General features: G+C 52.3%; 4 protein-coding genes across 6 annotated transcripts in view; all 4 read right to left on the minus strand.

Moving 5' to 3' along the window:
* The window catches only part of zgc:165653 (uncharacterized protein LOC100006671 homolog), a 56912-nt gene extending 51531 nt beyond the window's left edge, over positions 1 to 5381 (minus strand). Inside the window, exon 1 of the mRNA XM_067975769.1 lies at positions 5048 to 5381. Coding sequence (XP_067831870.1) covers positions 5048 to 5176 — 129 coding nt within the window. The 5' untranslated portion in view covers positions 5177 to 5381. The remainder of the gene's footprint in view (positions 1 to 5047) is intronic.
* Positions 5382 to 7003: 1622 nt separating this feature from the next.
* On the minus strand, positions 7004 to 22335 carry tmem223 (transmembrane protein 223). The gene is made up of 5 exons (XM_067975560.1): positions 21586 to 22335; positions 20115 to 20308; positions 10753 to 10957; positions 9299 to 9419; positions 7004 to 7223 (listed from the first exon to the last, which is right to left on the minus strand). The coding sequence occupies exons 1-5, from the start codon at positions 22283 to 22285 to the stop codon at positions 7145 to 7147; spliced, it is 1299 nt and encodes a 432-aa protein (XP_067831661.1). The 5' UTR covers positions 22286 to 22335; the 3' UTR covers positions 7004 to 7144.
* A 4261-nt stretch (positions 22336 to 26596) lies between these two features.
* On the minus strand, positions 26597 to 54284 carry LOC137306395 (atlastin-2-like). Its single transcript, XM_067975561.1, is given in 15 exon segments — positions 26597 to 27488; positions 30310 to 30449; positions 30452 to 30740; positions 33506 to 33577; positions 34834 to 34890; positions 36027 to 36154; positions 36829 to 36967; positions 38650 to 38742; positions 46424 to 46480; positions 47872 to 47922; positions 48562 to 48666; positions 49908 to 50051; positions 50273 to 50490; positions 51745 to 51809; positions 54228 to 54284. Coding segments are annotated over 13 exon segments (1569 nt in total). The 5' UTR covers positions 50480 to 50490; positions 51745 to 51809; positions 54228 to 54284; the 3' UTR covers positions 26597 to 27401.
* A 3414-nt stretch (positions 54285 to 57698) lies between these two features.
* Positions 57699 to 68950, minus strand: LOC137306396 (phospholipase A and acyltransferase 3-like). 3 transcript variants are annotated; one of them, XM_067975562.1, is made up of 5 exons: positions 68681 to 68950; positions 67321 to 67402; positions 64310 to 64418; positions 60474 to 60742; positions 57699 to 59370 (listed from the first exon to the last, which is right to left on the minus strand). In XM_067975562.1, the coding sequence occupies exons 1-5, from the start codon at positions 68827 to 68829 to the stop codon at positions 59260 to 59262; spliced, it is 720 nt and encodes a 239-aa protein (XP_067831663.1). In that variant the 5' UTR covers positions 68830 to 68950; the 3' UTR covers positions 57699 to 59259. The 3 variants fall into 3 exon arrangements, with proteins under 3 accessions (XP_067831663.1, XP_067831665.1, XP_067831664.1); XM_067975564.1 differs by lacking the exon at positions 68681 to 68950 and adding an exon at positions 68062 to 68304; XM_067975563.1 differs by lacking the exons at positions 67321 to 67402; positions 68681 to 68950 and adding an exon at positions 65905 to 65995.
* Positions 68951 to 69479: the final 529 nt, after the last annotated feature.

Raw genomic sequence — 69479 nt, forward strand, 5'->3', positions numbered from 1 at the left:
TATCGGACTGACTGGGACTCTCCCGAGTGAGTGTGAGTAAGTGGGGTGTCACTACGGGGAGAGAGAGTGTGTCTCAATATCGGACTGACTGGGACTCTCCCCGAGTGAGTGTGAGTAAGTGGGGTGTGTCACTATGGGGAGAGAGTGTGTGTCTCAATATCGGACTGACTGAGACTCTCCCGGGGTGAGTGTGAGTAAGTGGTGTGTCACTACGGGGAGAGAGAGTGTGTCTCAATATCGGACTGACTGAGACTCTCCCCGGGTGAGTGTGAGTAAGTGGTGTGTCACGACAGGGAGAGAGAGTGTGTCTCAATATCGGACTGACTGAGACTCTCCCCGGGTGAGTGTGAGTAAGTGGGGTGTCACGACAGGAGAGAGAGTGTGTCTCAATATCGGACTGACTGAGACTCTCCCCGGGTGAGTGTGAGTAAGTGGTGTGTCACTACAGGGAGAGAGAGAGTGTGTCTCAATATCGGACTGACTGAGACTCCCCGGGTGAGTGTGAGTAAGTGGGGTGTCACGACAGGGAGAGAGAGTGTGTCTCAATATCGGACTGACTGAGACTCTCCCCGGGTGAGTGTGAGTAAGTGGGGTGTCACTACGGGGAGAGAGAGTGTGTCTCAATATCGGACTGACTGAGACTCTCCCCGGGTGAGTGTGAGTAAGTGGTGTGTCACGACAGGGAGAGAGAGTGTGTCTCAATATCGGACTGACTGAGACTCTCCCCGGGTGAGTGTGAGTAAGTGGTGTGTCACTACAGGGGGAGAGAGTGTGTCTCAATATCGGACTGACTGAGACTCTCCCCGGGTGAGTGTGAGTAAGTGGTGTGTCACGACAGGGAGAGAGAGTGTGTCTCAATATCGGACTGACTGAGACTCTCCCCGGGTGAGTGTGAGTAAGTGGTGTGTCACTACGGGGAGAGAGAGTGTGTCTCAATATCGGACTGACTGAGACTCTCCCCGGGTGAGTGTGAGTAAGTAGGGTGTGTCACTACGGGGAGAGAGTGTGTCTCAATATCGGACTGACTGAGACTCTCCCCGGGTGAGTGTGAGTAAGTGGGGTGTCACTACGGGGAGAGAGTGTGTCTCAATATCGGACTGACTGAGACTCTCCTCGGGTGAGTGTGAGTAAGTGGGGTGTGTCACTACAGGGAGAGAGAGTGTGTCTCAATATCGGACTGACTGAGACTCTCCCCGGGTGAGTGTGAGTAAGTGGGGTGTCACTACGGGGAGAGAGAGTGTGTCTCAATATCGGACTGACTGAGACTCTCCCCGGGTGAGTGTGAGTAAGTGGGGTGTCACTACGGGGAGAGAGAGTGTGTCTCAATATCGGACTGACTGAGACTCTCCCCGGGTGAGTGTGAGTAAGTGGGGTGTGTCACTACGGGGAGAGAGTGTGTCTCAATATCGGACTGACTGAGACTCTCCCCGGGTGAGTGTGAGTAAGTGGGGTGTCACTACGGGGAGAGAGAGTGTGTCTCAATATCGGACTGACTGAGACTCTCCCCGGGTGAGTGTGAGTAAGTGGGGTGTGTCACTACGGGGAGAGAGAGTGTGTCTCAATATCGGACTGACTGAGACTCTCCCCGGGTGAGTGTGAGTAAGTGGGGTGTCACTACGGGGAGAGAGAGTGTGTCTCAATATCGGACTGACTGAGATTCTCCCCGGGTGAGTTTCTTGATGAATCAGTTTCCAAACTCGAACACAGTGAGGGGAATAAGGCAACTTTGCTGCCCTTAAACCAATTAACAATTGTTAACATAAGAAACAGGAGCAGGAGTAGGCCATTCGGCCCCTCAAACCTGCTCCGCCATTCAATCAGATCATTAGCTGATCTTCGACCTCAACTGCACTTTTCTGCCCGATCCACATATCCCTTGATTCCCCGAGAGTCCAAAAATCTCTCCATCTCAGCCTTGAATATATTCAATGACTCAGCATCCACAGCCCTCTGGGGTAGAGAATTCCAAAGATTCACAACCCTCTGAGTGAAGAAATTCCTCCTCATCTCAGTCTTGAATGGCCGACCCCTTATCCTGAGACTATGCCCCCTGGTTCTAGACTCTCCAGCCAGGGGGAAACAGCCTCTCAGCATCTACCCTGTCCAGTCCTCTAAGGATTTTATACGTTTCAATGAGTTAAAAACAATTTGAACAAGAAATGTGATCAATGATTTGGTTTAAGTGCAATTCAGTCAGATTTAACTTCATTGATTTATGCTCTTACCAAATAAAAATATTATATAAAATCACTTTTATTTCTATACATTTGCTCAGCTCGGTAATTCTCAATAGCCTGGGGGTGGGGGGATTGGGGGGGGGGAATGTCTGCTCCCTCAGCTTTCCCCAAGCAGGATATAATTAGTTACATTACACGGGTTATTCTGATCTCTAAACGTCATCCCTCTCCGAGGCATCAATTTACAAGTTCCATTCCTGACATTCCTCAGCTGCACTTCCAACACCAGAGCTCTTTCCCAGACTGGCACTAGGATGTTGCACTTTTTCAGACTGGCACTAGGATGTTGCACTTTTCCAGATTAGCACTAGGATGTTGCACTTTTCCAGACTGGCACTAGGATGTTGCACTTTTCCAGATTAGCACTAGGATGTTGCACTTTTCCAGACTGGCACTAGAATGTTGCACTTTTCCAGACAGGCACTAGGATGTTGCACTTTTCCAGATTAGCACTAGGATGTTGCACTTTTCCAGACTGGCACTAGGATGTTGCACTTTTCCAGACTGGCACAAGGATGTTGCACTTTCGCAGACTGGCACTAGGGTGTTGCACTTTTCCAGATTAGCACTAGGATGTTGCACTTTCCCAGACTGGCACTAGAATGTTGCACTTTCCCAGACTGGCACTAGGATGTTGCACTTTTCCAGATTAGCACTAGGATGTTGCACTTTCCCAGACTGGCACTAGGATGTTGGACTTTTCCAGATTAGCACTAGGATGTTGCACTTTTCCAGATTAGCACTAGGATGTTGCACTTTTCCAGACTGGCACTAGGATGTTGCACTTTTCCAGGCTGGTACTAGGATGTTGCACTTTTCCAGATTGGCACTAGGATGTTGCACTTTTCCAGATTAGCACTAGGATGTTGCACTTTCCCAGACTGGCACTAGGATGTTGCACTTTTCCAGATTAGCACTAGGATGTTGCACTTTTCCAGACTGGCACTAGGATGTTGCACTTTTCCAGACTGGCACTAGGATGTTGCACTTTTGCAGACTGGTACTAGGATGTTGCACTTTTCCAGACTGGCACTAGGATGTTGGACTTTTCCAGACTGGCACTAGGATGTTGCACTTTTCCATATTAGCACTAGGATGTTGCACTTTCCCAGACTGGCACTAGGATGTTGCACTTTTCCAGACTGGCACTAGGATGTTGCACTTTTCCAGACTGGCACTAGGATGTTGCACTTTTCCAGACTGGTACTAGGATGTTGCACTTTTCCAGACTGGCACTAGGATGTTGCACTTTTCCAGACTGGCACTAGGATGTTGCACTTTTCCAGACTGGCACTAGGATGTTGCACTTTTCCAGACTGGCACTAGGATGTTGCACTTTTCCAGACTGGCACTAGGATGTTGCATTTGTCCAGATTAGCACTAGGATGTTGCACTTTTCCAGATTAGCACTAGGATGTTGCACTTTCCCAGATTCACACTAGGATGTTGCATTTGTCCAGATTAGCACTAGGATGTTGCACTTTCCCAGACTGGCACTAGGATGTTGCACGTGTCCAGGTTAGCACCAGGATGTTGCACTTGTCCAGATTAGCACTAGGATGTTGCACTTTCCCAGATTAGCACTAGGATGTTGCACTTTTCCAGACTGGCACTAGGATGTTGCACTTTCCCAGATTAGCACTAGGATGTTGCACTTTCCCAGACTGGCACTAGGATGTTGCACTTTCCCAGACTGGCACTAGGATGTTGCACTTTTCCAGACTGGCACTAGGATGTTGCACTTTCCCAGATTCACACTAGGATGTTGCATTTGTCCAGATTAGCACTAGGATGTTGCACTTTTCCAGATTAGCACTAGGATGTTGCACTTTTCCAGATTAGCACTAGGATGTTGCACTTTCCCAGATTAGCACTCGGATGTTGCACTTGTCCAGATTAGCACTAGGATGCTGCACTTGTCCAGATTAGCACTAGGATGTTGCATTTGTCCAGATTAGCACTAGGATGTTGCACTTGTCCAGATTAGCACTCGGATGCCACACTCTCTCTCTCTCCCCCCCCCCCCCACTCCGACCAGCTCACGTGGAAATAAATGATATTTTCTAAGAACTTGAAAAGGTACTTAAGGATTTGGATTTTAAAGACAGCCCGTGCTATTTTAGAAGATCTGTTATTAGCACCGAGAAACCGAACACCTCGCCTCCCATCGATGGGGAACATCAGCGGCCCACTTTTGGACACCTCGTAAAAATGAGACAAGTGTCACCTAACCCTCGACTCCTGCGACCTCAAAAGGATCACCTTCAGTAATCTCTACTTCAACCAGATCTAAACCCATCTGTTTACAAGAAAATAATCAGTCGATGAAAAGATTTTAAAGGTTCTGGTTTTGATTTTAAATAATTTGTCTCGAAGCAAGCAAATTCCTCATTAAAAAAATGATTCCGGTGCGAAAGAGAGTCGGAAACTTTCTCACAAGAAAATAAATGCATTGCAATTAAACTCTGATTAATTTATTTAAAATAAAACAAAGTTTGGAAAACTTAACACTTTCGGAAAAACTTAAAACCTGCCCAACTTTTAGAAAACTTGAAACTTCTGCCCAACTTTTAGTAAACTTTTGGAAAACTTAAAACTTTTGGAAAAGTTTTGGAAAACTTAAAACTTTTGGAAAAGTTTTGGGAAAGTTTTGGAAAACTTAAAACTTTTGGAAAAGTTTTGGAAAAGTTAAAACTTTTGGAAAAGTTTTGAAAAAGTTTTGGAAAACTTAAAACTTTTGGAAAAGTTTTGGAAAACTTAAAACTTTTGCATTTTTGTTAAGTACAGTAATTCGTTTCTTTCCCACTAACCTTCCTCTGTTGTTTCTCCCAGGCTGGGTCCAGGAGCAGATCTCTGTCCCAATCATCTTCCTGTTGCATGTACTGTTCAGTCACATACGTGGTGTGGTTGTATATGACCTGCGTTTCGATTTGTGTCATTTTCCCCTCTTCTTATTCCTTCTCTCAGTGCAATGAATTGGGTTTTTTTTCCTGTATATATTAGAAACGATTCTATTTGCTTTTCTGTCTCCCCTGTTTCCCCCCAGTACCGGGCAGTGAGTGTGAAGCTTGTTATTAAAGCGTAGATCTTCCCTGCTCCCAGCGCCGAGCTCCCTGCTCCAAACCCACACACGTGGGCGCACTGCAATAAGTATTATAGAGAGCGGGCGGACCCGGCTTTAATTGGACAGAAGGAGGGGCTTCAACAAAACTTTCCAACAATCAGAGAACACAATCTCCTGTTTGACACTGGGGACCTTAACAGGGACATTGGAGTAAGGACTGAGGCTCCAGACAGCGGTGGAGTGTGTCCTGGGCTTCTGTTATCAGCCTCACCCCTTCCTGGTTCATCTTACACTGGATGGGGGTTAATTCATCTCCCCCAGTCCCCCGAGCCACAATCTCTCCCGGTCCCCAAACCCCAATCTCCCCCGGTCCCCCGATCCCCCGAACCGCAATCTCCCCCGGTCCCCCGAACCGCAATCTCCCCCGGTCCCCCGAACCCCAATCTCCCCCGGTCCCCCGAACCCCAATCTCCCCCGGTCCCCCGAACCCCAATCTCCCCCGGTCCCCCGAACCACAATCTCCCCCAGTCCCCCGAACCCCAATCTCCCCCAGTCCCCGAACCACAATCTCCCCCAGTCCCCCGAGCCTCAATCTCCCCGTCCCCCGGGCCACAATCTCCCCCAGTCCCCGAGCCTCAATCTCCCCCAGTCCCCGAACCTCAATCTCCCCCAGTCCTCGAGCCTCAATCTCCCCCAGTCCCCGAGCCTCAATCTCCCCCAGTCCCCGAGCCTCAATCTCCCCCAGTCCCCGAGCCTCAATCTCCCCCAGTCCCCGGGCCACAATCTCCCACCAATCCATAGGCTACCGAGTTGCTGGCGAGGCCGGCATTTATCGCCCATCCCTAATTGCCCTTGAGAAGGTGGCGGTCACTTTTACTGAGATCCAACTTTTTATTTCCAGATTTGTTTAAATTCTCACACTGCCCAGAGTGGGATTTGAACTCACGTTCTCTGGATTACTAGTCGAGTAATAAAACCACTGAACTAACCCTTCCACCAGCTGATTGAACAGTCACCAAAAATAGTTCTCCATGGTGTCTTTCCTAATGACATCCTACAGGGAAATGGACACCCACATTCCCAGATTCCCATCCTAAACCAGCCTGTGGCAATTAAACAGGGATAGAGGGGAATCTTGAGAACCAGGACTGACCCACACCCAGTGCTAGCACACACAACTCGCCCCACGTCCCGTTCACCCCATCACCCCCTGTGCTCACTGACCATCATTGGCTCCCAGTCCCCGAGCACCTCGAATTTAAAATTCTCCATCCTTGTGTTCAAATCCCCACACCCCCTCCCTCTCTATCTCTGTAACCTCCTCCAGCCCTACAACCCTCCGAGATCTCTGCGCTCCTCCAATTCTGGCCTCTTGCCCATCCCCCGATTCCCATCGCTCCGCCATTGGCGGCCGTGCCTTCAGCTGCCCGGGCCCTGAGCTCTGGAATTCCCTCCCTAAACCTCTCCGCCTCTCTCTCTCCTCCTTTAAGACGCTCCTTAAAACCTCCCTCTTTGACCAAGCTTTTGGTCGCCTGTCCGAATATCTCCTCATGTGGCTCGGTGTCAAATTTTGTCTGATTTACGCTCCTGTGAAATGCCTTGGGGGATTTTGCTACATTAAAGGGGATATATAAATGCAGGTTGCTGTGGTAATAAATGAAACCAGAAAGAAAGGACAGTGAAATGATGATAATCCGCAAGGTGATGAAGAATTCTTCCTTTATTGAAATAAGTAGATTGCGTGATTACAGAATTAGGATCTCATTGGCCGTCTGATCTTTGACCTTCCAGCTGATGAGCCAATCGTCTGCCCTCACTCTCCATTCTGTGAATGGGGAACCTCTCAAAGTTCCCACCTGGTGTTCGATGGAAGCACAATCTCACAATCTCCGACATGGCGGACAAAAACATTCGTTCCAACCCTAGAATAAAGAAGATGGAGTCTGTTTTCAGTTCTTACGGGACCAGGTGAAGCCCGGGGACAGTCTGGGTGGACGAGGCAGAAGGGAAGGGGGAGGTACATCAAGATGTAGCGCCTCTGAATCAGAAGGTCGTGGGGTTCGAGCCCCCACTCCAGAGACTCGAACCCCATCACCCAGGCCGACACTCCCCGGTGCCAGAACCGAGGGAGCGCCGCACTGTCGGAGGGTCAGTACTGAGGGAGCGCCGCACTGTCGGAGGGTCAGTACTGAGGGAGCGCCGCACTGTCGGAGGGTCAGTACTGAGGGAGCGCCGCACTGTCGGAGGGTCAGTACTGAGGGAGCGCCGCACTGTCGGAGGGTCAGTACTGAGGGAGCGCCGCACTGTCGGAGGGTCAGTACTGAGGGAGCGCCGCACTGTTGGAGGGTCAGTACTGGGGGAGTGCCGTACTGTCGGAGGGCCAGTACTGAGGGAGCGCCGCACTGTCGGAGGGTCAGTACTGGGGGAGTGCCGTACTGTCGGAGGGCCAGTACTGAGGGAGCGCTGCATTGTCGGAGGTGCCGTCTTTCAGATAAGACGTTAAACTGAGGCCGTGTCTGCCCCTCTCAGGTGGATGTAAAAGATCCCACGGCCACTATTGGAAGAAGAGCAGGGGGAGTTCTCCCCGGTGTCCTGGGGCCAATATTTATCCCTCAACCAACATCACTAAAAAAACAGATGATCTGATCATTATCACATTGCTGTTTGTGGGATCTTGCTGTGCACAAATTGGCTGCCGCGTTTCCTACATTACAACAGTGACTACACTTCAAAAGTACTTCATTGTCTGTAAAGCGCTTTGGGACGTCCTGAGGTGGTGAAAGGCCCTGTAGAAATGGGAGTTCTTTCTTTACAAAGCTGTGCATTCGACTTGCCAGCTGGTCCTGGTGGGATTCCAGGAGGCTCCAGGCACAGAATGAGCCCACGAGCGTAAAGCTAGGGTTTGACTCACTGTCAGAGAACGGATGTTTTGACTTAGAAGTCACTCCTCAAAGGCATTTATTGGCTTCCGTAGAAAATGACCGTGCGATGATAACTGTTATCACTAATAGTGACACATATACAAAGATAGCAATTATTGATAATAATGACACAATTGCTTAGCGTCACACTTATGGTACCAGGTACCAGAGAATTCAACAATTTATTACACACACACACACACAATGACAACTTGATCATGTCACAGGGTTTCGAGCTGGAGGGACTGGACTGGCCAAGTCCTGCTGAATTCTGATGTCTCCTCTCCAATCCCTTCTTCCACTCTGGCTAGGTGAGCAACCACATGTTTCAAAGTATTACCTCACCCAATTAGCTGGACCTCAGTTTTTAACAAGAATAACTCCCCACGACTTGACTCGCACTCCCGAAGCTTCCAGGTCGATGGCAGAGGCCTCTTCAAGGTGAGAGCGAACAATGTTTTTGGGCTTTGCTGAAATCTCTGATCAGCAAAGATTGTCTCTGCTTTGATCCCTCCGTGGCCCTCGCACCCCCCCCGCCCTCCCTGCCTCCTCCAGCCCCTACAACCCTCCGAGATCTCTGCGCTCCTCCAATTCCGGCCTCTTGCGCATCCCCCGATTTCCATCGTCCCACCATTGGCGGCCGTGCCTTCAGCTGCCCGGGCCCTAAGCTCTGCAATTCCCTCCCTAAACCTCTCCGCCTCTCTCTCTCCTCCTTTAAGAAGCTCCTTAAAACCTCCCTCTTGGTCCTAATATTTCCTCGTGTGGCTCAGTGTCAAGTTTTGTTTGATAATCGCCCCTGTGAAGCGCCTTGGGACGTTTTACTACGTTAGAGGCGCTATATAAATGCAGGTTGCTGTTGTGTCTGTGCAGTAACCCGTCAGCTGAAGCTTCTCACTGACTGGAATTCCTTTTAATATAAACTGTCCCTTCCAACAGAAACTTACTTAACAGGCAAAAAAGTTCCCTCACAGCACAGTTTACATTTTTGTAATCTCTCGCGAGGCTGGACTCGCACTGTCCTGCCCAATATCGTGCCCCTGCGTATTAGGGGACAGGAATGAAGTCACTTTGATTACCTGGTGGTGTTCCAGTTGTTGTATACAGTGCCTATGGCGGAGCTGCGTAATAACCACATTGTCTGCAGGGTCTCTGAATGGTCAAAATTAAAATACTGTCCTGTCCAGACAGTAATAGAGCCTGAGGAGAGAGAAAAGGGAAAACAACAGCAGAATCACTGAGAGCATCTCCAACCGGCCAGTGAAAGGCCTTGTGTTGAAATGGGGTGAAATATAAAACACAAGCTCCTCCATGGCCTTGGGTGTCTCTCTCCCTCCCTCTCTCTCGTCTCTGAGTCAGAGGGTCGTGGGTTCGAGCCCCCACTCCACAGACTTGAGCCCCATAATCGAGGCCGACACTCCTGCTGCCAGTACTGAGGGAGTGCCGCACTGTCGGGGGTCGGTACTGAGGAGTGCCGCACTGTCGGGGGGGTCGGTACTGAGGGAGCGCCGCACTGTCGGGGGGTCAGTACTGAGGGAGTGCTGCACTGTCGGAGGGTCAGTACTGAGGGAGCGCCGCACTGTCGGAGGGTCGGTACTGAGGGAGCGCCGCACTGTCGGAGGGTCAGTACTGAGGGAGCGCCGCACTGTCGGAGGGTCAGTACTGAGGGAGCGCCGCACTGTCGGAGGGTCAGTACTGAGGGAGCGCCGCACTGTTGGAGGGTCAGTACTGAGGGAGTGCCGCACTGTCGGAGGGTCAGTACTGAGGGAGCGCCGCACTGTCAGAGGGTCAGTACTGAGGGAGTGCTGCACTGTCGGAGGGTCGGTACTGAGGGAGCGCCGCACTGTCGGAGGTGCCGTCTTTCGGATGAGACGTTAAACCGAGGCCCCGTCTGCCCCTCTCAGGTGGATGTAAAAGATCCCACGGCCACTATTGGAAGAAGAGCAGGGGAGTTCTCCCCGGTGTCCTGGGCCAATATTTATCCCTCGACCAACATCACTAAAAAAACAGATGATCTGATCATTATCACATTGCTGTTTGTGGATCTTGCTGTGCGCAAATTGGCTGCTGCGTTTCCCACATTACAACAGTGACGACACTTCAAAAAAAAAGTACTTTATTGACTGTAAAGCGCTTTGGGACGTCTGAGGTGGTGGAAGGCCTTTCTTTTAGTGCATTGGTGTTCAATTAAACGAGTGTGTTCCAGAGTCCTGATACCCTTAGTTAGCTGGTCTCGCTCACAATAGCTAGGGGACTTTGAACTAGGGAGGGGAAAACTCTCCTAAGGCCCCAGCTCCCCCCTCTTGCTGCAGCACCACTGGCCGTCTCGGTACTCACTCGCAGTCTCAGTAGCGGAGATCCTAGCGGGACCCCTGACCCTGCGTTGCCAATGACCCCCGACCCCTGACCCCCAACCCAGGACAAGCTGGGTACAGACATCCCACCAAGGAGAGGCTGTTGGCCTTTTACAGTCACGTTGCAAATAAGACATTTCACCCAGGCCTCGTCACCATAAATAAATACTGACGATTACCTATATTCTCAGGAATGGCCCACTTCACCACAATGCCAAAAGTCGGCCACTCAGACTCCTGGTAGAATCCAGTAATGGTCCCTTCCGCAGAGGCCGACCCGTCTGATAACAGCGAGCGAAATCTCCCAGATATTTGCCCCGGCCTTTCCACAAGTATGTTCATAAAAGAATTCACATCATTTCGCCAGCAGCCAGTAATGGGTGCCTGCAAAGGAAGATTACATCATTATTGTAACACACTCTCTCGCTGTCTCTCTCTCTCTCTCTCAGTGTCTCTCTCTCTCTCACTCTCTCTCTGTCTCTCTCTCTCTCTCTGTCTCTCTCTCTCTCTGTTTCTCTCTCTCTCTCTCTCTGTCTCTCTCTCTCTCTCTGTTTCTCTCTCTCTCTCTGTCTCTCTCTCTCTCTCTCTGTTTCTCTCTCTCTGTGTCTCTCTCTCTGTGTCTCTCTCAGTGTCTCTCTCTCACTGTCTCTCTGTGTGTGTCTCTCTCTCTGTCTCACTGTCTCTCTCTCTGTCTCTCTCAGTGTCTCTCTCTTACTGTCTCTCTGTGTGTGTCTCTCTCTCTCTCTCTCGCTTGCTGTCTCTCTCTTGCTGTCTCTCTCTCTTTCTCTCAGTGTCTCTCTCTCTCGCGCTGTCTCTCTCAGTGTCTCTCTCCCTCTCTCTGTCTCTGTCTCTGTGTCTCTCTCTGTGTGTGTGTCTCTCTCTCTGTGTCTCTTGCTGTCTCTTCTCTCTCTCGCTGTCTCTCTCTCGCTGTGTCTCTCTCTCGCTGTGTCTCTCTCTCGCTGTGTCTCTCTCTCGCTGTGTCTCTCTCTCTCTGTATGTCTCTCTCTCTCTCTCTATTACTCTCTCGCTGTCTCTCTCCCTCTCAATATCTCTCTCTCTCTCGCTATCTCTCTCTCTGTGTCTTTCTCTTGCTGTCTCTCCCTCTCTCTTGCTGTCTCTCTCTCTCTCTGACTGTCTCTTTCTCTCACTGCCTCTCCCTCTCTCTCTCTCTCGCTGTGTCTCTTTCTCTCGCCTCTGAGTCAGAGGGTCGAGGGTTCGAGCCCCCACTCCAGAGACTCGAGCCCCATAATCCAGGCCCACACTCCCAGTGCCAGTACTGAGGGAGTGCCGCACTGTCGGAGGGTCAGTACTGAGGGAGTGCCGCACTGTCGGAGGTGCCGTCTTTCGGATGAGACGTTAAACCGAGGCCCCGTCTGCCCCTCTCAGGTGGATGTAAAAGATCCCACGGCCACTATTGGAAGACGAGCAGGGGGAGTTCTCCCCGGTGTCCCTCGACCAACATCACTAAAAACAGATGATCTGATCATTTATCACATTGCTGTTTGTGGGATCTTGCTGTGCGCAAATTGGCTGCTGCGTTTCCTACATTACAACAGTGACCACACCTCAAAAAAAAAGTACTTCATTGTCTGTAAAGCTCTTTGGGACGTCCTGAGGTGGTGAAAGGCCCGGTAGAAATGGGGAGTCCTTTCTTTCTAAACTAAGAACTGACAGAACTGCTCGTGACCTACCGGTTCGGAATGGAGAACATCGATCCTGCAGATGCCCACTGACAGGGCGAGGGCCAGGTACCAGATCTCGCTCTGCATGGCGCTGCTTCTGCCAGCTTCAAAGTTGCCTCTCGATGCGGCTGCTGTTCTGAGTTGTTTTGATCGCTATTTGAACCTTTTGGACAAACGTCGTTTAGTGCCCTTTGGACAGTGTCTAGACTCTGACTCCACCTACACTTCCGGGAGAATGGTCATTTGGTCAACAAAGTAGGGGGGTTTTTTTTTTGGTCAAACGAAAGCCAAGGATTTTCTGCTTTGCTCAACTGGGAACAGACCAGCCACAAACAGCAGAAAGGACCTGGGTTCGATCCCCAACCTGAGTCCATCTCAGCTGACCCTACTATTGGCACCCTCGTCCAGAACTCTGCAACCCCACCTCCCCGTATCCTAACTCGCACCGAGTCCCGTTCACCCATCACCCCCCGTGCTCGCTGGACCTACATCGGCTCCCAGTCTGGCAACACCTCGAATTTAAAATTCTCCATCCTCGTGTTCAAATCCCTCCGTGGCCCTCGCCTCCCTCCCTATCTCTGTAACCCCCTCGCCCCCCTCCCTATCTCTGTAACCTCCTCCAGCCCCTACAACCCTCCGAGATCTCTGCGTTCCTCCAATTCTGGCCTCTTGCCCATCCCCGATTTCCATCGCTCCACCATTGGCGGCCGTGCCTTCAGCCGCCTGGGCCCTAAGCTCTGGAATTCCCTCCCTAAACCTCTCCGCCTCTCTCTCCTCCTTTAAGACGCTCCTTAAAACCTCCCTCTTTGACCGAGCTTTTGGTCGCCTGTCCTAATATCTCTTTATGAGGTGTCAAACTTTGTCTGATTTACGTCCCTGTGAAGTTTGGGACGTTTTTACCATGTTAAAGGCGCTATATAAATGCAAGTTGTTGTTGTTCCTGATGCCACCCAGTGTCCTACAATAGAAATGTGAGTGTGCAGATGCTGAATTAGGATCACACGGTAGCAAGGGATTCCCGAGGGGAGAAGGGAAGAGCCTTGGGAGGGAAAGGACGTGGAGCGTTCCCAGCTCCTTGCGCCAAGACCGAATCCCATCGAGGGAATTGCTGCCCACGCAAAGAAATGGGTCCCACTTTTCCTCAAGGCTTCATCGCGATGCTAATCATCCCATCACACTCAAGCTCACCCAGTGTCTTGGATCAGGGACAAGTGGAACAGGAGGGAGGCCATTCAGCCCCTCGAGCCGGTTGCACAGGAACAGGAGGAGGCCATTCAGCCCCTCGAGCCTGTTACATAGGAACAGGAGGAGGCCATTCAGCCCCTCGAGCCTGTTGCATAGGAACAGGAGGAGGCCATTCAGCCCCTCGAGCTTGTTACATAGGAACAGGAGGAGGCCATTCAGCCCCTCGAGCCTGTTACACAGGAACAGGAGGAGGCCATTCAGCCCCTCGAGCCTGTTCCGAAATTCAATCAGATCATGGCTGATCTGTATCTTAACTCCATTTACCCTCCTTGGTTCCCTAACCCTTAATCCCCTCACCCAACAAAAATCTATCAATCTCATCTTGAAATTTCCAATTGACCCCCTCCAGCCTCAACAGCTTTTTGGGGGGAGAGAGTTCCAGATTCCCACTCCCCTTTGTGTGAGGAAGTGCTTCCTGACATCACCCCTGAACGGCCTGGCTCTAATTTTAAGGTTCTGCCCCCTTGTTCTGGACTCCCCCCACCAGAGGAAATAGTTTCTCTCTATCGACCCGGTCGAATCCTTTAATCATCTTAAACCCCTCGATTAGATCACCCCTTAATCTTCTGGACTCGAGGGGAATACAAGCCATCATACCATCATCGAGGCATTTTCTTGCTTCTAAGTTTCCACCCCCTCCTTTCCCAAAGGCGTTAACTCTTTCTGTATAATGGTTCCCTAAAAGTGCCTTGCCCCGTTCTTCAGGTGTGAGTTTCGGCCGTGACTGTTGGCTGGATGTCCATCCGTCTACACACGGGCACTCCCAGTACAGATTGCTGGATGACCACCTGGCTGATCTCTCCCACGCCAAATCCGTTGCAGCTCCAAGGCTCCAGCAGCAACCCTGCTGAGATCGACTAGCTCAATGCCCAGACGAGGGGATTAACCTTGGACCCTTCTGTAGTTACTTCCCTGCGATGGGCCCACTGGGTGATCCTCCTGTAAAGACCCTAGAGAGCTTGGGTCCTGACTCGACCAAGACTTTCTTGATGTCGGTAACCGTGGTTGTTCGACGTTCTCCGGTATTTTACTAATTTCTCTGTGCCTCTGCTCTTTCGACAGATGCTCCTCACCTGTGTTGAAGAATCTCGCTGGGCAGACAGGTGAGATATTCGTCCCCTGCCTCCCATGTTAGGCGATAACTCACTGTCACTCACCCTTACTTTCCAGCATCTTCTCCCAATTTTCAAATTATACGGGGCTTTGATCGAGTAAATAAGGAGAAACTCTTTCCAGTGGCAGGAGGGTCGGTAACCAGAGATTTAAGATAATTGGTGAAAGAACCAGAGGGGGAGATGAGGAGAATGTTTTTTACACAGCGAGTTGTGATGATCTGGAATGCGCTGCCTGAAAGGGCGGTGGAAGCAGATTCAATAATAACTTTCAAAAGGGAATTGGAGAAATACAAGAAAAAGAAAAAATTTGCAGGGCTCTGGGGAAAGAGCAGGGGGGGAGTGGGACTAATTGGATAGATCTTTCAAAGAGCTGGCACAGGCACGATGGGCCGAATGGCCTCCTTCTGTGCTGTAAAATTCACGCACTGTTTCTGTAACAGAAGATCACGAGAGAGAGTCAAGGGTGATGAAAGGCCATTCAGCCCATCAAGCTAGACCTGTACTCTTCAATTTCATTGCCCCACCCTGATAGGTCATTCCAACCATTTGTCGAACTTTGAGTAAATATATATCCCCCCCCCACTCCCCTCAATATCTCCCTCCAATTTACCTTTTCCTAATTTCGATGCACGTCTTCGGTTCAGGTCGCCTACCGGCCTAGGAAGGAACGCTGCAGCCGTTACTCAATGGCCTCCATCCTTAACCTTCTCTCTTAATATTTAGAGCTCCAGCTCTGACCTTTCCTCAGTGCTCAGTCCTTTTGCGGTTGGGATCTGTCTTGGCCTCCATCTTTGATCACTTCAGTTAGAAGCCCGTCTGCACCATATCACTTCCTGGTCCTGGGGCATGCGGGTCTTGATTGGATGGTTCTTGCTGGACGCAGATCTTAACTTTGGTCTCATTTGCGTCTTTATATATATATTTCCAACCCCCACTCCCTCCCTCCCTCCCCACCCCCTTCCTCATTCTTGTTCCATATTAAACAGATAACCTCAACAGTTGAGTCCGCAGGCAGCAGGAGGGGAAACCACAATTGGTCTCGGTGCCTCGGGGTTAGGGAGGGCCAAATCCGTCAGGGCTCAAAAGAAAGACTTCCATTTCCATCTCGTCTTTCACCACCTCTGGAACGTCCCAAAGCGCCCCGCAGCCGATGAAGTACTTTTGTTTTGAAGTTGTAACGTGAGAAACCAATTTGCGCACAGCAAGATCCCACAAGCCGCAACGTGATAGTTGCCCAGGCACCGGGAGTGTTACGGGGCTCAAGACTCTGGAGTGGGGGCTCGAACCCACGAACTTATGACTCAGAGGCGAGAGAGAGAGAGAGAGAGAGAGAGACCCACTGAGCCAGAGCTAAAATAATGTGGCATATTTGCCTTGAAGGAGGTGCTTAACCATGGAGGTAGTAATGTTGATCTAACAGCACACGATTACACACTGGGCAGTGTATCAACTCAGGAGGTATCGGAGGGCAAAGGTTTGTTTCTTATTTACGTTTGCACATTTTCCAGTACACTTTCTTTTAACCGGAAAGTTGGGAGAAAAGCCAAGCCATGTTGGCCGCCATTTCAAAGCCACCTGGTAAAATGAAAGGGACTTAACTCCTGGATGAACATAAAAAGAGCTTCGTCACACCTGTTCAAAAGGCATAGGCGTCTGCTCTGTCCTAATCTCTCCTTGTGTGTCTCGGCGTCGGACTCGTTCTGGTTTACGCTCCTGCGAAGTTGGACATTTTACTCAAGTTGAGGGCGCTGTATAAATGCAAATTGTTGCTGCGGCGAAACGTCAAATCAGACAAAATTAACTCCAAGACACATAAGGAGACATTAGGACAGGTGACTGAAAGCTCGGACAAAGAGGTAGGGTTTAAGGAGCGTCTTAAAGGAGGAGAGGGAGAGGGGGAGAGGTTTAGGGAGGGAATTCCAGAGCTTAGGGCCCAGGCAGCTGAAGGCACGGCCGCCAATGGTGGAGCGAAGGGAGTGGGGAATGCACAAGAGGCCAGAATTGGAGGAGCGCAGAGATCTCGGAGGGTTGTGCGGCTGGAGGAGGTTACAGAGCTAGGGAGGGGTGGCGAGGGCCATGGAGGGATTTGAACACGAGGCTGAGAATTTTAAATTCGAGGCGTTCCTGGACCGGGAGCCGATGTGGGTCAGCAAGCACAGGGGGTGATGGGTGAACGGGACTCGGTGCGAGTTAGGATACGGGGGGGGTGGCAGAGTTTTGGACGAGCTTGAGTTTACGGAGGATGGGAGATGGGAGGCCGGCTAGGAGAGCGTTGGAATACTCACCTGATGTATCTTCTCTCACACCCTCACACGGCCCCTCAAGGTCAAAGGCCAGGTTCCTGCACGAGACAAAGGTCTATTTATTCTGGCCATCGTCCACCAAACCTTCAAAATGGCGAGCGCCTACGCAGAGATGAATTCTGAACTCTACGTACACGGGCCCTGTACACTGACAGAGGGGCCATCTCCCGGCAGCCGTTCTCTTGCGGGCGGCTAGGCCCGCACCTGAAGCTCAGTCACGGGCCCACCTGAAAGAAGCCTGAAAGCCTCGAAACTGCTCCTTGCATCTTCGATCTCACGGCGGCCTGCACGTGATGGAAAATGTCCCAAGCCGTGCTGAGGATGTGAATAGTGGACACCCTCCCATTTGTCCATCACAGGCAACATTAGGGACAGGAGGAGGCCATTCAGCCCCTCGGGCCTGCTCCGTCATTCTATCAGATCGTGGCTCATCTGCACCTCAGCTCCATATCCCTCGATACACATTTACCAGACAAAATTCCATCAATCTCAGTCTTGAAAGCTCCAACTGACCCCCTTATTGGGGGGGGGGAGGGGGGAGGGGGGGTGGGGAGTTCCGGATTTCTACTGCACTTTGTATGGGAAAAGGGCGTAAATCGGCTGCCGCGTTTCCTACATTACATCAGTGACCACACTTCAAAAAGTACTTCATTGGCTGTAAAGCGCTTTGGGACGTCCTGAGGTGGTGAAAGGCAGGATAGAAATGGGAGATCTTTCTTTCTTTCAGGTGGGAAGGATTTCAACACCTGTTGAAATCAATGCGAGTCTCAGAGTCAGTTCTCCAAGCACCTTCTGAGCGAGACCTTAATCTAAATAAACCTCTCACCGACCCTCTGTTTATGTTGACTGAAGTTATCAGATTTCCATCAGAAAAGTCAGTGCTTTTCACACTAAGACCTGTTTGCTTTCTCTGACATTCTACACACAGCCCTTACTCACTCTCACAATGGTTTCACACACCTGAGATCTCGGGGGGTTGTAGGAGGTTATAGAGATAGGGAGGGGGGCGAGGGGCCACGGAGGGATTTGAAAACAAGGATGAGAATTTTAAAATCGAGGCGTTGCTGGACCGGGGGCCGATGTAGGTCAGCGAGCGCAGAGGGTGATGGGTGAACGGGACTCGGTGTACTAATCTCACATCAAACCTTGGTTGGGTCACACTGAGAGGACCGTGCACAGTTCTGGTCTCCATATTTACAAAACGGATACAGAGGCACTGGAGAAGGTGCAAAAAAAGATTCACTAGGATGATATCAGGACTGAGAGTTTATAACTATCAGGAAAGGCTGAACAGGCTGGGGCTCTTTTCTCTAGAAAAAAGATTGAGGGGTGATCTAATTATGAAAGAGTTCAATAGGGTAGACGTAGAGAAGATGTTTCCTCTTGTGGGGGAGACCAGAACTCGGGGGGCCATAAATATAAGATAGTCACTAATAAATCCAATGGGGAATTCAGGAGAAACTTCTTTACCCAGAGAGTGGTGAGAATGTGGAACTCACTCCCACATGGAGTAGTTGAGGTGAATAGTGTAGATGGATTTAAGGGGAAGCTGGATAAACACATGAGGGAGAAAGGGATAGAAGGAGATGGAGATAGGGGGAGATGAAGAGGGGAGGGAGGGAGGGAGGGGGCTCGTGTGGAGCATAAACATTATTGGGTGAGGCGTTCAGGACTTATTCCAGGTCGGGACTCTCCTGATTCACTGGAGAAATAAAAACCTTAGAAAATTGGACCAGCCGCTCACAAGGCCCAGGGTTTGGTTGCCAGGCAACAGTCGGTATCTCCAATCTCAATTTTGGTCAATGGCTGACAAACTCAGTAATGTGAAAAATACCCTTTCATCTTCCCTTTTATCATCAGTAGCATTTCAAAGGCCGGAGGGTCACATCAGGCAGGCTGGGCTTGTCTTCCCTCGAGTCTAGAAGATTAAGGGGTGATCTAATCGAGGGGTTTAAGATGATTAAAGGATTCGATAGGGTCGATAGAGAGAAACTATTTCCTCTGGTGGGGGGAGTCCAGAACAAGGGGGCAGAACCTTAAAATTAGAGCCAGGCCGTTCAGGGGTGATGTCAGGAAGCACTTCCTCACACAAAGGGGGGTGGAAATCTGGAACTCTCTCCCCCCAAAAAAAGCTGTTGAGGCTGGGGGTCAATTGGAAACTTCAAAACTGAGATTGATGTATTTTTGTCAGGGAAGGGGATTAAAGGATATGGAGTTAAGATACAGATCAGCCATGATCTAATTGAATGGCGGAACAGGCTCGAGGGGCTGAACGGCCTCCTCCTGCTCCTTTGTCTGAATTTCGCTGGGTTTTGAGGCAAAGGGAGGACTTGTGTTTATCTTTCTCACATCAAAGTATTTCATGGAGGAAGCAAGTCAGTTAAAGCACTGCAGAGAATTGCTAGTCGTTTATTATTTTGAAGGAGGCACTGCGAGTTAATCACAGAAGTAACCCGGGAGAACAAGTCACAGGGTGAACAGCGAACTACTGTTAACCAACCAGTGGAAACAAACTTTCGCTGATTCAGTGACTGGCCAATCTGCTGGGGGGGTTTTTTCCCCCCCATCTTCCTTCAGTATAATTTTACTTCTTAATAAACCCGATTTGCAGTTCTTAGCCTGTGACGTCTGGTCTGTCAGGGTGTTGCACCTCCAGCAGTCGGAGAGGTCGAGGGTCCACAGTGATAAATCAGTGCTATTTGCGGGGTGTGTGTGCGCCTCATTAATACAATAGTTCACCCCGAGGGCATTGCGGATCGGGCGGGGGGGGGGGGGGGGAAAGACGGCAGCTGGTCTGTGGAAGAGAGCTTCGGCTCGTGGAAATGTTTCTGCAACGTTCCTGAAGCGGAGTTTCAGCCCCCCTTATCTCTACAATGTTCTCCGAGCCTCTCTCCCTCCCAGCTCCCCGGTGGTTTCCCCAGTCGGGGGGGCGGGTTTCGAGTCTCCGAATGTAGCAATTCACTTCAGTCCCCTGCGGGACTCCCCCCCTCGCCACGCCCGCTTTGCCCTCTGCGGGTAGTTGAGTGGGCAATGAGTTCACGCCCCTTGTGGAGGGGAGGAGGAGGAGGAGGAGGAGGGCGCACGCGCGCGGGGGGTGTCACAGCTTCCTGTAGGCGCCGACGGTGACGTCGAACAGCTTGGCGTTGTAGAACTGCCCCTCCTTGTCCAGCAGGTAGTAGAAGGGGTGACTTCTGACCTTGACGGGGATGACGGAGGGCACCTCAGTGCGGTGAGCCATGCAGGACAGGTCGCGGAGAGGCACCCTGAAGGAGCTGGTGCCGCCGAACGGCAGGTAGGTGGAGAGGGTCACCTGCTGCCCTCCTCGATGGAGCAGGACGCGATGCACAGAGCGACGGGCAAATATGTAGCCAGCTGCGAGGATCAAGGACCCTAAATAACAAAGCACATGGTGAGACAGTCAGATAAACCCGTTCCTTGTCTTTTTTAATAACAGAGGCAGGAATATGTCTGACGATTAGCTCAATTTATTACTGTTTCAAAACGCATTCATCTCAAGTCCACACACTCAGCAGTAGACGCAGCCCCACATCTGAAAACTCACGTGCAAAGGACTCCCCGGGAATCGGGAGCACTGCTTAGCCAAAGACTGTTCACGCCACCTCGTCTTAATTGCAAAGGGAATAATAATGCTGTGTTAAAAGCCTCTTTGCTTCAACCGTTGGCTTTGTGGTGTGTTTTAACCGAATAACTCTGAGCTCAATATCACATATTAATTATCTATTTAATAATCTATACGTGCCTCAGCTCACAGAACGCAGTGTCTTCAGAGCTGAAATTCATCCTTAACCACATGGCATTATCAGTGTCGTTGTGATCAAAGGACAGGATTTGCCAGCTCACAATTTAAACTAATTCTGCCCAAATTAGCTGTTCTGTCTTTAGAATAATGTAAAAACACATCTATATTCTTACAAAGGTTACTTTCTGACAAAGGATCAACAACAACCTGCATTTATATAGCGCCTTTAACGTAATAAGACGGCCCAGGGCCCCTCACAGGAGCGTAAATGACGCAGAATCAGGCAGCGAGCCACATAAGGAGATATTAGGACAGGTGACCAAAAGCTTGGTCAAAGAGGGAGGTTTTAAGGAGCGTCTTTAAGGGGGAGAGAGAGGCGGAGAGGTTTAGGGAGGGAATTCCAGAGCTTAGGGCCCAGGCAGCTGAAGGCACGGCCGCCAATGGTGGAACGATGGGAATCGGGGATGGGCAAGAGGCCAGAATTGGAGGAGCGCAGAGATCTCGGAGGGTTGTAGGGGCTGGAGGAGGTTACAGAGATAGGGAGGGGGGGGGCGAGGGGCCATGGAGGGGATTTGAACACGAGGATGAGAATTTTAAATTCGAGGCGTTCCCGGACCGGGAGCCGATGTAGGTCAGAGAGCACAGGGGGGGATGGGTGAACGGGACTCGGGGGGAGTTAGGATACGGGGGGGGGGCAGCAGAGTTTCGGATGAGCTGAAGTTTACGGAGGGGGGAGACGGGAGGCCGGTCGGGAGAGGATTGGAATAGTCGAGTCTGGAGGTGACAAGGGGCGCGGATGAGGGTTTTCGGCAGCAGATGAGCTGAGGCAGGGGGGGCGCCTTGGAGCCACGCCCCAGAAGACAGTCAAAAACCAGCAAGGACGTTTTCCCGTCGAAGAGATTCTTACCGACAGTCAGGCACGAGGTGGTGAAACCGTATCTCCATTTACTGGAGCCCAGATTCAACGAGATCCCTCCGATCTTCGGCAGGCTGCTGGCTCGATCTCCCACCAGAACGGTCTCCTCGTGGCCCGTGTCCTTGAGGGAGGTGAAGGCAAAGTGGGCCAGGTAGATCCAGAAGAGAAACTGGGCCGTGCAGAAGAGGCCCAGGAGTCGGAAGAACGTGACCCGCTGGTGATGGAACAGCAGCACGTCCTGCGGCACCGCGGTATTCACCAGCCTGATGCCCACGGCACGGCGGGCAGCTCCGGGGCTGGTCACGGACCAGAGGGGCTGCCTTCTCAACGCCTGGGCTCTCCAGGCCCGACCGGTGCCTGGAATAACGCCGAGCAAAGTCAAGCTCCCAACCCAGCCCAGCCCCCGCAGGCCGGGGGCAGTGCCCAAGGCCCAGTGACCGGCGGTCCTGCTCTCCCCGGCCATGCCACGAAATGTGCGGATCCTGCCAATGCCTCTCTGACTTAATTGTCCAACTGCATTGGTAGCAGGGGCGCCTCTTGTCTGTGCCAGGCCCCAGGTGTTTGTTACCAGGCTTTTTGCCCCCATGGCTAGGCTCCTTGCCCCTACTGCCAGGCTCCCCATTGCCAGGCTCCTTGCCCCTGTCCGCAGGCTTCTTGCCCTGGTCCCCAGGCTCTTCGCCCCTGTCCACATGCTCCTCGCCCCTATTTCTAGACTCACTGCCCCTGTCCCCAGTCTCTCTACCCCCGGGCTCCCTGCCCCTGCCCCCAGTCTCTCTACCCCCGGGCTCCCTGCCCCTGCCCCCGGGCTCCCTGCCCCTGTCCCCGGTCTCTCTATCCCCGGGCTCCCTGCCCCTGCCCCCGGGCTCCCTGCCCCTGTCCCCAGTCTCTCTACCCCCGGGCTCCCTGCCCCTGCCCCCGGGCTCCCTGCCCCTGTCCCCACTCTCCCTGCCCCTACCCCCGGGTTCCCTGCCCCTGTCCCCACTCTCCCTGCCCCTGTCCCCGGGCTCCCTGCCCCTGTCCCCGGGCTCCCTGCCCCTGTCCCCAGTCTCTCTACCCCCGGGCTCCCTGCCCCCGGGCTCCCTGCCCCCACTCTCCCTGCCCCTACCCCCGGGCTCCCTGCCCCTGTCCCCACTCTCCCTGCCCCTACCCCCGGGCTCCCTGCCCCTGTCCCCACTCTCCCAGCCCCTACCCCCGGGCTCCCCGCCCCTGTCCCCACTCTCCCAGCCCCTACCCCCGGGCTCCCTGCCCCAGTCCCCGGGCTCCCTGCCCCAGTCCCCACTCTCCCTGCCCCTACCCCCGGGCTCCCTGCCCCTGTCCCCACTCTCCCTGCCCCTACCCCCGGGCTCCCTGCCCCTGTCCCCACTCTCCCAGCCCCTACCCCCGGGCTCCCTGCCCCTGTCCCCACTCTCCCTGCCCCTGTCCCCGGGCTCCCTGCCAATACCCCCGGGCTCCCTGCCCCTGTCCCCACTCTCCCTGCCCCTGTCCCCGGGCTCCCTGCCCCTGTCCCCGGGCTCCCTGCCCCTGTCCCCGGGCTCCCTGCCCCTGTCCCCGGGCTCCCTGCTCCTACCCCCGGGCTCCCTGCCCCTACCCCCGGGCTCCCTGCCCCTACCCCCGGGCTCCCTGCCCCAGTCCCCGGGCTCCCTGCCCCAGTCCCCGGGCTCCCTGCCCCCGGGCTCCCTGCCCCTGTCCCCGGGCTCCCTACCCCTGTCCCCACTCTCCCAGCCCCTACCCCCGGGCTCCCTGCCCCTGTCCCCGGGCTCCCTGCCCCTGTCCCCACTCTCCCAGCCCCTACCCCCGGGCTCCCTGCCCCCGGGCTCCCTGCCCCTGTCCCCGGGCTCCCAGCCCCTGTCCCCGGGCTCCCTGACCCTGTCCCCACTCTCCCAGCCCCTACCCCCGGGCTCCCTGCCCCCGGGCTCCCTGCCCCTGCCCCCGGGCTCCCTGCCCCTGCCCCCGGGCTCCCAGCCCCTGTCCCCGGGCTCCCTGCCCCTGCCCCCGGGCTCCCAGCCCCTACCCCCGGGCTCCCTGCCCCTGTCCCCGGGCTCCCAGCCCCTACCCCCGGGCTCCCTGCCCCTGTCCCCGGGCTCCCTGCCCCTGTCCCCGGGCTCCCTGCCCCTGTCCCCGGGCTCCTGTTGCCACAATCGGACACTTTGTATCCGCGGCCTCCTTTGATACATTTTCCCGCGGCTCCGAGGCCTCGCCCCGCGGACCCCGCCGGCTCCTGGCTCCCGGTCCCGGTCCTCACTCTGACCATCCAGCGGGCCGCCCTCAGGCAGCGCCGGCTCCCGGTTCCCGGGCGGCTCAGTAGAAGAGCGGCCATGGAGCTGCTCCAGGTGTGGGGCCCACTCCTCCTCTTAAAAGGGGCCGCGCACCGCCAAACAAGCGAGCTTTGCTCCTCCTTCCTGTCGGTACTCTCTCCACCCCCTCGGGAGGGAGGTCAGTGGGTGCACAGGGCGATCCCACAGCAACCCAGACCTGGGCTGGGTCAGTGCTGACCATCTCCCTCACCTTTAAAGCAAAATGTGCTGAGAAATCTGCTCCTGGAACTGATGCAGAAATCTGCTGCCTGCTTCCAGGCTCCCAGATCGACCCCTCCACTTACACAGAGGTTATAACCAAACAAAACCCTGGTTAGACCGCACCTGGAGCACTGTGAGCAGTTCTGGGCACCGCACCTTCGGAAGGACATGTTGGCCTTGGAGGGAGTGCAGCGTAGGTTTACTAGAATGATACCCGGACTTCAAGGGTTAAGTTACGAGGAGAGATTACACAAATTGGGGTTGTATTCTCTGGAGTTTCGAAGGTTAAGGGGTGATCTGATCGAAGTTTATAAGATATTAAGGGGAACGGATAGGGTGGATAGAGAGAAACTATTTCCGCTGGTTGGGGATTCTAGGAGTAGGGGGCACAGTCTAAAAATTAGAGCCAGACCTTTCAGGAGCGAGATTAGAAAATATTTCTACACACATAGGGTGGTAGAAGTTTGGAACTCTCTTCCGCAAACGGCAATTGATGCTAGCTCAATTGCTAAATTTAAATCTGAGATCGATAGCTTTTGGGCAACCAAAGGTATTAAGGGATATGGGCCAAAGGCAGGTATATGGAGTTAGATCACAGATCAGCCATGATCTTATCAAATGGCGGAGCAGGCTCGAGGGGCTGAATGGCCTACTCTTGTTCCTATGTTCGTTACAACACCGAAACAGGCCATTTGGCCCATGTCGGCGCTCGCCCTCCCCGCCAGCAAAATAGTCCTAACCGCCTTCGTCCCACCCTGTTCCCGGATCCCTACAAACCCCTCTCCGTCCCACTCCCTCTCTGTCCTCCTCCTCCTACCCTGTTCCGATGAAGCTCGAGCTCATCTTTCGATCGGGGCACTTTATCCTAGCGAGCCCCGATATTGAGTTCAATAACTTCAGATCATGACCGCTGCTCCCGTTTTCTCAGGTGCTGGGAATGGTTCTGCTGTTGCCATTCACTCTTCCTCTGGACCCATCTTTACTTGTTCCCATCACCAACACCCGCCCCCCCCCACATTTGCCTTGCACCATCGTCCATTTTGTCATTTAATCGCTCCTGCCCTCCACTCTATCACAGACCCTTCCCTTTTGTTCTTTCCTCCCCTCCCCCCTTCCCCTCCGCAACTTTCCCTGGCTCTGAACGCACTTACAAACTGGTTAAACTAATAATCTTCCGGTTCGGATGAAAAGTGGTCGACCTGAGACGTTAACTCTGGTTTCTCTCTCCTCAGATGCTGCCGGACCTTGCAAGTGAATCCAAGAAGTTTCTCCTGCCCTCAGTTCTAAGTAGGATCACGGAATGATACAGGACAGAAGGAGGCCACTCGGCCCATCGTGCCTGTGCCGGCCCTTTGAAAGATCTATCCCATTAGTCCCACTCCCCCCCTGCTCTTTCCCCTGTAGCCCCTGCAAATTTTTCCCCTTCAAGTATTTATCCAATTCCCTTTTGAAAGTTATTATTGAATCTGCTTCCACCGCCCTTTCAGGCAGCGAATTCCAGATCATCACAACTCGCTGCGTAAAAAAACATTCTCCTCATCTCCCCCTCTGGTTCTTTCACCATTAAATCTGTGTCCTCTGGTTACCGACCCTCCTGCCACTGAAATCTCTTACATGTAATCTTGTATTTATTGGCCCCACTGTTCTCGACCCCTCAATTACTGGAAACAGTCTACTTTTATCCACCCTGTCCTAGAATCATCGAAAGGTTACCGCACGGAAGGAGGCCATTCGGCCCATTGTGCCCTGCTGCCCTCGTCCTTCTAGGTGGTGGAGGCCGCAGGTTTTTCCGAGGTGCTGTCGAAGAAGCCTTGGCGAGTTGCTGCAGTGCGTCCTGCGGAGGGTACACACCGCAGCCCCGGGGGGGGGGGGGTGGGGGCGGATGGGGTGCCGATCGAAGAGGCACCGGCTTATCGCATCTCTCAGAAACATCTCAAAGCGCCTCACGGGCGAACGAGTTAACGTCCTCGTACCATTCTGTGCACAGCAAGATCCCACAGGCAGCAACCAGGCAAACTCGCCACTTTAATCTGTTATTTGCTGGTATGTTGGCCCAGGACACCGGGTGGGCTGCCACACGTAACAACCTGCATTTATATAGCGCCTTTAACGTAGTAAAACGTCCCAGGGCGCTTCACAGGAGCGCAAATCAGTCAAAAATTTCACACCGAGCCACATAAGGAGGATATTAGGACAGGTGACCAAAAGCTCGGTCAAAGAGGGAGGTTTTAAGGAGCGTCTTGAAGGAGGAGAGAGAGGCGGAGAGGTTTAGGGAGGGAATTCCAGAGCTTAGGGCCAGGCAGCTGAAGGCACGGCGCCAATTGGTGGAGCGAAGGGATTGGGGGGGATGCTCTGTGCTGTGGGATCTTTAACGTCACCTGAACAGGCAAAAAAAAAATCTGGGTCTCGAACCACAGGGACAAGGTTCTGACCCGGGAATAATACATGACATCAATTAAACAATCCAGCACCGCGGCAGATATACACCAGGTTTTACGGTAATCCGTTCCATTTTACAATTACAGGGGTTCTAAAGTATACGGTAAATGATACATTGAGGTACAAGAATCAAAGGATTTGTGTTTTTGTAATGGGGGGGTGGGGATCCTCGAGCCCCTGATATCTCCAGTGATTAATTCACACCAAAAGATTTTTTTAGAATGGAGTTTATTCTTCATAAATTAAACGTACACGAAACCAGGGGCTCATTCCGGGAAATCAGCGGGGTATTCTTACAATGGGGTGGGCTGCCTCTCCCTGGGGGTGGGGACGGTCCCTGTACTGGAACAGCGTAAACCCCTCACCGTAGCCGTTAAGACCCAGCGTTTGGGAGCGATGGTGGTTTTCCGCTCTCTGTGAGGCTCTGGTTCGTGCTGAGGGGGGGGCGGGGGGGGGGGGTTACGGGGCCCACTGGCGCCCTGGGGCACCTCACTCAAATGCCCGTCTGGCGCCGCGCGAGCGTCGGCAGGCTGCTCGACCACAGAGGGCGTCGCAGCTCTGTCTCAGAGAGAGAGAGACGACCGACAGCAACCAGGTAGCGTAGTCTGCCCATCGCTCAACGGTCCCAGCTCAGTCCGACCATTGCTTTGTTTGCTCCCAGCCCTCGCTGCTAAATGTGTAAGTTTTAAACAGACAGTGGACGATCTCCTTCAGGAGAGTGGGGGGGGGGGGGAGGTTGAGGGTCTCGGTCCCAGCGTTTCACAGCCACCAGCCACGGCGGGGAGTGGGTCTTGTCCGAAGGCACTGTGCGTATGAGGATGACCTGAAGCCTGCAGGCGAGTCCAGAGGGAGCTAATTCCTTCTGCTGGCTCCAGCCACGCTCGCTATAACAGTAGCTGGCTGCATGGTCAGGTACCGGTTGATTATCAGGTTCGATATCTGCAATTCAGGGGAAAGCGCAAGTCAGCAAACTGTACACGAACAAGAAATCCTTCACTACATCTAAAAACAAAGGAACTCCCATTTCAACCGGGCCTTTCACCACCTCAGGACGTCCCAAAGCGCTTTACAGCCAATGAAGTACTTTTTTTTTGAAGTGTGGTCACTGTTGTAATGTGGGAAACGCGGCATCCAATTTGCGCACAGCAAGATCCCACAAACAGCAATGTGATAATGAGCAGATAATCTTTTTTTTTAGTGATGTTGGTCGAGGGATAAATATTGGCCCCAGGACACCGGGGAGAACTCCCCATGCTCTTCTTCCAATAGTGGCCGTGGGATCTTTTACATCCACCTGAGAGGGGCAGACGGGGCCTCGGTTTAACGTCTCATCCGAAAGACGGCACCTCCGACAGTGCAGCACTCCCTCAGTACTGACCCTCCGACAGTGCAGCGCTCCCTCAGTACTGACCCTCTGAAAGTGCAGCACTCCCTCAGTACTGACCCTCCGACAATGCAGCACTCCCTCAGTACTGACCTCCGACGGTGCGGCACTCCCTCAGTACTGACCCTCTGACAGTGCAGCGCTCCCTCAGTCCTGCCCCTCCGACAGTGCAGCGCTCCCTCAGTACTGACCCTCCGACAGTGCAGCGCTCCCTCAGTACTGGTACCGGGAGAGTCAGCCTGTATTACGGTACTCAAGTCTCTGAGTGGGGCTCGAACCCATGACTTTCTGACACAGTGGCGAGAGACAGAGAGACCACTGATCCAGGGATAACACTGATTCATCTTTCTATGTGCGTAATCTCACATCTGTGTGCACAAACTCTCAGCTTTTCCAATTAGAAATTCCCATCTCCATGTTTATAATGGAAACTGTAATAATACCTTTCCCCACAGTGGAGGCACTGCAGCCCCAGCACTGGTGGGTGTAATTACTACATCACATGAGGACCGGAGAACTGCAAATGTTACACCCTTGTTCAAAAAAAGGGTGTAAGGATAAACCCGGCAACTAAAAGCCAGTCGGTTTAACCTCGGTGGTGGGGAAACTTTTAGAAACGATTATCTGGGACAAAATTAACAGTCACTTGGACAGGTGTGGATTAATAAAGGAAAGCCAGCATGGATTTGTTAAAGGCAAATTGTGTTTAACTTGATAGAGTTTTTTGATGAGGTAACAGAGAGGGTCGATGAGGGCAATGCGGTTGATGTGGTGTATATGGACTTTCAAAAGGCATTTGATAAAGTGCCACATAATAGGCTTGTCAGCAAAATTAAAGCTCATGGAATTAAAGGGGGCAGTAGCAGCATGGATACCGAATTGGCTAAGTAATAGGAAACAGAGAGTAGTGGTGAACGGTTGTTTTTCGAACTGGAGGGAGGTGTACAGTGGTGTTCCCCAGGGGTCGGTGCTGGGACCACTGCTTTTCTTGATATATATTAATGACTTGGACTTGGGTGTACAGGGCACAATTTCAAAATTTGCAGATGACACAAAACTTGGAAGTGTAGTGAACAGTGAGGAGGATAGTGATAGACTTCAAGAGGACACAGACAGGCTGGTGGAATGGGCAGACATGTGGCAGATAAAATTTAGCAGAGAAGTGCGAAGTGATAAAATTTGGCAGGAAGAATGAGGACAGTCAATTTAAACTTAATGGTACAATTCTAAAGGGGGCGCAGGAACAGAGAGACCTGGGGGTATATGTGCATAAATCTTTGAAGGTGGCTGGACAGGATGAGAAAGTGGTTAAAAAAGCTCCTGGGCTTTATAAATAGAGGCATAGAGTACAAAAGCAAGAAAGTTATGTTGAATCTTTATAAAACACTGGTTCGGCCACAACTGGAGTATTGTGTCCAATTCTGGGCACTGCACTTTAGGAAGGATGTGAAGGCCTTAGAGAGGGTGCAGAGAAGATTTACTAGAATGGTCCCAAGGATGAGGGACTTCAGTTACGCGGATTGACAGGAGAAGCTGGGATTGTTCTCCTTAGAGCAGAGAAGGTTGAGAGGAGATTTAATAGAAGTGTTCAAAATCATGAGGGGTTTTGATAGAGTAAATAAAGAGAAACTGTTCCCATTGGTGGGAGGGTCAAGAACCAGAGGACACAGGTTTAAGGTAATTGGCAAAAGAACCAAAGGCGACATGAGGAAAAACTTTTTTATGCAGCGAGTGGTTAGGATCTGGAATGCGCTGCCTGAAGGGGTGGTGGAGGCAGATTTAATCATAGCTTTCAAAAAGAATTAGATAAATACTTGAAGGGAAAAATTTGCAGGGCTATGGGAAAAGGGCGGGGGAGTGAGACTAACTGGATTGCTCTTACAGAGGGCCGGCATGGGCTCGACGGGCTGAATGGCCTTCTTCTGTGCTGTAACCATTCTATGTTTACATAGGCAGTTCCCATTATAAACGTGGACATAGGAATTTGTAATGGAAATATAAAATTAATGTACGACTTTAAAATGGGGACTGAATTCTGTCTGTGTGCCCTGATCCATTTAATCCCCGCCCACCTCCTCTCTCTGACCCTTCCTCACCTGAAGACGACACCTGGTTTTATCTCGCTGTGTACAAAGTCACGGGGAAACTGACTAGTGAGACCCGCTGGGCAGTACTGGTGCACATTGACGCTAATAGTGAGAGGAGGAACGTGCAATATTCCCGTGGACACGTGCAACCCGATAATCAGTCACTTCCCGTCCCGGCGCACCCAGGACCGAAAACGCCGGAGCTGCTCGTTTCCCCACCCCCCCCACCCCCCGCCCGCCGCACAAAGCCGCGGTGGGGGGGTAACCCGTGACTGCCCGCGGCGCTCACCCCGTTCAGTATCGTGTCACTGATCACGTCGATGATTTCCCCCAGCATCGGGTTCCGCCCCGTGTACTTGACGTACGACCAGGTCGTTAAGGTCAGCAGCGATATGCCAGTGATGAAGTTGAAGATGCCGACCATGAAGCCAGGCCTAGCAGCGAGGTGAAGACCGACATCAAGTGCATTATCACCATCAGCAGCAACATGGCCGTCGGCGTGCGGATGATGCTGAAGAAATTCTTGCCGCGGTTGAACTTGAGGAAGCTGTCGAGCATCTCCTCGATGTCTGCCTCCAGCAGCTCCTGGTAGTGCTGGCTCACCCGGCTGCCCCCCATCTTCTTGATGGACCGGAACTTCTCAATGGCCGTTTCTCGGTAGATCTGGTGCCTCTCGCGGAGCTTGTTGGGGGTCAGGTAGGCTTTGTCTCCTCCGCAGAGCTGGAAAAAAGTAGAGGAGAACCTGGCTTCAGAAGGACGTAGGAACAGGAGGGAGGCCATTCAGCCCAGTGAGCCTAGTCTGCCGTTTAATTAGATCATGGCTGATCTGCATCTTAACTCCATTTACCTGCCTCGAACCTGAAATTATGAAAGGGTTTGATAGGGTAGGAAGGTGTTTCCACTTGTGGGGGAGACCAGAACTAGGGGGCCGTAAATATAAGATAGTCACTAATAAATCCAATAAGGAATTCAGGAGAAACTTCTTCACCCAGAGAGTGGTGAGAATGTGGAACTCGCTCCCACATGGAGTGGTTGAGGCAAATAGCGTAGATACATTTAAGGGGAAGCTGGATAAACACATGAGGGAGAAAGGAATAGAAGGATATGCTGATAGGGAGGGAGGAGCCTCGTGTGGAGCATCGACCAGTTGGGCCGAATGGCCTGTTTCTGTGCTACAAATTCTACGGGCGCTAAATTGGGCCGTGTAGCGCCCGTTGTTTCGGCGCGACACGGCCTCTCCGACATCCAAGATGGCGTCTTGGATGCGCACGCACGTTTCCCGCGTGACGTGCGCCAGACGCCATCTTGGTATCGGAGTTTGCGCAGGCGCAGATAAGGAACGCTGGAATCGTGTAAAGTGGGGAGAAAATGGCTTCAATCAGTGGGCAATGCTGATTTAAAGTGATGGACACCATTTTGGGACTCAACGCTCAACTCAACGCAGAGTCTTAACCCCGACCATCTGAACGTGTCTTAGAGAGCCTGGAGGACCCCCCCACCGGCGCTATTTAAAGGGACCATGCAGGATTTACAGATTAGTTGGTGGATTATTGCTTCTGGCTGCTGATGCATTTGTAAATGTTTTTTGTGGGAGAAGTTTGGAATGCTCTTCTGCATACGGCAGTTGATGCTAGCTCAATTGTGAATTTTAAAGCAGAGATTGATAGATGTCTGTGAGCCAAGGGTATTAAGGGATATTGGGCAAAGGCTGGTACATGGGGTGAGGTCACAGATCAACAATTATTTTATTGAATGGCAGAACAGGCTCGAGGGGCTGAATGCCACTGCCACTTGCTGCCTCCTGATAAGCACCAGCTTCTCCTGCAAGAAAGTGGGACGTGCGCCCGGGTGATGTGCCTGCCGTGGTTGAATAGCTGCCAGAGTGCGCGACCGGTGTGTTGTGGGCGCGCGGCTTGCAACAGTGACAATGTGTGACGGTGAGAGGAAGCATCTGGCTGGAAGTGTTGAGTACTGATTGAAAGAGTTTGATGGTATGTGGGCGATGGGGGATGTAGTGCGAGGAGCAGTGGATGCGGTTCGTGGGGCAATTGGTCGGAGATGACACTTGAGAGTTGACTTCGCTCACCTTGACCACTCGTGTCAACGCACTGAACTTCTTCCTGCACTCAATTCATCTTCGTGGTGCTAGGCGGCTGGCATTGACTTCGCCCCTTACCGCCTCCCGCTGCCTTTGGAGCGTATAAGTGGTGGGCCTCTTGCGCCCCTCCCCCATGCAGATATAGGATGCCCCTCCTTGTGTCCACCTCTTGCACCAAGGCCTCTAGTGCATCATCAGCGAACCTTGGTGCTCACACTCTCACAGGCCTGGTACCAACTCGGACCAGCAGATTGGTGAGGTCCGACATGCAGATTGGAGGATGTGGGATTTAGCGGTGAGCAACCTTTATTCAATGTTTTAACATAACTCAGCAGTTTGTAAACATAGGGATGGGATCTGCATCTGTGTTTTACGTGTGCGATGTCTGATCTCTGTTCAGACCCCATGCAGACAGTAGACTGTTATTTTCAGCAAATAACAGGTGCAAGTTACCTTTAAGAGATTTTGAAACATGGGGTAGATGCTGAGAGGATGTTACCCCTCATGGGGGAATCTAAAACCAGGGGGCATAGTCTCAGAATAAGGGGTCGCCCGTTTAAGACAGAAAGGAGGAGGAATTTCTTCTCCCAGAGGGTCGTGAATCTTTGGAATTCTTTACCCCAAAAAGCAGTGGAGGCCGAATCATTGAACATTCAAGGCTGAGTTAGACAAATTTTTGATCAGCGAGGGTATGGGGAAAGGGCGGGAAAGTGGAGTTGAGGTAAAAATCAGATCAGCCATGATTTTTTTTTTATTCGTTCATGGGATGTGGGCGTCGCTGGCGAGGCCGGCATTTAATGCCCATCCCTAATTGCCCCTTGAGAAGGTAGTGGTGAGCCGCCTTCTTGAAACCGCTGCAGTCCGTGTGGATTGAATGGCGGAGCAGGCTCGAAGGGCCGAATGGCCCGCCCCTGCTCCTATCTCTTATGGTCCAAGAAACATCTTCCTCTTAGGAGATGGCGCTCCCTCTGTTGGTGGAAAGTGCGAGTTGCATTCATTCCACGTGCGAGGCCCGGAAAGGAACGCCGACTGCAGGTAAGTGCTCCCTTGGGACCAAACTTGCGTCTTGCCTGCCTGGGGGTCCGTCGGGCGCGGGGGGGTGTCATAGCGCTAACGTCGCCCAGAACGGATCCTTAACCCATTTTCCCCCCCTATGTAACTCTATGTAAAAGGGCTATGGGGCAAGGGCATGGGGGTGGGACTAATGGGATAGCCCTTTCAAAGAGCCGGCACTGGCACGATGGGCCGAATGGCCTCCTTCTGTGCCGTACCATTCTATGATCAAGTGGTGATTAGCTGACACCAAGTTTGGCTCTTATTAATTGTACTGTACTGTCCTTTTCCTTTGATTTGAAGAAGTCTGTAAGAGACGACAAGCACTGGGTACCTCCTGCATTGAGCTGTAGTAATATTGTTTGGCCAAAGAAATGGCTGCCCGGTTGTTTGCCTCTGCCGTAGCCTGTTAAAGACAAAGAGGGATTTTTACTTTAGATACGGCCCATAAAACCGATCACGCTGACAAGCTCTGCGATGTGTTCAATGTCTGGGAATATCAGCCCCCACCCCGTCGATGGAGAGCCAGCTCAGTTCCTCCTCCCGTCCTTCTGTTGGTGCCATGCTGCTCCGGTGGCTCGGTGGGTAACAGGCACGGCCGTGGTGGTACTGAGCCCCCACGGGGCAGGACGATCCCAGGCTGGAATCTTTGGTCTGTGTGGAGTTACTGATCTCAGCTGGGCTGGTGGTGATAGGCACTTACTGTTCCTGGGGTAGGGAGCGGAGGGGAGGGGAGAAGGAGGGAGGGAGAAGGAGGGAGGGAGGGGAAGGAAGAAGGAGGGAGGGAGGGGAGGGGAGGAGGGAGGGAGGGGAGGGGAGAAGGAGGGAGGGAGAAGGAGGGAGGGAGGGGAAGGGAGAAGGAGGGAGAGAAGGGAAGGGAGAATGAGGGGTGGGAGGGAAGAGGGGGAGAGGAGGGGAAGGGAGAAGGGGGGAGAGGAGGGGAGGGGAGAAGGAGGGAGGGAGGGGAGGGGAGGAGGGAGGGAGGGGAGGGGAGAAGGAGGGAGGGAGGGGAGGGGAGAAGGAGGGAGGGAGGGGAGGGGAGAAGGAGGGAAGGAGGGGAGGGGAGAAGGAGGGAGGGAGGGGAGGGGAGAAGGAGGGAAGGAGGGGAGGGGAGAAGGAGGGAGGGAGGGGAGGGGAGAAGGAGGGGAGGGGAGGAGGGAGGGAGGGGGAGGGGAGAAGGAGGGAAGGAGGGGAGGGGAGAAGGAGGGAGGGAGGGGAGAAGGAGGGAAGGAGGGGAGGGGAGGAGGGAGGGAGGGGGAGGGGAGAGGGGGGAGAGGAGGGGAAGGGAGAAGGAGGGAGGGAGGGGAGGGAGGGGGGAGGGAGGGGAGAAGGAGGGAGGGAGGGGAAGGGAGAAGGAGGGAGGGAGGGGAGGGGAGAAGGGGAGGGAGGGGAGGGGAGAAGGGGAGGGAGGGGAGGGGAGAAGGAGGGAGGGGAGGGGAGGGGAGGGGAGAGGGGGAGGGAGGAGTTGTTGACTAATCATAGCTATCAATGTTTATCGATTAGTCTCGAACAGAGACAAGAAACTCTCCAGTGGTGGAGGACCATTGGTCCAAAGTCACCCGTTCCTCCCGAGCCTGTTACACTCAGCACATGTCATGTCTCATTCACCGGGAGCCGTTCCATGGAACTGATCTTATAAAATTGCAATGAAACAAGTCTTACCTCCAGGATGGACCTTGGATGTGGCAGGTCCTCTCCTTGGAAAATCCTAATATAAGCCTGAAGACACAAAGCAAAGGAACACAACAAGATGAGAGGGCTATAGGGGGAGTTGTGGAGATATTGAACATAACCGGAGATGACTGCGGACGCACAGAACGAAGCTGAGAGTCGCTGACCTGTCCGACACTCGATGGGTCAACTGTGTTTCCAAAACTGAGCCTAAACAGTCCTTTTGTAACCTTGGCGTCCTCTTTGACCCTGAGGTGAGCTTCTGACCCCCATATCCGCTCCATCACCATGACCGCTACCTGACATCACCCTTCTCCGCCCCCTGCCTCAGCCCTTCTGCTGCTGAAACCCTCATCCATGCCTTTATTATCTCCAGTCTCGACTATTCCGGGTGGGAGATGGCCGGCCTCCCATCTTCCACTCTCCGTAAACTTCAGCTCATCCAAAACTCTGCTGCCCCCCCACCCCGCCCCCAGTATCCTAACTCGCACCGAGTCCCGTTCACCCATCACCCCCTGTGCTCGCTGACCTACATCGGCTCCCGGTCCGGGAACGCCTCGATTTCAAAATTCTCACCCTCGTGTTCAAATCCCTCCGTGGCCCCTCGCCCCCCCCCCCCCCCAACACCCTCCCCCCACCTCCGTCTCTGTAGCCTCCTCCAGCCCCTACAACCCTCCGAGATCTCTACGCTCCTCCAATTCTGGCCTCGTCCATCCCGCATTCCCTTCGCCCCACCATTGGCGGCCGTTCCTTCAGCCGCCCTAGGGCCCTAAGCTCTGGAACTCCCCCCCCCCACCCCCACAACCCTCTCCAATTCTTTTAAGACGCTCCTTAAAACCTCCCTCTTTGACCAAGCTTTTGGTCACCCGTCCTAATATCTCCTCATGTGGCTCGGTGTCAAATTTTTGACAGTTTTACGCTCCTGTGAAGCGCCCTGGGACGTTTTACTACATCAAAGGCGCTATATGAATGCAAATTATCGTGTCTTGGTTTATCATTCTCTGTTAATGCTACCACTCCCTCTGTGATGGATATAGGGCAGACTGCACGCTGCGAGTACAGTGTCTCAGCAACCCTGTGTTCTACATTCATGATTCATTTGTCTCATTCCCGTGATATTTCCAGTTGCGAGACGTTTACTAATAAGCGAGGGAGGCTTCTAAATTCTTCAAGCGGAGGCCTACCTTAAAATACTCCAGCAGGTTTCTGCAGCTGACGTTCGACCCAGCGATCTGCTTCTCCACCAGGTTTTCAGGACTGAGCAGCAGGTGCACCAGGCCTTCCAGGTGGGTTTTGAACTCGGTGTCGATATCTGTCGTGAGAGAAGTTCAGAGTTCAGCGCCACGGTCGGGGGGTCGGGGGGGGGGGGGGGGGGGGGGGGGGGGCTGCGGGTGGGGGAAACACAGGAGCTGGAGGAGGCCACTCAGCCATTCGGTGAGACGGTGGCTGACCCTGTGTCCTAACTCCATCCTCCCGCCAGCAAAAATCTATCGATCTCACATTTAAAATGATTAATTGAGCTGGCACCTACTGCTTTTTAGTGGGAGAGAGTTCCCCACTTCTGCCACCCTTTGTGTGAAGAGGGGCTTCCTAACCTCTCCCCTGAATGGCCTGGCTCTGATTTTAAGGTTCTGCCCCCTTCTCCTAGACTCCCCCACCAGCGGGAAAAAGTTTCTCTCTCTCTCCACCCTATCAATTCTTTTCACAATCCTAAAAACTTCAATCAAATCAGCATCACTAAAACAGATGATCTGGTCATCTATCTCATCGCTGTTTGTGGGATCTTGCTGTGCGAAAATTGGCTGCCCCGTTTCCTACATTACAACAGAGACTAGACTTCAAAGAAAAAAAAAGTACTTCATTGGCTGTAAAGAGCTTTGGGACGTCCTGAGGTCACGAAAGGCGTTTTATAAATACAAGTTCCTTTGCGTAAAACTGCCCCGAGAGGTATGAACACTGGAGCCTCCCTTAGACGACGGGACCTACCTTTCAGTTTGCCGTCGAAGGTGGGGTTGGTGGCCACCTTCAGCCCCGGGTGGGGCATGACGAAGCAGTAGATATTTTCGAAGCAGGCGTGGATGTGTTTCCGGACATGCTGCAGCTCCTCGTGCTGGTGAGCTTTGACCTGAGGAAGACAAAGGGGCAAAGCCTCGAGTCCAGACAGTCAGCGGCCCCACGGGCCCCCCGACTGACCCCCTCCCCCCCCCGACTGCCCACGCTATCCCCCCCACCCCACTCCCACAACCCCCCACGGCTCCGCTCGTAGAGAGCCGTGCAGACCAGGATAATCCCAGCTTCCATCTCCCCGCCACGTTAGCTGATCTCAGTTGGGTGGTAATGGTCGTGGGGGTGGGGTTTAGACCTGCACTCGTTATCCAGCAAGCCCCCTGAGGCGGATGGGGGCCGCACACGTGGATAGGATCATGCTCGGTATTCAACCTTCTTGGTCCAGGACTCCCTCCCCCAGCAAATATTGACACACAGGCTCAGAATGGGGCAGTGTAGAGGGAGCTTTACTCTGTATCTAACCCTGTACCTGCCCTGGGAGTGTTTGATGGGACAGTGTAGAGGGAGCTTTACTCTGTATCTAGCCCTGTACCTGCCCTGGGAGTGTTTGATGGGACAGTGTAGAGGGAGCTTTACTCTGTATCTAACCCTGTACCTGCCCTGGGAGTGTTTGATGGGACAGTGTAGAGGGAGCTTTACTCTGTATCTAACCCTGTACCTGCCCTGGGAGTGTTTGATGGGACAGTGTAGAGGGAGCTTTACTCTGTATCTAACCCGTGCTGTACCTGCCCTGGGAGTGTTTGATGGGACAGTGTAGAGGGAGCTTTACTCCGTATTTAACCCGTGCTGTACCTGCCCTGGGAGTGTTTGATGGGACAGTGTAGAGGGAGCTTTACTCTGTATCTAACCCGTGCTGTACCTGCCCTGGGAGTGTTTGATGGGACAGTGTAGAGGGAGCTTTACTCCGTATTTAACCCGTGCTGTACCTGCCCTGGGAGTGTTTGATGAGACAGTGTAGAGGGAGCTTTACTCTGTATCTAACCCTGTAACTGCCCTGGGAGTGTTTGATGGGACAGTGTAAGAGGGAGCTTTACTCCGTATTTAACCTGTGCTGTACCTGCCCAGGGAGTGTTTGATGGGACAGTGTAGAGGGAGCTTTACTCCGTATTTAACCTGTGCTGTACCTGCCCAGGGAGTGTTTGATGGGACAGTGTAGAGGGAGCTTTACTCCGTATTTAACCTGTGCTGTACCCACTCTGGGAGTGCTCAGGCTGACACTGGGTGCCTGCATTGAAACAACTTGCTGAGCTAAACGTTCACTACAAGAAGACATGTTGTGAGTTTGTACCTGGGTTACATTCAGTTCCTCCTTCTTCCAGTCACATAGGAACAGGAGGAGGCCATTCAGCCCCTCCAGCCTGTTCCGCCATTCAATTAGATCATTACTGATCCGTATGTTAACTCCATTATCCCTTGATAATCTTGTCTAACAAAAATCTATTAATCTCAGTTTTGAAAGCTCCAATTGACCCCCAGCCTCAACAGCTTTTTGGGTGGGAGAGAGTTCCAGATTCCCACTCCCCTTTGTGTGAGGAAGTGCTTCCTGACATCACCCCTGAACGGCCTGGCTCTAATTTTAAGGTTCTGCCCCCTTGTTCTGGACTCCCCCCACCAGAGGAAATAGTTTCTCTCGATCTACTGTTTAATAGTTTCACACGGGCATGCTGGCCGGTAGGTATCTGCACTGCCCAATCAGACAGGACGAGCAGGATGCAGGGAATGAATATATCAGAGCCTTACCTGCAGTCGCTTCTCCAGGAAGTTCCTGCCTCCTTCCAAACCGTACGGAAACTCGTAGGGAAAGCTCCAGTCCCGCACCAGAAACACCAGCGTCTGCAGGATACAGCGAACATCGGATTCAAACAGCTTTAAGTGTCAGCTCAGTCGGTATTTCTCTCTCTCTCGTCTCTGAGTCAGGAGGTCGTGGGTTCGAGCCCCCGCTCCACAGACTCGGGCACAAAATCCAGGCCGACACTCCCGGTGCCAGTACTGAGGGAGTGCTGCACTGTCGGAGGGTCAGTACTGAGGGAGCGCTGCACTGTCGGAGGGACAGTACTGAGGGAGCGCCGCACTGTCGGAGGGTCATAACTGAGGGAGCGCTGCACTGTCGGAGGGTCAGTACTGAGGGAGTGCCGCACTGTCGGAGGGTCATAACTGAGGGAGCGCTGCACTGTCGGAGGGTCAGTACTGAGGGAGCACTGCACTGTCGGAGGGTCAGTACTGAGGGAGCGCTGCACTGTCGGAGGTGCCGTCTTTCGGATGAGACGTTAAACCGAGGCCCCGTCTGCCCCTCTCAGGTGGGACGTAAAAGATCCCACGGCCACTATTGGAAGAAGAGCAGGGGGAGTTCTCCCCGGTGTCCTGGGGCCAATATTTATCCCTCAACCAACATCACTAAAAAAACAGATTATCTGATCATTTATCTTATTGCTGTTTGTGGGATCTTGCTGTGCGTAAATTGGCTGCCGCGTTTCCTACATTACAACAAGTGACTACACTTCAAAAAAGTACTTCTTTGGCTGTAAAGCGCATCGGTAAGTCCTGAGGTGGTGAAAGGCCCTGCATGAATGGGAGTTCTTTCTTTACAAAGGCTGACCAACAAACAGCGAAGGAAAGGAAGAGGCCGCTCAGCCCATTGACGCTCACCTCTCCACAGCGGGACCTCACTCCGCTGGGGAAATCCGGACCAGGGTCTGGATGGCAGGGTATGAATTCGAGAGTCCTGGAGCTGCGATCCCACCAGGTGCTGGCTGTTAATGCTGTTGTGCACTGGGCCCGTGGTGCCACTGAGCAAGGACTTACATTAGTCTGCAGAACTTCACAGACTAACATCTGCTCAATCTGTGGTACAGAGTGGGGCAGGAAACAGGAAGGAGGAGAAGCAATGGTCTTTGAAGGTGAAAAGGGTTGGGGGAAGGTTCCACAGTGGGGAGTGTGTTGGGCTGAAGGCTTGACGGTAATGGGGGACGGGCAGTGTATACCAGGGTTTGGCAGAGCAGGGGGTGTATTTTGGGGCATGGTCTGGAGAAGGTAGCAGAGATGAGGAGGAGGAGGATTCGAGAAGGTAGCAGAGGGCAAGTGGAGGAGGATTAGAGAAGGTAGCAGAGGGTGGGAGGAGGAGGATTAGAGAAGGTAGCAGAGATGACGAGGAGGAGGATTAGAGAAGGTAGCAGAGGGTGGGAGGAGGAGGATTAGAGAAGGTAGCAGAGGGCGGGAGGAGGAGGATTAGAGAAGATAGCAGAGGGTGAGAGGAGGATTAGAGAAGGTAGCAGAGGGCGGGAGGAGGAGGATTAGAGAAGGTAGCAGAGGGCGAGAGGAGGAGGATTAGAGAAGGTAGCAGAGGGCGAGAGGAGGAGGATTAGAGAAGGTAGCAGAGGGCGAGAGGAGGAGGATTAGAGAAGGTAGCAGAGGGTGGGAGGAGGAGGATTAGAGAAGGTAGCAGAGGGTGGGAGGAGGAGGATTAGAGAAGGTAGCAGAGGGCGGGAGGAGGAGGATTAGAGAAGGTAGCAGAGGGTGGGAGGAGGAGGATTAGAGAAGGTAGCAGAGGGTGGGAGGAGGAGGATTAGAGAAGGTAGCAGAGGGTGGGAGGAGGTGGATTAGAGAAGGTAGCAGAGGGCGGGAGGAGGAGGATTAGAGAAGGTAGCAGAGGGTGGGAGGAGGAGGATTAGAGAAGGTAGCAGAGGGCGAGAGGAGGAGGATTAGAGAAGGTAGCAGAGGGTGGGAGGAGGAGGATTAGAGAAGGTAGCAGAGATGACGAGGCGGAGGATTAGAGAAGGTAGCAGAGGGCGAGAGGAGGAGGATTAGAGAAGGTAGCAGAGGGCGGGAGGAGGAGGATTAGAGAAGGTAGCAGAGGGTGGGAGGAGGAGGATTAGAGAAGGTAGCAGAGGGCGAGAGGAGGAGGATTAGAGAAGGTAGCAGAGGGTGGGAGGAGGAGGATTAGAGAAGGTAGCAGAGATGACGAGGCGGAGGATTAGAGAAGGTAGCAGAGGGCGAGAGGAGGAGGATTAGAGAAGGTAGCAGAGGGCGGGAGGAGGAGGATTAGAGAAGGTAGCAGAGGGTGGGAGGAGGAGGATTAGAGAAGGTAGCAGAGGGCGAGAGGAGGAGGATTAGAGAAGGTAGCAGAGGGTGGGAGGAGGAGGATTAGAGAAGGTAGCAGAGGGTGGGAGGAGGAGGATTAGAGAAGGTAGCAGAGGATGGGAGGAGGAGGATTAGAGAAGGTAGCAGAGGGTGGGAGGAGGAGGATTAGAGAAGGTAGCAGAGGGCGGGAGGAGGAGGATTAGAGAAGGTAGCAGAGGGCGGGAGGAGGAGGATTAGAGAAGGTAGCAGAGGGTGGGAGGAGGAGGATTAGAGAAGGTAGCAGAGGGTGGGAGGAGGAGGATTAGAGAAGGTAGCAGAGGGCGAGAGGAGGAGGATTAGAGAAGGTAGCAGAGGGCGAGAGGAGGAGGATTAGAGAAGGTAGCAGAGATGACGAGGCGGAGGATTAGAGAAGGTGGCAGAGGGTGGGAGGAGGAGGATTAGAGAAGGTAGCAGAGGGTGGGAGGAGGAGGATTAGAGAAGGTAGCAGAGGGTGAGAGGAGGATTAGAGAAGGTAGCAGAGGGTGAGAGGAGGAGGATTAGAGAAGGTAGCAGAGGGTGAGAGGAGGAGGATTAGAGAAGGTAGCAGTGGGTGGGAGGAGGAGGATTAGAGAAGGTAGCAGTGGGTGGGAGGAGGAGGAAGATTAGAGAAGGTAGCAGAGATGACGAGGCGGAGGATTAGAGAAGGTAGCAGAGGGTGAGAGGAAGATTAGAGAAGGTAGCAGAGGGTGGGAGGAGGAGGATTAGAGAAGGTCGCAGTGGGTGGGAGGAGGAGGATTAGAGAAGGTAGCAGAGGGTGGGAGGAGGAGGATTAGAGAAGGTAGCAGAGGGTGGGAGGAGGATTAGAGAAGGTAGCAGAGGGTGAGAGGAGGAGGATTAGAGAAGGTAGCAGTGGGTGGGAGGAGGAGGATTAGAGAAGGTAGCAGAGGGTGGGAGGAGGAGGATTAGAGAAGGTAGCTGAGGGTGGGAGGGGGAGGATTAGAGAAGGTAGCAGAGGGTGAGAGGAGGATTAGAGAAGGTAGCAGAGGGTGGGAGGAGGAGGATTAGAGAAGGTAGCAGAGGGTGGGAGGAGGAGGATTAGAGAAGGTAGCAGAGGGTGGGAGGAGGAGGATTAGAGAAGGTAGCAGAGGGTGAGAGGAGGAGGATTAGAGAAGGTAGCAGTGGGTGGGAGGAGGAGGATTAGAGAAGGTAGCAGAGGGCGAGAGGAAGATTAGAGAAGGTAGCAGAGGGTGGGAGGAGGAGGATTAGAGAAGGTAGCAGAGGGTGAGAGGAGGATTAGAGAAGGTAGCAGAGGGTGGGAGGAGGAGGATTAGAGAAGGTAGCAGAGATGACGAGGAGGAGGATTAGAGAAGGTAGCAGAGGGTGGGAGGAGGAGGATTAGAGAAGGTAGCAGAGGGCGGGAGGAGGAGGATTAGAGAAGATAGCAGAGGGTGAGAGGAGGATTAGAGAAGGTAGCAGAGGGCGAGAGGAGGAGGATTAGAGAAGGTAGCAGAGGGCGAGAGGAGGAGGATTAGAGAAGGTAGCAGAGGGCGAGAGGAGGAGGATTAGAGAAGGTAGCAGAGGGTGGGAGGAGGAGGATTAGAGAAGGTAGCAGAGGGCGGGAGGAGGAGGATTAGAGAAGGTAGCAGAGGGTGGGAGGAGGAGGATTAGAGAAGGTAGCAGAGGGTGGGAGGAGGAGGATTAGAGAAGGTAGCAGAGGATGGGAGGAGGAGGATTAGAGAAGGTAGCAGAGGGTGGGAGGAGGAGGATTAGAGAAGGTAGCAGAGGGCGGGAGGAGGAGGATTAGAGAAGGTAGCAGAGGGCGGGAGGAGGAGGATTAGAGAAGGTAGCAGAGGGTGGGAGGAGGAGGATTCGAGAAGGTAGCAGAGGGTGGGAGGAGGAGGATTAGAGAAGGTAGCAGAGGGCGAGAGGAGGAGGATTAGAGAAGGTAGCAGAGGGCGAGAGGAGGAGGATTAGAGAAGGTAGCAGAGATGACGAGGCGGAGGATTAGAGAAGGTGGCAGAGGGTGGGAGGAGGAGGATTAGAGAAGGTAGCAGAGGGTGGGAGGAGGAGGATTAGAGAAGGTAGCAGAGGGTGAGAGGAGGATTAGAGAAGGTAGCAGAGGGTGAGAGGAGGAGGATTAGAGAAGGTAGCAGAGGCTGAGAGGAGGAGGATTAGAGAAGGTAGCAGTGGGTGGGAGGAGGAGGATTAGAGAAGGTAGCAGAGGGTGGGAGGAGGAAGATTAGAGAAGGTAGCAGAGGGTGAGAGGAGGAGGATTAGAGAAGGTAGCAGAGGGTGAGAGGAGGAAGATTAGAGAAGGTAGCAGAGGGTGAGAGGAGGAGGATTAGAGAAGGTAGCAGAGGGTGGGAGGAGGATTAGAGAAGGTAGCAGAGTGTGGGAGGAGGAGGATTAGAGAAGGTAGCAGAGGGTGGGAGGAGGAGGATTAGAGAAGGTAGCAGAGGGTGGGAGGAGGAGGATTAGAGAAGGTAGCAGTGGGTGGGAGGAGGAGGATTAGAGAAGGTAGCAGAGGGTGGGAGGAGGAGGATTAGAGAAGGTAGCTGAGGGTGGGAGGGGGAGGATTAGAGAAGGTAGCAGAGGGTGAGAGGAGGATTAGAGAAGGTAGCAGAGGGTGGGAGGAGGAGGATTAGAGAAGGTAGCAGAGGGTGGGAGGAGGAGGATTAGAGAAGGTAGCAGAGGGTGGGAGGAGGAGGATTAGAGAAGGTAGCAGAGGGTGGGAGGAGGAGGATTAGAGAAGGTAGCAGAGGGTGAGAGGAGGATTAGAGAAGGTAGCAGAGGGTGGGAGGAGGAGGATTAGAGAAGGTAGCAGAGGGCGAGAGGAAGATTAGAGAAGGTAGCAGAGGGTGGGAGGAGGAGGATTAGAGAAGGTAGCAGTGGGTGGGAGGAGGAGGATTAGAGAAGGTAGCAGAGGGTGGGAGGAGGAGGATTAGAGAAGGTAGCAGAGGGTGGGAGGAGGATTAGAGAAGGTAGCAGAGGGTGAGAGGAGGAGGATTAGAGAAGGTAGCTGAGGGTGGGAGGGGGAGGATTAGAGAAGGTAGCAGAGGGTGGGAGGAGGAGGATTGGAGAAGGTAGCAGAGGGTGGGAGGAGGAGGATTAGAGAAGGTAGCAGAGGGTGGGAGGAGGAGGATTAGAGAAGGTAGCAGAGGGTGGGAGGAGGATTAGAGAAGGTAGCAGAGGGTGAGAGGAGGAGGATTAGAGAAGGTAGCAGAGGGTGGGAGGAGGAGGATTAGAGAAGGTAGCAGAGGGTGGGAGGAGGAGGATTAGAGAAGGTAGCAGAGGGTGGGAGGAGGAGGATTAGAGAAGGTAGCAGAGGGTGGGAGGAGGAGGATTAGAGAAGGTAGCAGAGGGTGGGAGGAGGAGGATTAGAGAAGGTAGCAGAGGGTGGGAGGAGGAGGATTAGAGAAGGTAGCAGAGGGTGGGAGGAGGAGGATTAGAGAAGGTAGCAGAGGGTGGGAGGAGGAGGATTAGAGAAGGTAGCAGAGGGTGGGAGGAGGAGGATTAGAGAAGGTAGCAGAGGGTGGGAGGAGGAGGATTAGAGAAGGTAGCAGAGGGTGGGAGGAGGATTAGAGAAGGTAGCAGAGGGTGGGAGGAGGAGGATTAGAGAAGGTAGCAGTGGGTGGGAGGAGGAGGATTACAGAAGGTAGCAGAGGGTGAGAGGAGGATTAGAGAAGGTAGCAGAGGGTGAGAGGAGGAGGATTAGAGAAGGTAGCAGAGGGTGAGAGGAGAGGTCAGGTATTTTGAAGGGATTTGATGACAAGCAGAATGATTTTGAAAGGTCGACAAGGGAAATCTGGGATCCTGTGCAGGATCGGCCATTTGGAAGAAGAGCAGGTGAATTCTCCCTGGTGTCCTGGGCCAATGTTTATCCCTCAATAAACACCTAACACAAATGATCTGATCATTATCACATTGCTGTTTGTGGGATCTTGCTGAGCGCAATTTGGCTGCTGCGTTTCCTACATTACAACAGTGACTGCACTTCAAAGAAAGTACTTCATTGGCTGTAAAGCGCTTTGGGACGTCCTGAGGTGGGGAAAGTTCTTTCTTTACTGGCCGCACACCTCTTGCTACTGAGAAGGCAGGCAGATAATCTGCCGCCCCACCTCTCCCAACCAAAGCCACTGAAGTGAGCGATGAAGCCCATGCCTCAGTGTGCTTCAGCATCTCACACTGCCGCTCCAGCACACTGCATCGCCATCACAGGAAATCTGCTACCCTCCAGCTGGTCAACAGAGGAGATTTACTAAAACGGTCCCAGGGATGAGGGACTTCAGTTACGTGGAGAGACTGGAGAAGCTGGGACTGTTCTCCTTAGAGCAGAGAAGGTTAAGGGGAGATTTAATCGAGGGGTTCAAAATCATGAGGGGTTTTGATCGAGTAAATAAGGAGAAACTGTTTCCAGTGGCAGGAGGGTCGGTAACCAGAGGACACAGATTTAAGGTAATTGGTGAAAGAACCAGAGGGGGAGATGAGGAGAATGTTTTTTTACGCAGTGAGTTGTGATGATCTGGAATTCACTGCCTGAAAGGGCGGTGGAAGCAGATTCAATAATAACTTTCAAAAGGGAATTGGAGAAATACTTGAAGGGGAAAAATTGGAAAGGCGATGGGGAAAGAGCAGGGGGGAGTGGGACTTATTGGATGCACTGCAGCAACTCACCAAGGCTTCTTCGACAGCACCTCCCAAACCCACGACCTCTACCACCTAGAAGGACAAGAGCAGCAGGCACATGGGAACAACACCACCTGCACGTTCCCCTCCAAGTCACACACCATGCCGACTTGGAAATATATCGCCATTCCTTCATCGTCGCTGGGTCAAAATCCTGGAACTCCCTCCCTAACAGCACTGTGGGAGAACCTTCACCACACGGACTGCAGCGGTTCAAGAAGGCGGCTCACCACCACCTTCTCAAGGGGCAATTAGGGATGGGCAATAAATGCCGGCCTCGCCAGCGACGCCCACATCCCATGAACGAATAAAAAAAAAATTGGATGGCTCTTTCAAAGAGCCGGCACAGGCACGATGGGCTGAATGGCCTCCTGCTGTGCTGTATGGTTCTACGGTTCTATGAACAAGGGGGGGGCCTCTCGGTGCTTCGACACGCAGGACACGGGAATTGACCCTCACAGGTAGCTCCTGATGCCAGCCACAGCAGGGGTGAGAGGGCGAGCTCTGCCCTGAGCTACAGCATGGGAGAGGGGAGGGAGGGGCCGGCTTGCAGGTCTACCCGACTGACTGCACTCGGCACGAGGGACAGATCATTCGAAAGCGGGGGGGGGGGGGCGGGGAGAGGCGGGGGGGGGATGTGGGGAGGGGGGGAGAAATTAGGAAAATGAATGAAAGTTACAGGTGCCATTTACCCCTGCGAAAACAAATGAGGGAGTCACCGGGGATCGAGGTAGCTGACAGCTGGTTCCAGCTGTGGCTGCGATCTGCTTACCTGAAAGGGTTTTAGCGACATTTCATCCATGGCCAGACGTCCGTACTCCGTGAAGAGCTGAAACAGAAGAGGACAAGGAGGTTACAGCTTTACCATTACCAGCACCTGCGGTCTGAGAGAAGATGGGAGAGCTGGTTAACTTCTAAAGCTGTTAAACTTTCCACAATGGCACTTTACAGCCTTTCCGGACTATATCTGTCTCATTATCACCCCATTTTGCCGTGGCTCAGTGGGTCTCTCTCTCTCGCCTCTGAATCAGAAGGTCGTGGGTTCGAGCCCCCACTCCAGAGACTTGAACACAAAATCCAGGCCGACACTCCCCGGTGCCAGTACTGAGGGAGCGCTGCACTGTCGGAGGGTCAGTACTGAGGGAGCGCTGCACTGTCGGAGGGTCAGTACTGAGGGAGCGCTGCACTGTCGGAGGGGCAGTACTGAGGGAGCGCTGCACTGTCGGAGGGTCAGTACTGAGGGAGCGCTGCACTGTCGGAGGGTCAGTACTGAGGGAGCGCTGCACTGTCGGAGGGTCAGTACTGAGGGAGCACTGCACTGTCGGAGGGTCAGTACTGAGGGAGCGCCGCACTGTCGGAGGGTCGGTACTGAGGGAGCACTGCACTGTCGGAGGGGCAGTACTGAGGGAGCGCCGCACTGTCAGAGGTGCCGTCTTTCGGATGAGACGTTAAACCGAGGCCCCGTCTGCCGCTCTCAGGTAGACGTGAAAGATCCCATGGCTACTACAAGAGCAGGGGAGTTCTCCCCGGTGTCAACCAACATCACTAAAACAGATTATCTGGTCATTATCACATTGCTGTTTGTGGGATCTTGCTGTGCGCAAATCTGCTGCCACGTTTCCTACATTACAACAGTGACCACACTTCAAAAAAAAGTACTTCATTGGCTGTAAAGCGCTTTGGGACGTCCTGAGGTGGTGAAAGGCCCGGTAGAAATGGGAGTCCTTCCGTTCTTTCTTTGCATCCCTTGTGTCATTTAATCACTCCTGCCCTCCACCCTATCACAGATCTTTCCCTTTTGTTCCTTTCCTGTCCCCCTTTTTCCCTGGCTCTGTACTCGCTTAAAAGCCGTTCATCTCAAATAATCTTCCAGTTCTGATGAAAGGTCGTCGACCTGAGACGTTAACTCTCGCTCCTCTCTCCACGGATGCTGCCTGACCTGCTGAGTGTCTCCAGCATCGTCTGTTTCTGTTGCAGGTTTCCAGCACCCACGGTACTTGTGCATTTGTTTTAAAGAGAACAGAAAGTGCCTGGTCACAAATGCTCCGTGGGGCAGGCTTGATGGACCCGCTGGTCTTAGCCTGCCCGTCATTTCCGTGTGTTTGTTAGCGGGGAGTCCCATACGTTTCAGGTCGGTCTGGTCGGCTTGTGGATGTGATAACTCTGGGGGGGCAGAACTATACAAACAGGGCTGGTGTTATATGGGCCGCGCTGACCCACCTGAAGGTGTTGCAGGTCATCCTCCTGAATGTTGTTTGTTAAGTTATAGACCTGGAAAAAAAGCAGAAAGAATCAACAGTAACGCCTCTTCCCTCCTCTTCTGAAGGTGCTGCCCTTGTTGCTGAGATACTGGTTCCACGGGTGTAGACGTACTCCAATACCTCAGCCAGGTGGGCAGTTTTCACGTGTGCGAGTTTGGACAGCGAGTGCCAGTAGGCTATTCGACTACAGGGGGCATCACAACAACATCCGATCCTGTCCTCAGCCAATAATGTCCACACACACACGCGCTTTCCAGCAAGGGTGGAGTGTTCTGGAGCAGCAAGCCTGATATCCACCCGCATCGACCCCCCCCCCCACCCCCCTGACCCACCATCCAAGGGGTGCACAGCCAATTGTACCGCCCACCGGTGCTGAGGTCAGCAAGAAAACGAGGACCGAGTTCCTCGGTGGCTCGCGGCCGAGTCAGCAACTGCTGAACTGTGACCTGCTGGTGGCGGCCTTTGTCCGGAGTCCAGAGCTGGTACCGTGGGCACCAATCCTCGTGCAAATCCTCGACCCCAGGAGCTGACAAACGCGTAGCCATGGCACAGCGAATCCACTCAATTCTCTTGTGTGAGTCGGCCACGGCCTCCCCCTGCTCAGACCACTCTTTCCCTGCCCATATACGTCCCCCGTTCACCACCCTACCTGGACTGAGCTCGTCATGGTACTGAGGGCGAAGATGGTGGCGCAGTCCTTCACGGTCGACTGGCTGTCAAAGGCTCCCTGAGTATCCAGCAGCAACACAGCGACCTGGAGGAGAAAGACAGGGTGGAAGTCACAGGCAAGTTGGAGCAGACTTGAAAATCCACTCCCTGTGCGAGGCGTGTACCTGATAAACCAGAGCAGTACGGAGGGTTTCCTGTGATAACTCAGCGGGTAAATGCTTGTTCAAACTTATAGAAATAGAAGAATCCCACATTAAGATAGGCGTAATGAGATGATCGAAACATCCTGAAAGAAAGAAAGAAAGAGTGAAAGAAAGAAAGGAAGAATGAAAGAAAGTAGAGAGAGAGAAAAAGAGAGAACGACGGAAACAGAGAGAAAGAAGAAAGAGCTCTCATTTCTACCGGGCCTTTCACAGTCTCAGGACGTCCCAAAGCGATTCACAGTCAATGGAGTACTTTTTTTTTGAAGTGTGGTCACTGTTGTAATGTAGGAAACGCAGCAGCCAATTTACGCACAGCAAGATCCCATGAACAGCAATGCGATAATGACCAGGTAATCTGTTTTTTTAGCGATGTTGGTTGAGGGATAAATATCGGCCCCAGGACACCGGGGAGAACTCCCCCTGCTCTTCTTCCAATAGTGGCCGTGGGATCTTTTACATCCACCTGAGAGGGGCAGACGGGGCCTCGGTTTAACATCTCGTCCGAAAGACGGCACCTCTGACAGTGCGGCGCTCCCTCAGTACCGACCCTCTGACAGTGCAGCACTCCCTCAGTACTGACCCTCCGACAGTGCAGCACTCCCTCAGTACTGCCCCTCCGACAGTGCAGCACTCCCTCAGTACTGACCCTCCGACAGTGCGGCGCTCCCTCAGTACTGACCCTCCGACAGTGCAGCACTCCCTCAGTACTGACCCTCCGACAGTGCAGCACTCCCTCAGTACTGACCCTCCGACAGTGCAGCACTCCCTCAGTACTGACCCTCCGACAGTGCAGCACTCCCTCAGTACTGACCCTCCGACAGTGCAGCGCTCCCTCAGTACTGACCCTCCGACAGTGCGGCGCTCCCTCAGTACTCGCACCGGGAGTGTCGGCCTGGATTACGGGGCTCAAGTCTCTGGAGTGGGGGCTCGAACCCACGACCTCTGACTCAGAGGCGAGAGAGAGAGACACTGAGACACGGCTGGCACCGATCTAGCGTACAGATGAAGTAACGTCACAAATAGAAACCTTTTAGGAGATGCTGACAGGGAGACTGTGCCTGGATTTTTAAAAAGTCAGGAGCCTGGGAGGGACTCGCCCAGCGATTCAGATGTGACTCTGTACCTTGTTCCCGTTTGGCTTCTGCACGATGAACACTTCCGTCCACATCTGGATCCCGCTGGTGTCTGGATCCGAGCCGCCTCGCCATGAGAATCCGGTCAGTGGCTTGTCATCCCTGCCCATCCAGTTCATCGTTGCTCCCGTCTTCTGTAGATGCAAACCAAGTCAAACTGTTACTGGGCGCAGCACCAGACTGGCTCCAGTACGTCAAGGCCCCAAGGACCCTTACACACGAGGAGTCTCACCACCAGTGTCCCTTTTAAGCAGAGTCCCCTGTATTGGGATATAATGACCAGTATCTGTAGGGGTCTCACCACCATCGCCCCTTTTAAGCAGAGTCCCCTATATTGGGATATAATGACCAATACCTGTTTGTACATGAAACGCAGCATGAAGTCCAGTAAGAAGGATTTGCCCTTGCGGAAGGCACCGGCCACTGACAGTACCATCACATTGAGGTCGCGGATGGACTCCCGTAACAGGATGCTCTCCAGGCCCTTCTCGTCGAGTGTGAAGCTGTGATCCTCCTTGCGGAAACGAACGATCTGCATAGACGTGGCTGCCTGGCACTCCATGTCATCACCGCCTGCAGGAAGGGGGACAGAGGGTCAGCGAGTCACTGACCGATGTACCGGCACTGGACAGATGGAGGGGCAGCGGTTGTTCTGGGGTCTGTATAACGACGACAACAACTTGCGAGTATACAGAGCCCTTCACCACCTCAGGATGTCCCAAAGCGCTTCACAGCCAACGAGGTACTTTTGAACTGTTGCAATTTAGGAAACGCGGAGGCCAATTTGTGCACAGCAAGATCCCACAGACAGCAATGACCAGATGATCTGTTTTTTAGGTGTTGGTTGAGGGATAAATATTGGGACACCGGGGAGAACTCCCCCTGCTCTTCTTCCGATAGTGGCCACGGGGTCTTTTACGTCCACCCGAGAGGGCAGACGGGGCCTGGGTTTGACGTCTCATCCGAAAGACGGCCCCTCCGACAGGGCAGCGTGGCCTCGGTACCGACGCTGGGGGTGTCGTCCTGGACTGTGGGGCTCGGGTCTCTGGAGTGGAAGGGGATCGCGTGGCGGGGTGCACAGGCCCTGCGCCCTGCCGCACCGCCCTGGCTGTAATGTGACAGGAGGATAGGGGAGATCCTTTGAGAAGGGTGAGCCACTCCTCCTGTGCTGCATCGTCGGGTGTGGTACCCAGCCTTACAGACCGGGGGAAGGATCCTGGTTGGATTCCCCCCTGCCTGTGCTGAGTTAACTAGGCTTGGCCTGGACAATAGTGGGTTTCTACAATTGCTCTCACTGTCCCTAGGCTAGAGGATCAGCTGGGGCTCCTGCTCCCGACCCACTGACCCCTGCGTGAAAGTGCCTGGGTGTGGAGGGCGGGTTCAGGCTCGGCTTAAGTGCACCACCTCCCCACCCCATGGTGGAATAGCCCATTGCCCCTCACTGAGGTCAGGTTGGGGGTTTGGCCCGTGGTGCCCACCATAGTCAAATAGCCTGCGGGAAGTAAGGGTCTAGACGCAAAATGGATCAGGCACTTGAGGGCAGCCGGGGCCCGTGTAACCCATACCCCCTGCACCCCCTCCAGCTAGCAGTCTGCATCTTCAGGAGAAGGAGTTAAATTGAGCTGAGTTAAATTGAGTTAAAACACTTGGGGAGGGAGACACAAAACAGTCACACGATCAGCCGGGGGGTGGATTCGGAGCCAACGACTGCACAGCTTGTTACCCACCGTGGAGGGCCTGTTAAAATCTAAACTCCAAACCTGTCCAATCTCAAGTACTCGCAAGTGACGGGTACAACCTCTGCAAATCCACCTTCGCTGTATTCACCTCAAAGGATCTGCAGATGACTCAGCTTAGCTCACTCTGCCTGCAATAACGTGACCTCAGGGAACCTGCAATTAAAAAGGGTGGTACAAAATAAGACTAACACAGCACCGAAACTGTGGGGCAATTGCTTCACATTGAGGTCTTTGACTTATTTAAACCAGAAAGTAATTCTGAGATTTTTATGTAATTACTGAACCTAGTAAGAATCCTCAAATATTTATTTAGAACGATTAAGCACAGAAGGAGGCCATTCGGCCCATCGTGCCTGTGCCGGCTCTTTGAAAGAGCTATCCCATTAGTCCCACTCCCCCTGCTCTTTCCCCATAGCCCCACGGAGCAGGCTTGAGGGGCTGAATGGTTCATATATTTTCAAGTATTTATCCAATTCCCTTTCGAAAGTTATTATTGAATCTGCTTCCCCCGCTCTTTCAGGCAGCGAATTCCAGATCATAACAACTCGCTGCATAAAAAAAACATTCTCCTCATCTCCCCCCGGCTCTTTTGCTGATCACCTTAAATCTGTGTCCTCTAGTTACCGACCCTCCTGCCACTGGAAACGGTTTCTCCTTATTCACACTGATTTCTTTATCCTATAAATCAACTAAATTATTAACAAAACAGATAAATAATTTTAATATATAATTAAATTACTGTTTAAAAATCTGGTGGATAAGTTATTCTGATTTTTTTTTACTTTGCAATCCATGCAGATTCCAGTCCATTAAAAATCCTTAATTGTTTGCCTTCATTTCATTCTAGAAACCAAGTGACTACATCATTTATAAAATTATTTTTTCAGTTCGCTGTTTAAAATCTGATGTTAAAAATTTATCCTGGATTTTTCCCTTGTAGGGGCCCAATCTAAAAGTGTGCCCCAATAAGCCGAGTTTATTAATGCACCGGATATATTATTTTAAAATATATATAATAAATTTACCGTTTAAAATCTGATGGAACAATTATTCTGATTTTTATCCTTATAATTAGTGCAGATTTCAACGCACCAAAACCCCTAAAATATGTATTGCTTCTTTCCGGTAAAATTGACTGAGTTATTAACACAGAAACTAATTTTAAAAATAAAAATAAATACATTTAATGACTAACACACGAGATAAAATCAGTTCCGGGGTTTTGTTTGTATTTTGTGCGATGATATAAATGAATGAGAAAAAAGATTATTTTTTTTGCTAAATTTCCTGTGTATTAACCGAGTTATTAATCCAGCATAGAAATCCATTTTTTTACAATAATAAATTTAGAAAATCTGATTGAAAGTTATTGGGTTTTTAAAAAGTTATTAATTTTAAGTTGTTAATTTTACATTATTGATTTAAAGTCATTGTTATTTATTTTGTTATTCATTATAAGTTATTCATTTTACATTATTGACTTTAAGTTATTCATTATGTTATTAATTTTACATTGTTGATTTAAAATTATTGATTTTATTTATTTTAAGTTATTTATTTTGTTATTCATTTTAAGCTATTGATTTTAACTTATTCATTATAAGTTATTCATTTTACATTATTGATTTTAAGTTAGTCATTTTAAGTTATTAATTTTACATGAATGATTTAAAGTTATTGATTTTGTCATTTATTTAAAGTTATTTGTTTTGTAGTTTAAAGTTATTGCTTTTAAATTATTCATTATAAGTTATTCATTTTACATTATTGATTTTGTTACTCGTTTTAAGTTATTTATTTTAAGATATTAATGTTAAGTTATTGATTTTGTTATTCATTTTACATTATTGATTTAAAGTTGTTTATTTTAATTTATTGATTTTGTTATTTATTTTAAGATATTAATTTTAAGTTATTGATTTTGTTATTTTAAGTTATTGATTTATTTATTTTAATTTATTGATTTTGTTATTGATTTTAAGTTATTGATTTTATTATTTTGTTATTGATTTTAAGTTATTGGTTTTATTATTTTGTTATTGATTTTAAGTTATTGGTTTTATTATTTTGTTATTGATTTTAAGTTATTGATTTTATTATTTGTTATTGATTTTAAGTTATTGGTTTTATTATTTTGTTATTGATTTTAAGTTATTGGTTTTATTATTTTGTTATTGATTTTAAGTTATTGATTTTATTATTTTGTTATTGATTTTAAGTTATTGATTTTATTATTTGTTATTGATTTTAATTCATTGATTTTATTATTTGTTATTGATTTTAAATGATTAATTTTGTTTTAGTTGTGATTCCTGCAGACTCATTTAATAAAACTATAATATTTAATCGTTTCTATAAAAAAAAATTAAATTAATTCAGATTAATCTGAAGTCCCCTCAAGCTCCCTGTAAATTGTGCTTAAATCTCTGCCACTCTCACCCTTCAGACTCTCCCAACCCCTCCAATAAATTATTTTAATGATAATAATAACCATTATCATTATTCTTTCCCCCTAATATTCCTGCCTCCATTCCCCCTTCCTCACTAATTGCCATCCAGCTATTTGCCTACGTTGCTGTGGAGCTGTTGCCCAGGCCCGGCCTCCCGGCCGCCGCCGCCGCCCGGCCCTTCTGGGAGTTGTAGTCCCGCCCGGCCTCCCGCCCGCCGCTCGCTCCCGCCGCCCGCCCGCCGCCCGGACTACAACTCCCAGCAGGCCCCGCGCCGCCGCCGCCTCCAAGGCGGTAACCAGGACAAACCTTTGCCGAAGGAGCAAGAGTCACCCTTTACAGTCGCCCCCCCCCACCACCAGTCTGCCGGCGCCCCTATTGATCCCGATAGCAATTGCAGTCGCCCAATTAATGTGTGTGTATATATAACTCCTCCTGCAAAAATATGTATAACATATATATTACACACATATGTATTATACACATGTATTTTCTATATTATACACACATAAACACATACAAATATCATACACATGTATCATATATTATACAAATACATACACATATACATATACATTGTACAAATATACACGTATATATTATACACATACAAATATCATGCACACATGTATATATCATATACATATATTATGCACATGTATTATACACATATACAAATATACACATACATATACACATACAAATAATGTATGTGTATATATTATACATGTATTTATTACATGTATATTATACAAATATTATACACATGTATTATACATATACAAATGTTATACACACGTGTATATTATCCACATATATTATACATACAATACACATACATATATTTATATTTATACACATATATATTATACATGTATATATGTTATATATATTTTGCAGCGTTATGGGGAAAGGGCAGGGAGAGTGGGACTAATTGGATAGCTCTTTCAAAGAGCCGGCACAGGCACACTGGGCCGAATGGCCTCCTTCTCCACTATATGATTTTATGATATACACACACATATACGCAGGATTGTCAAGTTAGGGGTCACTTACTCATTTTTGATCTGAAAATGGTTTTCAAGATTACATTTTTTTTTTACTTAAGAGTAGAGACGACTCCACCCACTCCCCCCCCCCCCACCCCATGGGCTATTTGGGGTAGTACTGAGTCACGCAGATCGGAAGACTCCACGTTCAATTTTCAGTCAGTGGTGAGTTTGCTGGTCACAGCTGGGGGCAGAGGTCGGGGTGTTACTGTGAGCTGTCTGGGTTACAGAGGGGGAACGGAGCCGGGGTTCCCACTCTTGATCACGATACAGTCACCCATCTAGAAAACGAGCCGGTGGACACTGGGTGTGGGTGGGATTGGACTGGGCTGCGATGCCCCCACAGTTAAATAGCCGGCCAAGACTCACTGTCTTGGCTCACACATAAAGAATGGCCACTTGAGTGAGGTTGTGGCTCCTGCTCGAGTCAAGAGAGGAGAAAACTAGCAAAAGAAAGCACGTAAAGAATTTGAATTTCTATCGTACTCTTCATGCGCTCAGGACGTCCCGAAGCGTATCACAGCCAATGGATTATTTTTTGAAGTGCAGTCACTGTTGAAATGTAGTCATACACAATAGAAAGTTACTCCCAGCAAGATCCCACAAACAGACCTGAGATGAATGAAGATGTAATTGGTTCTGTTGGTTTGACGGAGTGCTGGCCCGCACACCAGCAGAATTCCTCCACTCTCCTTCCAATACCGGCCCCTGGGCTCCTCAACATCCTCCTGAACACGTAGGCGGATGGGGGCCTCGGTTTAACATCTCATCTGAAAGACGGCACCTCCGACAGTGCAGCACTCCCTCAGTACTGGCACCGGGAGCGTCGGCCTGGATAAAGTGCTTGAGTCTCTGGAGTGGGGCTCGAACCCACGACCTTCGAACTTTCAGAGGGCGAGCACCGATACTCCAGTTGTGGAGTCAGGATTCGGGATCGACTTTCTGCACACTGGATTTAACTTTCTCTCTTTTTAAGCAAAGCAAAGCATGCAGGTTACCTTCGTGGCAGCGAGGCAGGATGGAACAATCCTAGAACTGTACTTCCCTTTAAAAGCCACATAAATATTAGCCATTACAGAGGGAGCTTTACTCTGTATCTAACCCGTGCTGTACCTGCCCTGGGAGTGTTTGATGGGACAGTGTAGAGGGAGCTTTACTCTGTATCTAACCCTGTACCTGCCCTGGGAGTGTTTGACGGTACAGTGTAGAGGGAGCTTTACTCTGTATCTAACCCTGTACCTGCCCTGGGAGTGTTTGATGGGACAGTGTAGAGGGAGCTTTACTCTGTATCTAACCCTGTACCTGCCCTGGGAGTGTTTGACGGGACAGTGTAGAGGGAGCTTTACTCTGTATCTAACCCTGTACCTGCCCTGGGAGTGTTTGACGGGACAGTGTAGAGGGAGCTTTACTCTGTATCTAACCCTGTACCTGCCCTGGGAGTGTTTGATGGGACAGTGTAGAGGGAGCTTTACTCTGTATCTAACCCGTGCTGTACCTGCCCTGGGAGTGTTTGACGGGACAGTGTAGAGGGAGCTTTACTCTCTATCTAACCCTGTACCTGCCCTGGGAGTGTTTGATGGGACAGTGTAGAGGGAGCTTTACTCTGTATCTAACCCTGTACCTGCCCTGGGAGTGTTTGATGGGACAGTGTAGAGGGAGCTTTACTCTGTATCTAACCATGTACCTGCCCTGGAAGTGTTGCTCTATATCTCTCTGTGTAAGGGGACGGTAGTGTAGTGATTACGTTACTGGACTAATAATCCAGAGAACAGGAGCTCAAATCCCAACCAGTTTGAGAATTTGAATTGAGTTTAAAAAAAAATAAACCTGGGAATAAAAAGCCGGTCTCAGTAAAAGTGACCGTGAAGCTGTCGGATTGTTGTAAAAAACCCAACTGGTTCACTAACGTCCCTTTAGGGAAGGAAACCTGCCGTCCTTACCCCGGTCTGGGCCTATATGTGACTCCAGCCCCCACACCTATTTGGTCGACTCTTTAACTGCCCTCTGAAGTGGCCGAGCAAACCCCTCAGTTGTATCAAACCACCCAACTCAGGGATGGGCAATAAATGCCGGCCTTGCCAGCGATGCCCACCTCCCGAGAATGAATTTTTAAAAATATCTTCACCCAACAAAAATGCATTGATCTCAGTCCATCAGCTGGTCCCACCTTTGGTATAAGTCCCCTTTGTGTGAGGAAGTGCTTCCCGAACGGCCTGGCTCTAATTTTAAGGTTCTGCCCCCTTGTTCTGGACTCCCCCCACCAGAGGAAATAGTTTCTCTCTATCGACCCTGTCGAATCCTTTAATCATCTTAAACCCCTCGATTCGATCACCCCCTTAATCTTCTACACTCGAGGGAATACAAGCCCAGTCTCTGCAACCCGTCCTCGTAATTTAACCCTTTTAGCCCCAGTATCATTCTGGTGAATCTGCTCTGCGCCCTCTCCAAGGCCGATCTCTCCTTCCTGAGGTGCAGGGCCCAGAACTGAACACAGTGATCTTCCCCGGTGCTGGATGAATGCAAGATACCGTGCTGACAAGCAGTCGTCGATTAAAAAGCAATCTTTATTTCGCTTCATTACAAAACTTGGTGCTGCTGTTTATTCTCACAGTCAAACCAGGGAGGAATCTCCAGAATCTGCTGCTTCCTCGGGTGTCTGTCATTCACATTCAAAAACAGCATCAAAGTGTTATTTAAAACCAAATTAAATTCATGGTCCTGAGGGGCCGACGCTGGGAGCCAGCGCCTTTTGCTCGTCAGAGCTCAGCTCGATCTCAGCTCTGCCCGTCCGGAGATCAGGCAGGGGATGGGACGGGGCACTGAGACCAGAGATGACCCCCCCTCCCTTTGTCCCCTTTCTAAAGGGATCGCCGGTCCTGTTTCGGGGGGGGTTTCCCCGTGGAGGCGCGACGATGTGGCAGACCGTGCCATCGACCGTCCCGGCTGACGTAAAGGGGTGGGGTGGGAAGGTGGGGGGTGGGGGTGAGCGAGTCGCCGACCCGTGCGGACCAGAAGGGGGCGCAACTTCAGTCTCACCCCACCCCCGCACTCCGAATCTGTGGTCGAGTCCCCGGGGGGGGGGGGTTTCGAGCAGGAGGGCGATCGGCACCCCACCCACAGGGCGCACGCTCAGAGAGGGCCGGGCCACGCCGCCCCCCGTGGCCGAATTGCCCACTGGCGGTCACGGGCCTCTGGGGCGCAATCGCACGCCTTCAGCTGGACCGGGGGGGGGGGGTGGGTGGGGAAATGGTTGAGAGGTTGGAGCCCTCCCTCCCTCCATACCCCCCCCTCAACAGGACACCGGCTGCGTGAACTGTGTGTACCGCATCGGCTGCGGGTACAACGCGGGACTTGCTGTACCTCCTATTAGACCCCCAAAAAGGCACGGGGCCGGGCCTCAGAGACCGGGAGGGTCTGTAATGAACGAGCTGAGCTCATCCGCGCCAGGGCTTGTTGTGGGGGTGGGGGGGTAAAGAGAGGCGGAGGGGGGGCAAAGAGAGAGAGGGGGGGGATTCCATTAGCCTCAGGGAGGGAGAGGGGCAGCTTGATAATCCAACGACTCCCCCTCGAAAGTCCGCCAGTGCGAACATCAGGGTCCCGTCCCCCCACATGGTCGAATAGCTGACGCATGAGGAGACTGGCTGCTTGGGGTGGGGTGTACAGAACGGTAGCCCAGCGGGAATCTCTGCCTTCCGGGTGGGACTGAGGCGGGGGGGGGGGGTGGGGTGGAAAATCAGGAGCGAAGTTTTACAATCAAGTGAGGGGGGAGATCACAGAACCATTTAAAAAAAGAGAGCTCTTTTCATTCTTCTCTTTAAAGGAAAGAGAGACCGTGATTTGCCCAAAAAGGTGTCATTTCAAACAGAACTGAACGTGTCTGTGTGAGGAGATAAGTAGAGGCGTAGAGTAGAGTTAAAATTTATCGAAAACATCGCTCTCGAGCTGCATCTCCATCACTGAGATTGTGTTTCCCCCCGCCCCCTGTTATTTGCCTCACCCACACTCTCCCTCCCTCCCTCCCTCCCTCCCCTGGGCTTAATGTCAGTTAAAATGTGCAGGCAATCATGGCTCATCAGCTCTTCCGACTAGGCTCCTTACGGACCGCAGTCATTCCTTGTGCTTGTTCTTTGGTTTCAGGACCTGGTAGCAGAGGCCAGCGAGGGCTCCCAGTGCAAGGACTCCCACAGCAGCTTTCGAGGCGAAAATCACATCATCCACCTGGGGAGGGAAACAGGGCACAAGGTAAAAGGGGGTGGAATAATAGAACAGACCGTCGCAATTATTAAATAGCTCATCAGCACCCAGTGTCCCCATCAAACACTCCCGGGGCAGGGACAGTTAGATACAGAGTAAAGCTCCCTCTACACTGTCCCATCAAACACTCCCAGGGCAGGTACAGGGTTAGATACAGAGTAAAGCTCCCTCTACACTGTCCCATCAAACACTCCCAGGGCAGGTACAGCACGGGTTAGATACAGAGTAAAGCTCCCTCTACACTGTCCCATCAAACACTCCAGGGCAGGTACAGGGTTAGATACAGAGTAAAGCTCCCTCTACACTGTCCCATCAAACACTCCCAGGGCAGGTACAGGGTTAGATACAGAGTAAAGCTCCCTCTACACTGTCCCATCAAACACTCCCAGGTGGATGTAAAAGATCCCACGGCCACTATTGGAAGAAGAGCAGGGGGAGTTCTCCCCGGTGTCCTGGGGCCAATATTTATCCCTCAACCAACATCACTAAAAAAAAAACAGATTACTTGATCATTATCACATTGCTGTTTGTGGGATCTTGCTGTGCAAAATTGGCTGCCGCGTTTCCTACATTACAACAGTGACTACAATTCAAGAAAGTACTTAATTGTCTGTAAAGCGCTTTGGGACGTCCTGAGGTGGGGAAAGGCGGGATAGAATTGGGAATTCCTTCTTTCTTTTTCAGGGGAGGAAGGGATCAAATTACATCGAATGTACAGCACAGAAACAGGCCATTCGGCCCAACGGGTCTATCCCGGTGTTTATGCTCCACACGAGCCCCCTCCCTCCCTCCCTACTCCATCTCCCCCTATCCCCATATCCTTCTATTCCTTTCTCCCTCATGTGTTTATCCAGCTTCCCCTTAAATCCATCTCCACTATTCACCTCAACCGCTCCATGTGGGAGTGAGTTCCACATTCTCACCACTCTCTGGGTAAAGAAGTTTCTCCTGAATTCCCGATTGGATTTATTGGTGACTGTCTTGTGTTGATGGCCCCGAGTTTTTGGCGGAAGGAGGAGGGTTAAATAAAATGGGACAGATACACACGGAGCCTAAGAGTTGCTCACCTGGGCAGACTTGGGGACTCCGTAGCGCAGGTCCGTCACAAAGTGTTCGCAGTTAGCGGAGGTGACACTGTAGCCCACCTCTTCCCCCACCCTCCTCTCCGCCTCCTTGATTATCTCGGCGATGGGCCTGATGGGGTGATTCCTGTCAAACTTGTTATTCACCCTGTACTGATGGTTCCCCACCACCTTGCCCAGGGGCTCCTTCCTGATGTAGGCCTTCTCCGAGACAACGGACATGAGGCTGGAAAACCCAGCATCACACTGCTCACCTAGGCAACAAAATATCACAAGGTTAACAGGGCTGAGAGCTTAGAACGGATCAGGAGAGGCTCAGCAGGGAAGAGAGAGAGAGAGAGAGGGGGAGGGAGGAGAGAGAGAGGGAGAAGGGAGGAGAGAGAGAGGGCGGGAGGGAGGAGAGAGAGAGAGAAGGGAGGAGAGAGAGAGAGAGGGAGGGAGGAGAGAGAGAGGGAGGGAGGGAAGAGAGAGAGAGAGAGGGGGAGGGAGGAGAGAGAGCGAGAAGGGAGGAGAAAGAGAGGGCGGGAGGGAGGAGAGAGAGAGGGGGAGAGAGAGAGAGAGAGGGGGCGGGAGGGAGGAGAGAGAGAGGGGGAGAGAGAGAGAGAGAGGGCGGGAGGGAGGAGAGAGAAAGGGCGGGAGGGAGGAGAGAGAAAGGGCGGGAGGGAGGAGAGAGAGGGAGGGAGAGAGAGAGAGGGGGAGGGAGGAGAAAGAGAGAGAGAAGGGAGGAGAGAGAGAGAGAGAAGGGAGGAGAGAGAGAGGGCGGGAGGGAGGAGAGAGAGAGAGAGAAGGGAGGAGAGAGAGAGGGCGGGAGGGAGGAGAGAGAGAGGGGGAGAGAGAGAGAGAGGGGGCGGGAGGGAGGAGGGAGAGAGGGGGAGAGAGAGAGAGAGAGGGGGCGGGAGGGAAGAGGGGGAGAGAGAGAGAGGGCGGGAGGGAGGAGAGAGAAAGGGCGGGAGGGAGGAGAGAGAAAGGGCGGGAGGGAGGAGAGAGAGGGAGGGAGAGAGAGAGAGGGGGAGGGAGGAGAAAGAGAGAGAGAAGGGAGGAGAGAGAGAGAGAGAAGGGAGGAGAGAGAGAGGGCGGGAGGGAGGAGAGAGAGAGAGAGAAGGGAGGAGAGAGAGAGGGCGGGAGGGAGGAGAGAGAGAGGGGGAGAGAGAGAGAGAGGGGGCGGGAGGGAGGAGGGAGAGAGGGGGAGAGAGAGAGAGAGAGGGGGCGGGAGGGAAGAGGGGGAGAGAGAGAGAGGGCGGGAGGGAGGAGAGAGAGGGAGGGAGGGAAGAGAAAGAGAGAGAGAGAGAAGGGAGGAGAGAGAGGGAGGGAGGGAAGAGAAAGAGAGAGAGAGAGAGAAGGGAGGAGAGAGAGAGGGAGGGAGGGAAGAGAGAGAGAGGGGGAGAGAGAGAGAGAGAGAGAGGAGGGAGGGAAGAGAGAGAGAGAGAAAAATGGTTAAACAAAATCGGACCGATCATTCGTTGGGGCCAAGTTTCCGTGGAGACTGTCGGAGGGAGGGATGATGCAGGGAGGGAGTGAGTCCCACAGCTGTGCGAGCTTGGGAAATAATATATTGGAGTGGGAGGTACCTCGAGAAAACGTTTATGCTATAAAAAGGCAGCTGTATCTTTGCGGAAGGCGAGAATGTGGGAGAACCTGCTCACCAGCTCCCTGGGCCATTATAAAGGGTGAGTTTGGATGGTACTGGGAGACTCACAGGGGCCACACCCTGTCCTGTCCTGAAGCAGAACAGGTCACCGGGGCACTGGACCAACAGGGCCCACAAACCCAAGCTGACCTCCAGCCCTCTCCTTTCCCCTCCCCTCGTTCTCCGGGTTCTTTCTGACTGTTAACTTTCTCTTTGGTTGTAAATCAGATCGAAGATTCACATTTGATAATAGGGACTGGGGGAACAGTGTTATAACCAAGAGCCTGATAATAGGGACTGGGGAACAGTGTTATAACCAAGAGTCTGATAATAGGGACTGGGGAACAGTGTTATAACCAAGAGCCTGATAATAGGGACTGGGGAACGGTGTTATAACCAAGAGCCTGATAATAGGGACTGGGGAACGGTGTTATAACCAAGAGCCTGATAATCGGGACTGGGGAACAGTGTTATAACCAAGAGCCTGATAATAGGGACTGGGGAACAGTGTTATAACCAAGAGTCTGATAATAGGGACTGGGGAACGGTGTTATAACCAAGAGCCTGATAATAGGGACTGGGGAATAGTGTTATAACCAAGAGCCTGATAATAGGGACTGGGGAACGGTGTTATAACCAAGAGCCTGATAATAGGGACTGGGGAACGGTGTTATAACCAAGAGCCTGATAATAGGGGCTGGGGAACGGTGTTATAACCAAGAGCCTGATAATCGGGACTGGGGAACAGTGTTATAACCAAGAGCCTGATAATAGGGACTGGGGAACAGTGTTATAACCAAGAGTCTGATAATAGGGACTGGGGAACGGTGTTATAACCAAGAGCCTGATAATAGGGACTGGGGAATAGTGTTATAACCAAGAGTCTGATAATGGGGACTGGGGAACGGTGTTATAACCAAGAGCCTGATAATAGGGACTGGGGAATAGTGTTATAACCAAGAGTCTGATAATGGGGACTGGGGAACGGTGTTATAACCAAGAGCCTGATAATAGGGACTGGGGAACGGTGTTATAACCAAGAGCCTGATAATAGGGACTGGGGATCAGTGTTATAACCAAGAGCCTGATAATAGGGACTGGGGAACGGTGTTATAACCAAGAGTCTGATAATAGGGACTGGGGAACGGTGTTATAACCAAGAGCCTGATAATAGGGACTGGGGAATAGTGTTATAACCAAGAGTCTGATAATGGGGACTGGGGAACGGTGTTATAACCAAGAGCCTGATAATAGGGACTGGGGAATAGTGTTATAACCAAGAGTCTGATAATGGGGACTGGGGAACGGTGTTATAACCAAGAGCCTGATAATAGGGACTGGGGAACGGTGTTATAACCAAGAGCCTGATAATAGGGACTGGGGAATAGTGTAATAACCAAGAGTCTGATAATAGGGACTGGGGAACAGTGTTATAACCAAGAGTCTGATAATGGGGACTGGGGAACGGTGTTATAACCAAGAGTCTGATAATAGGGACTGGGGAACGGTGTTATAACCAAGAGTCTGATAATAGGGACTGGGGAACAGTGTTATAACCAAGAGCCTGATAATCGGGACTGGGGAACGGTGTTATAACCAAGAGTCTGATAATAGGGACTGGGGAACGGTGTTATAACCAAGAGCCTGATAATAGGGACTGGGGAACAGTGTTATAACCAAGAGCCTGATAATAGGGACTGGGGAACAGTGTTATAACCAAGAGCCTGATAATAGGGACTGGGGAACGGTGTTATAACCAAGAGCCTGATAATAGGGACTGGGGAACAGTGTTATAACCAAGAGCCTGATAATAGGGACTGGGGAACAGTGTTATAACCAAGAGCCTGATAATAGGGACTGGGGAACAGTGTTATAACCAAGAGCCTGATAATAGGGACTGGGGAACAGTGTTATAACCAAGAGCCTGATAATAGGGACTGGGGATCGGTGTTATAACCAAGAGCCTGATAATAGGGACTGGGGAACAGTGTTATAACCAAGAGCCTGATAATAGGGACTGGGGAACAGTGTTATAACCAAGAGTCTGATAATAGGGACTGGGGAACAGTGTTATAACCAAGAGCCTGATAATAGGGACTGGGGAACGGTGTTATAACTGAGACCTGTATTGTGCGCTGGGACACGTTCAGATATCAGGTTGTGGTGAGGTGTCGGGGAATTGGACAGTACTTACTTGGAGGAGCCAGGTGAATCACATAACCATTGCCCACGTACAGGGCCCAGTGCTTGTAGCCTGTCCGAAATATTTCAATCAAATCGCCAATCTCTGGTTCATCGCAACACTGGAAAATAAACAGATGCGAGAGGTTGAGAGTCAGTGAATGAGCACATGAGAGAGGGGGGAGGGGAGGAGAGAGAGGGGGAGGGGAGGAGAGAGAGGGGGGAGGAGAGGAGAGAGGGGGAGGAGAGGAGAGAGAGAGAGGGGGAGGAGAGGAGAGAGAGAGAGGGGGAGAGGAGAGAGAGAGAAGGGGGGGAGAGGAGAGAGAGAGAGAGAGGGGGGGAGAGGAGAGAGAGAGAGAAAAGAAAGAGGGGGGGGGAGAGGAGAGAGAGAAAGAGTGAGAAGGGGAGAGGAGAGAGAGAGAGTGAGAAGGAGAGAGAGAGAGTGAGAAGGGGAGAGGAGAGAAAAGGGGAGAGGAGAGAGAGAGAAGGGGAGAGGAGAGAGAGAGAAGGGGAGAGGAGAGAGAGAGAGAGAGAAGGGGAGAGGAGAGAAAAGGGGAGAGGAGGGAGAGAGAGAGAAGGGGAGAGGAGAGAGAGAGAGAGAGAGAGAAGGGGAGAGGAGAGAAAAGGGGAGAGGAGAGAGAGAGAGAGAAGGGGAGAGGAGAGAGAGAGAGAGAGAAAAGAAAGAGAGAGAGCGAGCGAGCGCAAGTGTGCAAGTGGAGTGGGTAAATAGACAGATCCGCGCGCGTGCACACACACAGACAGGCCTGTGCACGCACGCACACAGACAGGCCTGTGCACGCACGCACACAGACAGGCCTGTGCACGCACGCACACAGACAGGCCTGCGCACGCACGCACACAGACAGGCCTGCGCACGCACGCACACAGACAGGCCTGCGCACGCACGCACACAGACAGGCCTGCGCACGCACGCACACAGACAGGCCTGCGCACGCACGCACACAGACAGGCCTGCGCACGCACGCACACAGACAGGCCTGCGCACGCACACAGACAGGCCTGCGCACGCACACAGACAGGCCTGCGCACGCACACAGACAGGCCTGCGCACGCACACAGACAGGCCTGCGCACGCACACAGACAGGCCTGCGCACGCACACAGACAGACCTGTGCGCACGCACACAGACAGGCCTGTGCGCACGCACACAGACAGGCCTGTGCGCACACACAGACAGACCTGTGCGCACACACACAGACAGACCTGTGCGCACACACACAGACAGACCTGTGCGCACACACACAGACAGACCTGTGCGCACACACACAGACAGACCTGTGCGCACACACACAGACAGACCTGCGCGCACACACAGACAGACAGACCTGCGCGCACACACACAGACAGACCTGCGCGCACACACACAGACAGACCTGCGCGCACACACACAGACAGACCTGCGCGCACACACACAGACAGACCTGCGCGCACACACACAGACAGACCTGCGCGCACACACACAGACAGACCTGCGCGCACACACACAGACAGACCTGTGCGCACACACACAGACAGACCTGTGCGCACACACAGACAGACCTGTGCGCACACACACACAGACAGACCCACAGAAGGAAAGCACCTCACTTGATCCATCGTTGGGAGTTTGCTCATCGACGTGACGATGGTGACTGCACAGGAAGACTATCTTAACCCCTCCACCCTCTGCCTTGCTGTGATCGGGTTCCACTGGTACCAGGGCCCTCTCGGATAAGGAGAAGATGGGGACTGAGACTCCTGGCTTTCCCCTCCACTTGTCGGGTACAGAATTGTGTTTTATGGGTTTTTTAAATGAATGTTTTGACTCTTTGGCGAAAGGAAAACCCAGTCAGTAAGTTAACCACAAACAACAGACTTTGTGGCCCACTGCTAAGAAAGACAGAAAAAGGCAGACAGCAGGTTAACCACCAACTGCAGTTAACTGCAAGTTAAAGAGCAGACTTTAGCCTCGCTTGCTGGAAAAAAATAACAGAAAACAAACACAGAACAGGAAGAGGTCATGACTAGGACACTGCAACAGGAAACACGTACAAGAGAAAACTGTGTAAAAAGAGAAAGGACTGAGAATGAAGTGAAGGGAGAATTTACTTGGACACCCCTGGCCTGCTCCAGGACCAGAGTCCGGTCAGACCTGTGTCCAGAACCCAGTCCCCAGTCATTCCCGGCAATCGGATCAAGTGTTTAGTGATCTTGGTGCCAGTCACCGTGCTCATTACCTCAGCCCAAGGAACTAGTAACAGGGTTAATCCCCTAAAACATAGGGGCAAATCAGTAATCATAATCCTGCAGTCGGGGAACACGGAGGCCGTTCTGAAGCAGCACCCCGGTTGGGGCTCGCTGCCCTCAGCTCGTGCTATTTAAGAAGTAGCTAGATAAGCACGAGGGAGAAAGGGCTACAGCGAGTTACATCGAAACTATAGCTCAGAAACTCAGGCCATTCAGCCCGACTGGTCTAGAGAAGGTTACGGTGAGATGGAATAGGGAGGGGGAGGGGGGGGCTCGTGTGGAGCATTAAACGCCGGCATAGGCCAGTTGGGCCGAGTGGCCTGTTTCTCTGCTGTGCGTTCGATGTACCTCGACACAAGGTGGTGTTTTTGTCACCGGCCAAGGCTTTGGGGGGTGCGGACGAGACAAAGAGAGCGCCAGGGATTAACTCTTAAATAAACAGGGCGAGGGGGAAGTTACCTTTCTTTCAAAAGCTCAGGGTGGGGGGGGGGGGGGTAAGACGGCAGACTAGACACCCACCCTCTCCTTCGAAAGCCCCCCCCCCCCCGCCCCCCCCCCCCCCTCATCTACGTCCAGCCCCATCCCCCGCCCCCCGCAACGTAAAGCACCACGAGGAGCGTGTTCTGTCACACGGAAGGTTCTACCTCAGTAGAGGTCTGGTTTCCGTGGTGATTGTTTTAAACCCCCCCCCCCCCCCAACCCCCACCAAAGCGACGCAGAGCCCGCCTCGGACGGGTCATGCTTCGGGACTGTTTTATAAAGCGGCCTCGCACTCACAGTCGCCATGGCGAGCCCTGCAACAGCCGGCGGTCCTCCCCAGCTCCGTCTGATCCAAACGGACGACGCTCCCTCACCGGATCTGAAAGTAAAAACCAGGATTATTCAGTCCGACTCGCAGCAGCTTCTTTTAATCACGCTCAGGCGATCTGGGCGTTGCCGGCGTTTATTCACCGTCCCCTCGTCACCCGTGAGCCGCTCCTCGCACCGCCAGACTTCTTAAAGGGGCAGCGACTTAAAGGGGGAAAACCCATTTTATTCACCAACGCAATACGTTGACTTAAGACGACCTCAGGGCTGAGAGGCGCTCAGTTCTGCTCACCGTGCCCGCTCCCGCCCTCCCTCCCCCCACTTCGTGCTCGCACCCGCCCTCCCTCCGCCCCCCCCCCGCCTCGTGCTCACACCCCGCCCTCTCTCGTGCGCGCGCGCATGCGCGCTCGCACACACCCAGCCTCCCTTCCCTCTTGTGCGCGCGCGTGTACACACACACTCCCTCCCTCGCGTGCAACATCTTGCATTTATATAGCGCCTTTAACGTAGTAAAACATCCCAAGGCGTCTCACAGAGGGAGGTTTTAAGGAGCGTCTTAAAAGGAGGAGAGAGAGTCGGAGAGGTTTAGGGAGGGAATTCCAGAGCTTAGGGCCCAGGCAGCTGAAGGCACGCGCGTGTATGGGTGTGCACGCACTTTCTCACACTCACTCACTCACACACGTACACACAAGCATAGGGGAGAAAACTGACCAGCAGTGCAAAGGGGACGAGCCATGGGTGAGACCAGAGAGGGTCCATCCGTCTGGTTGAGAGAAGGGTGTTGAAGGAGGTGAACCACACTGAGCAGTAAACGAATACTAAACGTCCTGTCTGTGTGGGGCTGTACCAGAAGGTGCCTTTACTCAGTAGGCTAGCAGGGCGCTGTGTTTCTGAGCCTCCCTCTAATTTACCAACGTTCCTCGTCACTCTCTCCAATTGTGCAGCTTTTAAACACTGCAAGGGTCGAGGTCGCAATCAAAATGGCAGAGCAGGCTCGAGGGGCCGAATGGCCTACTCCTGCTCTTAACTCGTGCGCACCAAATCTACGTCCCACCTAGCTTTTAGTTGGGTTTAGGGGGGGGCGTTAACCCAGGCGGGTGGACGGAGCTGGGGTGCAGATCAGCCACGGTCTGGCGGATCGGGGCTCGAGGGGGCCAAACGGCCTCCCTCCTGCGTTCCTCTCTTTTCGTGCGTTAAATGGGGGGGTGGGGGGGGGTTTTTATTTTTAGTTCTGGTGGTCAGCGTTCGGGGAAGGCCCATCTCTTTACGTCGGTTCTTAGGGACCGGTCGAAAGAAGAGAAGGGATCGGTGGAAGACAAACTATACTCACATGACGGCAGTGGAAATACTTGAGTCCTGTCTCGCACGGCAGGCCTGCTGAGTTTTCGTGGCTTCTCGCCGGGGCTGTGTGCTTGTTTTTAAAGGACTTCCTGAACTCTCAGAACGACAGCTGTCAAAACAGAAACTGTTAGAGACCATTCCCCACCGAGGTCAGGTTTGGTTTTTTTTTTCCAAAAATACTCTTTATGGGACGTGACCTCAGTCATTGTTTCGATGAGGCTGGGAGGAGTTTCAGCCTCTCGTGATCTCACAGCTGCCTGCACGGTCGCCATGGGGATTTCATCATGCGCTCGGCTTTTGGAATCAGCTGTGCTGAGATTAACCCTCTCCCCTCGCCCGCTCCCCTCGGCCGAAGGGCTGCAGCGGACCCAAAGGCTTTACACCGAGGTTCAGGGTGCTCTCTCCTGGCTGGCCTCCCATCTCCCACCCCTCTGTGAACCTCAGCTCGTCCAAAACTCTGCTGCTCCCCCCACCCCCCCGCCCCGTATCCTAACTCGCACCGAGCCCCGTTTGCCCATCACCCACTGTGCTCGTTGACCGACATCGGCTCCCGGTCTGGGAACGCCTCGATTTTGAAATTCTCATCCTTGTGTTCAAATCCCTCCATGGCCCCTCGCCCCCCCCCCTCCCTATCTCTGTAACCTCCTCCACCGGGGAGAACTCCCCCTGCTCTTCTTCCAATAGTGGCCGTGGGATCTTTTACATCCACCTGAGAGGGGCAGACGGGGCCTCGGTTTAACGTCTCATCCGAAAGACGGCACCTCCGACAGCGCGGCGCTCCCTCAGTA

This window comes from Heptranchias perlo, chromosome 43 (genome assembly GCF_035084215.1).
Source record: "Heptranchias perlo isolate sHepPer1 chromosome 43, sHepPer1.hap1, whole genome shotgun sequence".
Taxonomy (NCBI): domain Eukaryota; kingdom Metazoa; phylum Chordata; class Chondrichthyes; order Hexanchiformes; family Hexanchidae; genus Heptranchias; species Heptranchias perlo.

Excerpts from the sequence above, each read along its gene's own strand:
- tmem223 (XM_067975560.1), bottom strand. The coding sequence starts at position 22,285 with ATGTGGACAGGGGCGAAGAGCCTGGGGACCAGGGCAAGAAGCCTGCGG. Across the intron at positions 20,309-21,585 it reads CACCTCGTGCCTGACTGTCG|GGTCCTTGATCCTCGCAGCT; the intron begins GTAAGAATCTCT and ends TTTGTTATTTAG. Across the intron at positions 9,420-10,752 it reads GGCCATTCCTGAGAATATAG|GCTCTATTACTGTCTGGACA; the intron begins GTAATCGTCAGT and ends CTCTCTCCTCAG.
- LOC137306396 (XM_067975562.1), bottom strand. The coding sequence starts at position 68,829 with ATGGTCTCTAACAGTTTCTGTTTTGACAGCTGTCGTTCTGAGAGTTCA. Across the intron at positions 67,403-68,680 it reads AGTATTTCCACTGCCGTCAT|ATCCGGTGAGGGAGCGTCGT; the intron begins GTGAGTATAGTT and ends TTTTACTTTCAG. Across the intron at positions 64,419-67,320 it reads CAGGGCTCGCCATGGCGACT|TGTTGCGATGAACCAGAGAT; the intron begins GTGAGTGCGAGG and ends TTTATTTTCCAG.